Here is a 54,725-nt window from a genome sequence, read left to right as displayed (position 1 = left end):
GATAATCAGGCTGTTTTTAGCAATTCATTTTACTTTGTGACTCATGCTGGACTGGATTTGCATTTGGCAAGCATATTCATCAACAGCATGATAGCCGTCTCTATGTGTTAAAGAGTGATATTGGCACAAACAAAAAATCGCATAATATTCGTCAACGCTTTGGCTATTTTATTGGTGGATGTGAGTGTGACATAAGTTGTTAATGAAAGATATTGTAATTGAAAATTAATTTGTCAGCACTACAAACAAAAGAAAAATGTGTGTATGTGTTTAACTATCTAACTAACTTTTTAATTATTGAATTATTTAGTTGATCAAATTTCCCTGGAGATGAAAACTGTTGCATGCTTCACTATTCAAATTTGGCTGAAAAAAATGCTGTAGGCTAGGCTATCAAAGATGAATAGAGATCACACTTGGATTTAAGCAGGCTACTACCATACAACATACCATACATGCTGTTAAATTATAAATTATCCTAAATTATCCTGTTCATCAGGACATGATCATCTTAATGACCTGAAATCATCATTTTATATATGGGCTGTTGTTTTGTTGCATTGATACTGACACGCATTTTGCTCAAGACTTATTTTGACCTAAAGAATTCTCCTTGTAAATCTTCTTTATTTCATCTTATTTTAGATAATTCAAATCGATTAAGGGACATTAAAGTCTATTCAGATGTAGACACCATTTGAATATAAAATAATGTTGACGTTACTGCACAAAGGTCAGTGAGTTTTAAATAAGGATTGTCATCTGTGAGAATTTTTTTTTTTTTTTAAGGTAGCCTACACCGATAAATAATAACTAGAATAACAGCAATCTTCATGATCACCTGAGACACAAAGGAGAAGCAAATTTCTTCCCTGTGGGCTGGTAGTTCACTATAAAAAGAGAGAGCTCCTCTTAACAACTGAGCGACTGGTGATTGGATTTCTCAAGAGTGCTTTAACAAGTGAGTCTTGTCATTGTGAAATTTGATGGTTACTTTTCTAAATATCTAACACATTTGCTGTTCTTAAGAATAGTCATTGGCCTACTATTTAACTTTTTAAAAAACTTTTTTAACTTTTTTTTTTTTTACAAATATGTCTTCATCTTTAATTAGGCTACATATATATATATATATATATATATATATATATATATATATATATATATATATATGAAGAGTTCAGATGCAAAAGCCTCTAAATGCCATTTGAAATTTTCTTCTTTAATGATGATTTTTATCAAACTTGTATATTTAAGTTCAGTAATTTCACTTAAATAACAGTTAATAGGTAATTATCATTGCCATTTAAGTGAAATTACTGAACTTAAATATACAAGCTTGATAAAAATTATCATTCTAGAAGAAATTTTCAAATGGCACTTAGAGGCTTTTGCATCTGAACTCTTCATATATACTCTATGTATTCACGGTTTTATGTAGGCTATATTTACGTTATTGTCTATATGAATTGAAGGCATGCCTGCATGAATAGTCTACTGAATATGTAGCCTGTTAGTTCATCATTGTTTTCAGACGAACATGTTAAAATATGTTTTGTAATAGAAATATAAATGATAAGTGTAGGCTAAACACAAATGGTGTGTATATTGTTTGTGCAGAAGGTCTACAGTAACTGCAGGCTGCTACTTTGTTTAGAAGCGCGCGAGTCTGTCAGGATGAGGCACGTGCGACGGGACCTCCACCTGTCGCTCACAGTTTTTATTTTACTGTGCTGGAGTTCCGCAGGTACGGGCTGGATTTATCTTCCACTCTTTGTTGTAGCCTATATACCTCCGTCATTTGAACGTTTTGCTTAATTTCATATCATTGTTGTCATCCTAAACGCGTTACAGACATTAAATGAATTTTATATTAATCTCTGTCCTGACAGGAGGGCAACGTGTCAACAAAGTTACCCCATACGTCGGAGGCGTCAATGGCGGCACGAGACTGACCATAGAGGGGCAGGGTAATAAATATATATTAAAATATAGATTTACAAAATCAGTTTTAAGTCTCTTTTAGAGTTTTTTCCCTCCCTCCTTCTCAGGTTTTGCTCAAGCCAATCAGTTCAATCTCAATGCCGATGACCCAAATTTCGGCAACAGTGTGACGCTGGTGTCCCGAACCAGATCTGTTCCCTGTGATGTCGAGAAAGACTCCAGTCACTCCAAACAAATCATCTGTTATACAAGGTAGCAATCTTAATTGCTTTATCTTGATTGTTTTTGCATTGTATTTAATGGTGCTAATAAGAATTATTATTATATAAATCAAGGAAGAATGTACATTTTCATTTTCACTAATTCCTTAAACTGAGGAGAAATTAATAAAATCAGTGTAATTAAATAAAACCGGCCTATATAGTAGCCTATAATTGTTGTCTTCTGCAACATTTTTTTAAATAGCTTACGTAATATGTATATATGCCTATATATATATATATATATATATATATATTTATTTATTTATTTATTTATTTATTTTTAATCAACTTCCCCCACTCAACATTGCAGGAAACATTTGCTTGTACTGTAGGAGAAATTTGCACATTTTGTTCCAAACCTATACCGTATGTGACTTCTTTTCTTATGTGGAAGAATTGTTTAAGGAATATCCAATCAATAAAATGAAAACCTGTCCACATGACTTGTGTTCTATATTCCATGTCTTCCAAAATATTCCCATCTCCTGCAGCTCCCAAATATTATTCATGCAATTTGAAATAAAAATGTTCATTTTTGCATGCACTTTCCTCTAATGTTATTTTTAAATTATACTACTATTTTATGTATTATGAAAAAAAATTATTATTATAAAAACATTTTTAAATTCTTTTGCATTTGATTGTATAACATGTTTATTATTGCAGACTTTGCTCTGTCATATTTGTGCGTAAATGAAGAAGATATGCATTAAGATATTACATTTTTTGAGATAGCTGTACCGCACAATGATATGAAAAATGACGATGGCATATGTTTCTCTAAATAATCTTTATATTGCATTATATTCAGAGCTCTACCAGAAGATAACTATGAGTTTCGGGTCAGCGTGGATGGCGTGCCAATTCCTCTCAGTAACATTTGTTATGGTAATCAGTGGTATTACGGGTGGTGCATGTTCTATGTAAGTGAGATGGACTTCGATGTATTGCTTACTAATACATATACTCATATCTTCTCAAAATATTACAATATATTTATAAAAACATTCACTGCTTTCACAGAGCCGAACATACTATACACCTAGCATTGAAAGTATCAGTCCACTCTCAGGTCCCCCAGGTACGTTTTGTTAGTTTTTGTCATTACTCTGCTGCTTTGGTTTATAAAAAATGATACCTTTCACAATAAATAATTAAATAAAAATGAAATTGAATGACCGTTAGGGACTGTGGTGACACTGCGGGGAAGAATCTTTACTGATGTGTACGGAAGCAACACGGACAAAAGCTCAAATGGCCTGGATGCAAGATTTTTAAGGTCTGGAAATATTTAATACACAATGGAAAAATATACCTGTATGAATGTTAACTATATTCTGTCTTGTCATAAAGTGTGACTGAAACATGTGTCTAATGTGTTTTCTTTTAACAGAGCGTACATGGGAGGCATGCCTTGTGAACTTCTAAAACCCAATTCAGATGAAAAGTAAGTATATCTAAATTAAGTTATACTAATAAATGTAAATATTAATTGTGAATTCACCCTCCATAAATACACATATATTTTTTCAGGTATGGCCTCTTTTTGGATTATGAGAACAGTCAATGGGGATATATGAGCTGTAAAATGACTGGAACGTATATTGGTGAGGACACGTTATAATTAAAACATTCAATAATTTTTCGTTCACTAGATTTTTGTCAGATTAAATGTCATTGCCTTTGGTTTTCAGGTCATCACAACCTCAGTTACATTATCGACGGTCAATTTGGGAGGTCAGAGAAGTTTGATTTTACTGTACTAAACTTTACATCAAAGTCTCCTCATGTTGTCGACAGAAAATTGACAAAAGACATATTTTCTTTTTGTAGGAGTTTGCCAAACTTTGGGACTTTCAGCATCTCAGCACTGAACAAGCTTGCCATGTTCCAGACATACGCAGGTGTCGATAACATTTATTCTTCTTAAATAATACAGCATTGAATTACCTGCTCAAAATCAGATTTTAAAAAAATAAAAACATGGCCGTTCTGTTTCAGAGGTGACTGGAGTTTCTCCCTCTGAGGGCAGCTTATTGGGCGGCACATTACTGACCATTCAGGGACATTACTTTGACGAGACTGACCAACCAGCCAGGGTGTTAGTAGGAGGTAAAAATCTCTCTCTCTCTCTCTCTCTCTCTCTCTCTCTCTCTCTCTCTCTCTCTCTCTCTCTCTCTCTCTCTCTCTCTCTCTCTCTATATATATATATATATATATATATATATATATTATGTGATATATAATAAAATTAATTATTGTGACTAATTATAATTATCCAAATGATTATAAATTATTTATAGAATAATTAAAAAATGTTTTTTTTATGTTTTTTTTTTTTAATTATCATTTTCTTCCTTAGGTCGTGAGTGTCAGATTCAGAAGATATCAAATGAGAGGATTGTCTGCATAACACCTGGTTATGAAAAAAACAATATGACAGTGTTTCCTGGTGAGAATCTTATCTAAAGTCAGATCTATTATGATGATGTAATATATCTTTAAAAATTTGTTGGCACGACACTGTTGGCACGACAGTGGAATTTTGTGCTCCACACATGAGAACATTTGACTTTGACACTGTTGAAGTGTCACGACACATTATCTCAAACAAGAGCATGATTCTATTTTGTCACGTAACTGACTGTTTTCAACAGGACATTGTATATCAGAGGCTATCACATAATTGACAGAAAGGAAACTGGAATTTTAATAAGCCCTTTGTACTGTATTCGTCTCTTTGATCTTAAGATTTAATTTAATAGAATTTACAGTACAGAATAAATTATGGTGTACAGTACAGTTAATGATATGTTCAATAGCCATAGCTATACGGTATGTGTTCATTCAGAAATTGACTTTAACCCTTAATAAAATTCATTGAAGTAAAAATGTTCAAAATACTGAGGTCTCCCCTACTATTTATAAAATTAATAACACATATAAAATGTACATTTCTATGACAGTACTGTCTTGATTGTATTGAGTGATGATTAAATGATTATGTTTGTAGGTGGCAGAGGTTTTAAAATGGAGATGTGGAACAATTCTTCTCCAAACCTTCTTGAGGACGTCCTGAAGTATAATTCCAGTAGGCCTGGATATTCTTTCCAGTGGGTGGATTCGCTGTCGTTTGTTTGGCCCAATGAAATTGATAACTTTGTGGCACGATTGAGCGGTTTCTTTGTTCCAATTGAGACCGACAACTACTATTTCCGAATCAAAGCAGACGACCGATGCCAGCTATATTTCAGCAAGACTGGCCTTCCCCAGGATAAGGTACCTGAATGACAATAAAATTATAGTTTCATAATTTCAGTAGTTATCAGTGCAAGCAATTAACCCGTTGACTGCCTTTTTGAGCATATACTGTATATGGACGTAAATGGTTATAATATATGAATGCTTTGGAATACTTCTAAGGTGGATCTATTTTAATGAAGACACTTAGCAGATTATTGCAGAAGTGGAAGCAGCATCAAAAACATTAAAATCTAAAAAAGTTAAATATAGGTGTAAAGAAATTTTTTTTTATTTTACACAAAATATTTTGCAAAATGATTTGGACTTGCTAGAAATTGCTAGAAAAAATGAAGTCATGTGTTTAAAGGGATACTCCATTTTTTTTGGAAACAGACGATTTTCTGATATTTAGAAGAATATCAGTAACCAGACAGTTTCTGGTCTCATTGACTTCCATAGTATATTTTTTTCCTACTATGGAAGTCAATGAGACCAGAAACTGTCTTGTTACTGATATTCTTCTAAATATCAGAAAATCGGCTGAATGGATTCGAAAACGGTAAAACCCAACTGTTTAACTCTGGGGGAGTGGTAAAATGAGCCTATTTCCATAAAAGGTGGAGTATCCCTTTAACAAGTTGTTTACCAAAATTGAAGTTGATTAAAAGTGCCCTTTCCAAGGTAATGATGTTGTCACAGTCTCCGTCTGCACCATCCTGTCTGCGTCTCCAGCACTACACTTCCCATGATCCTCTTGTCTGCACACCTGAACTCACTCCCTCATCAGCCTCCCGTTCAGCGTCCTGTTCATCTGTTTCACCTGTCTTCACCTCATTATGTTTGATTCTTCAGTGTATTTAGTTCCCTCTGTTTTAGTCAGTCTTTGTCGGTCGATGTTTAATGTTACATGGTGTTACCCAGTCTTCCTGCCTGTATCTGAACTTTATTATTAGTAAACCTGTTGTATTGAAGCCTTTTGGACTCAGCCTGTCTCTCTGCCTGCACCCGCATCGTGACAGATCGACCGACCGCCAAATAATGGATTTTGCAGCAGTGCAACTTCTCCTCCTGGAGCAGGAGGATCAATCCCTCGAGGCCCACACACAGAGGTATTTGGACTTGATACCTCACGTTCACTATGATGATACCAGCCTCTGTGTGTTCTTCCGGGCAGGCCTAAACGCTGAAACCCAGGCACGCCTGCCCGGAGAGGGGCCTCGAGGGAACTTCGCGGCCTATGTGGAGTGGGTGCTGGTGTCATGTGGATCTTCTTTCACCGTGGACGACGGCACCAGCCCCACTCCAACGCCAGGGACCGTCCAGCCCGAGACCGTCCAGCCCGAGACCGTCCAGCCAGAGCCAGAGCCCGAGACCGTCCAGCCAGAGCCCGAGACCGTCCAGCCAGAGCCAGAGCCCGAGACCGTCCAGCCAGAGCCCGAGACCGTCCAGCCAGAGCCAGAGCCCGAGACCGTCCAGCCAGAGCCCGAGACCGTCCAGCCAGAGCCAGAGCCCGAGACCGTCCAGCCAGAGCCAGAGCCCGAGACCGTCCAGCCAGAGCCAGTGCCCGAGACCGTCCAGCCAGAGCCAGAGCCCGAGACCGTCCAACCAGAGCCAGAGCCCGAGACCAGGATCCCACCCAGCCTCCCTCTCCCACCTCCTCCCGTCATGCATCCGTCAGCCCCTCCGTCTGCCAGCTCCCCTGACCCAGCTGGGTCGTTGGATCCCCGGCCTTCGCTTCACACCTCCTCTATCTGGACACTTCCTCGGCCCCCGGTCCCATCGGATCCCCCGTGGCTGCTACCTCCCTCAGCTCCTCCATGGTCCCACAGTCCACCAGCTCGGCCAGGCTCCCTCGTCCCTCCGAACTCCCTGCACTCCCTCGTCATCCTCCCTTCACCTTTGGACTTCCTTCCCTTGGCTCCGCCCCGTCATGTCACCCCCCCGGTTCAGTTGGACTCCTCACTCCCTCCAGTCACCCGTCAGCCCTCACGCACTCTGACCTCACCGTGTCCCTCTGTGCCCCTGTCAGCACTTCGGTCACCAGAGCCTGCGGTGTCCCCTTGCTCCCTCGGTCCCTCCTCAGCACCCATCATCGTCGGTCCCTCAGCTACACCCTGGTCTCCTCTCCCATCCGCTCCGCCCCTGTCAGTCGGCCCCCTGGTGTTGCCAGCCCCACTACCATCGGCTCCACCAGGGGTCCTCCCTCCAGCTGCTCCGCCCTGGTCTCGCCCTCATCATGCTCCGCCCTGGTCTCACCCTCAGCCTGCTCCGCCCTGGTCTCACCCTCAGCCTGCTCCGCCCTGGTCTCGCCCTCAGCCTGCTCCGCCCTGGCCACGCCCTCAGCCTGCTCCGCCCTGGCCACGCCCTCAGCCTGCTTTGCCCTGGGGACGCCCTCAGCCTGCTCCGCCCTGGGGACGCCCTCAGCCTGCTCCGCCCTGGCCACGCCCTCAGCCTGCTCCGCCCTGGTCTCGCCCTCAGCCTGCTCCGCCCTGGCCACGCCCTCAGCCTGCTCCGCCCTGGCCACGCCCTCAGCCTGCTCCGCCCTGGCCACGCCCTCAGCCTGCTCCGCCCTGGCCACGCCCTGCCCAGCCCCCAGTTCGTCCCCCCTCCTTCCTCTGTTATGCGGCGTGAGGTCACGCCTCCCGGGAGGGGGGAGTTCTGTCACAGTCTCCGTCTGCACCATCCTGTCTGCGTCTCCAGCACTACACTTCCCATGATCCTCTTGTCTGCACACCTGAACTCACTCCCTCATCAGCCTCCCGTTCAGCGTCCTGTTCATCTGTTTCACCTGTCTTCACCTCATTATGTTTGATTCTTCAGTGTATTTAGTTCCCTCTGTTTTAGTCAGTCTTTGTCGGTCGATGTTTAATGTTACATGGTGTTACCCAGTCTTCCTGCCTGTATCTGAACTTTATTATTAGTAAACCTGTTGTATTGAAGCCTTTTGGACTCAGCCTGTCTCTCTGCCTGCACCCGCATCGTGACAGATGTCCAATTTCAAAAAGTTTTTTTTTTTTTTTTTACAGGATTAATAATGAGTGTTTAAGCTTTCGAATGATACCTAATTAAAAAGAAAATGCAATAAAAAGTATGCTAAGTGGCAACACTGACAGTTACAGTAACAGGCTATGTAGTGGCTAGTAACTTACACAAGTAAGTATGTTTTAATTTAATTTAAATGTAATCATTTTGTTTTATTTCAGGTTAAGATTGCATCACACCCCTATTATACTAACAGTTTCTTCAGCTATAGCACTCAGAGGTCAGACGTCATGCGCTTAGAGAAGGGAAAACCGTAAGTGAAGGGTTTCAAGTAAAAATTGTTTTAAAAAAAGTAATACATGTTTGCTCTCTATTAGTCTTTTTGTCATTTTGTTATTATTGACTTTATTGATTACAGCAGTCAACCTGAAAAATCTTTCAATGTGCTACAGGTACTACATTGAGATTCTAGTGCAAGAGTATGGAGGAGCAGCATCAGTGGATGTGGGCTTTTTCAAAGAGATCAGCCCTTTCACAGCCCAGCAGACAATTGAAGCTGTTAATGAGAGACAACGGATTGACGCGTACTATAATGTAGTACCTGAAAAACAGGTAAGTGAGCTCACAGATGCATTTTAGGCAAAGTTCAAAGATAAAAAAGAAGATAGAACAAAGCCTTTAGTGTTTACACTACACACGACCAAGTGACACGATACCATTCATTTTCAATGGTGAGCGGGCGACTTCCGGCGACATGTGCGGTCGCGACCATTGGCGACGCGATAAAGTTGAGAAATGTTTAACTTTATGCAAATGAAGGGCGATTTTCGCGAGCGACAACCAATAGGAGTGAAGTCAGTGGAGCGCTTCACTCTTCAGTGCTGAGTCTGACCGAGGCAAGTTGAACGAGAAGCAGCTTTAGGAATTAATTTCCTGCATTGCACCTGCAGAAACTGAAAAGTCAGAAACTGAAAAACAGAAAAGTCTCAGATATGATTTCATCTACCTGCTATATGCATTTTTTAAATTCTTTATTGTTTTAGGTGGTTCGTTTCATGGGGTGGATGCCAGTAACTCCCATCAACGAGGTCCAGACTCTGAGAATCAGAAGTGATTGTTTCTCTCGGAACTACTGTGCAAACACATACTACTTCCTGGCATATGGAGATCTTAAAACAGGTGCATTAGTTCACACAGCACTATGAATTCTCATCATTTTTGCATTTATGCTTTTTTGCACTTCCTCTAGAGATGTGTTTTTGTTTGCATGTCTGTAATGTTTACTGGAGTTGCTTTGCATGTTCTAGGGCCAATCCCAGTTAGTGCATCGGCGATGGAGTTGCAGAACGCTCTGAATGATTTGTGGACAATTAAACCAGACAGCGTTACAGTCACAAAGCTAGAACTGGACAATGAGTCACTGTACAATGTGACATTTAACTCTAACAGAGGTGAACATAAAACATTTTTTTTTTTAAATCAAGATTCTTTTATTGATTTCTCTGTCATCTGATTTTTTCTAACAAAAACACTTGCATAAGTTCTGAACAAAATTACCCATTACACTAAATTTCAACATCCTCACTCGCAATATAGCCTACTAGCCGATAGCCTTTTGGATAATTTTTAACCCAACAAATTTAAGGACTGGAGCTTTAAGCTTAAAGGAGAACTCTGGTGCAAAATGAACCTTTGGTGTAATTACACATTGTATGATTTAATGAATAATTGTAACCACAGTTATAATACATTATAAACTTAAATTTTACAACTTTAGAAAGTGTAATGCATTAAAATACATGACAAACAATTTTGGTTATTTATGAATATATATATATATATATATATATATATATATATATATATATATATATAATGCATTATAACATACATAATGAATACCTTCATAATGCATGATGATACATAAAGTAAAGTGTTACCAAAATACTACTACTAAAAAAGAAGTCTCTGCATAACTCGCCACTTTATGTACTTTTCATATTGAAATTATTAAGTTGTTACTTATTTTTGTAACAGTTTTGTGCATTAGGGTGTTTTTTTTTGTAGTTGCCTTTTATGTTGCTTGTAAAGTACATTGAAGAGTATTTTGCACTTATTTTTGTCAGGTGACTTTAAGGATCTTGACTACTTGATCATGGGCTCAGATACTAACATCACAGTTTCTGAGGATGTGAAAGGCCGGGCCAGCATGGAGACGTTCACACTGCTGTGGGGTGGAGTTCCATCCATCCCTCTGGCTTTCAATGCTTCTGCAGCTGAGGTTTTTGCTTGTTTTATATTTCTTAATATTTAGCATAGAAAAAAAATATAGCTATTACAGTCATGTGTACAAATGCTCTCTTGAAATATTCCTTTTCTTTTTTTTTTTATTAAAGGTGTATTCAGCATTAGATATGATGATCAGCGCTAAATGTCCAGCAGAGATTCCGACCACGGAGAACACTAATGTGAAATTTTTCAGAGATTATGAGACCACCACCACAGGGGTAAGCAAGGCTGCAAAGCAGATGATCATGTTCTACATGCAGAGGGCATGCCTACCTTATTCAAATCAAGTCAAGTTTGCTTTGCAAATAATGTGTGACATTAGGTATAGCATTATAGACATCAGTTATTTTGTTGAAAACATCACTTTTTTGTCCAGTTTTTAGAGCTTTCTTCTTATCAAACAGTTTTCAGGTGATCTAAGCCGCAGAGGGGCCCGGGTCACTGATTCGGAGGCTTTCTGTGGCCGCTGGTCTCTGAAGAATCCAGAGATTCTCTTCAATGTCAATGACATTACAGCATCCGGAGCTGTCTACAACCCAATACTGCTACAAACATATAACACTGTAAGCTCCACTAAACACCTCAGTAAATCATCCTTACTAATGGATTTTCTCAGCATATGAACTTTTCAAAGATAAAAAATATGTTATATATATATTTTTTTTATAGCTCTGTTTGGCCTACAAAGGGCGTCTGGTGAATGAAGTGGGAATATTGTTCAGTTACATGACTGCAAATACTGTCCGGGAAGAGAACATACGTATCTCTGTGCAGTTTGACTCAACGGATGAGTACGTTTAATCTACTGAACATAAATAGTAACCTGATGTCTTTCCTTTAGAATATTTGTCTTTATCGCAAACAAATTTAATAACATAATCAATTCATGTGAGGATACCATTGATGTTGTCACTCTCAGGTGGAACTATATGTGTGTGGATCTCCTGAGCTCCATCCAGACAAAGTTCATAGGCTCCAACTACAAACTTCTTCAGTTCAGTGTGTATGGAGTGGCAAACTCTGTTTACTTCATAGATGCTGTTCACATTGGACGTGCTTTGGATTCTAGTGGTGAATAGGAATACGTTTAAAATAAAAAAATAAAATAAAAATTTGCCATTTTATTTTAAAATGGTCTTTTAAAATGTAATGTTCTATTATCTCTTTCCACTTCAGTTATAATCCATAGAAGAAGACCGCCTGCTCTGGCCAGTTCAGGACTTTTCTTTTCAAACATAATTGTGAGCAAACAAGCAAATGCTTCACAAGTCAGCTATGAGATCACCGCGACACCTTACAACTGTGGCTTTGGTGTCCCACTGTTTGAAATAGGCTTTCTGAAGGTAAGTTAGAATAAAATGGAAGTGAAGTGCTGGACCTTCCAGATTTCTCTGATGTGAAAGATGATGACAACAGAATATTTGCATTTCATACTGCATGTTTTTGACATATGAGTTCATATCATTTGCACATAATTGCATAGTTAAAGGGATAGTTCACACGAAAACGAAATTCTGTCATCTATTACTCACCCTCGAGTTCAACCCCGTAAGACTTTTGCTCATCTTCAGAGCACAAATGAAGATATTTTAATAAAATCTGAGAGATTTCTGTCCCTCCACTTAAAATCGATTGACCCAACATTCTAATGCTTTAAAACATTCATAAAACCAATCCAAATGAATTGAAAAGTATTCTGAAGAGACACATTTGCTTTATATGATGAATTTAAACTATTTTTAATCACATAATAACATTGATCAGCGAACAATGTTTTCAGAATTCTAATTTGGTAAACAGAAGCTCAAGCACATTCTTGTGTGTCACTCAAAACGTTTGAGATTCTTGCATCAAGCAAGTACGGTTAAACTCTATGCTTATTCGCTGGTTACCGATTTCTGTTAATAAAAGCATAAATTAAATCTGTTCATCTCTTCAGCAGATTTGTATTAAATCACTTGATTGAATTCAGTGGAGGGACATAAATCTCTCAGATTTTATTAAAAATGTCTGTATGTTCTGAAAATGAACAAATGTCTTATGGACTTATCCCATGTAAGCCTTCCATGTTCTCATTCTTCAGTCTTCATTTATGTCCAACAGAAGATGCCAAACAGAACAGGAGACCTACTGATTCAAAGCCAAGGGAATGCCACTGTCACCATTATGCGCCCTCAGAAAGCCAGCCCCCCTCTTACAGGAACCTTTAACGTTGAGTTTTTAGGCCGGCGTGTTGAAGGTAAGCCTGTTGGCTGTGGGTTTATCTGTTACTTTGTTGTGTAGCTGCTGGAAATCATTTAGTACATTGAATTTCATGTAGTTGCATAGCAGATTCTTGATGTCGAACACTGTTAATCATGTTTCAGTCTCAAAACTAATTTAGTAGAATAGTGAACTCGACTTATTTCTACATAAACCACTATTTATTTATTTTTTTTCATGTGGTTTGCGCATTGTGTTCCCAGGCCTGGCAGTAGACATCAGTGCTGCGGACCTGCAGTACTCTCTGCAGGGGATCCCAGAGCTCGGCCAGCTGCAGGTGCAGAGATCTGGAGACTGTAGAGGCTACAGCTGGTACATACAGTGGCTCACCATCCCTGGAAATCAGCCTCTGTTAAAGGCAAGAAAGAGTGCGATTACAATAAAATGAACTGGGGTTTACAAGACGGCAGTGGAACTGCTCATGAGAAATGATAATAGCAATTTAAATAAAAGTTTGGTTAAAAAAATGTATGTGCTACATTTTAACCCCTTAGCTGTCACCCCCCCCCCCCCCCCTTTTGAGAATGGGGGTTGAAATGCACTATTCAAACTTAAATGGTTGTAATTTAAGAATGCTTTGGAATATATACCCAAGTACAAGTATATACCCAAAACACTTCAAAAAATGAAAGTATGAAAAAGTTATGGAAGTTTAAATTTACAGTTAATCAAATATTGATAATAATAAGAAATGATTGAGGACCATTTTGAAAGAGACTTTGAAAACCTTGTAATTTAAAAAAAAATAAAACCTTTCCAACCCCAAATTTAATATCTTAATTGACTCAAACTTTTCATTTCATACCAGGCTAATTTTTTTTTTTTTTGATAATGTTAACCAGATCAATGCGTCCAATGTGGTTGGTGTGAATCCTTCATTGACGTCACGTGAGCTCGAGCAAGGAGGCCTCTTCAAACAGAGAATTATGGGAGACTTTCTGCGCGTACCAACAAACAAACCACAGGTGAGTTTCTTCAGAGACTATTTATATAGAGACATGCCACTTCCTCAATCCTTAATACAAATGTATAGGGAAAACCCGTAACACCAAAGATAGCGGTTGTATGCAAATGCCCCGCCCCTCCCACTGGATAGCCAATCATCTGCTTTTAATGGTCAAGCTGGGAAACATTTAAATACATTAAATAGGCGGCAGATTTGATATACAGTGTATGTGTGTGTTGTGTAAATATCAGACATCCCAAGTCTCCCGGAAGTTCCGGGTGTCTCCTGCAGATTGATAGAGGCTCGCGAGTCGCTGATGTCTGCAAATTAGTTAAAATCTCCCGGAATCTAGAGCGGGCGAGCACATACTGTGTTTCAAACTGTACAATGCGCGCACGACAGAGAGCGAGAGAACCCTTGCGCATGCGCAGTAAAAGTATAGCCTGTGGGAAAACAGCGTTTTAAACCTTATTTTTGGGGCAAAGTCATCAAACTTTTTCAGCGATTACATGCAAATAGATGCAGTTTTTATGTCCCATGTGACCAGTAAATGTGCAGTTCTGACTCTCTTCCCATTCATTTAGATAGAGCCTGGTCTTGTTAAGTCCTAAATAGCTGCCCGGAGGCGTTGCCATGATGGCGGCCGAGTGGCATGACTTGCCTGAAAGGACTTTGGTTTCTTACTCACTGCTTTTACTGGAATAATGTTTGTCCAAAATATATTGGTCATATACTGTATATGCAGCTCGCTTTTTAAGGCTCTTCCTCATGTTACCTGATGCAGTGTAGCATCCAGATTTCAATAGCGCTACATAGCGGGTCAGGTGCACGGCCTGTCCGGTTGTTACTCTGTTTGAATATCCAAATGCTCTAGGGATTTTGCATGTTGAGAGGATAATGGCTGAACTGAAAGGTTCATTTGTATTATATTACTAAATTTTCTATAGTTTGAATGTGCCTGATCCAATTAATATTTTATTCTAAGTTCTCAAGAATGCATTACATACAGTTTTACTGGTTAAATAAGTAAACATTAATATTCTTTTATATTAAAGGGATGCTTGATTATGATTTCACTTTTCTAATTGTAGATAGTGTGTAATGTTGCTGTTTGAGCACATCAGCAAAGTTACGCAGCTCAAAGTTCAAAGCAAAGTTAGATATTTGCTTTTAAAGAAATTGATTTATGAGGACTATAACAAACTGCTGGTAGGGACTACACAACATTACTCCCGGGTTAGTGACATCACTGACCCTAAAATGTACACAAACCCCGCCCCTGGGAATGTGATTTATAGATTATCATGATAGAACATGCTAATCAATGTCAAGAATGTCTGTGGGTGGTGATGGCACAGTGGATAAGACACATGCCTTTGGTGTGACATACCCGGGTTCGAATCCACTGTGAAACACCAATGTGTCCCTGAGCTGCTCCAGAGGTGTGTGACCTTTGACATATATAGCAATTGTAAGTCGCTTTGAATAAAAGCCTCAGCTAAATTAATAAATGTAAATGTATGTAGTTATGCAGCTAGAAGATAACTACACATAAGCTACATAAATTCATCCACTAACCATTCAGAAATGTTCTGTTGCTCCTATATGTTGTCACTTCTTCTTAAGTCTCTCAATCTTTCTCTGACTCCTGTTTGGAAATAAAAGGCTAAAGGTTTTTTGAAATTTTCAGTGCATGTCTGTGTGAGATAAAAGGACAAGAGCTGTTGAAGCTCTGCCCTCTGTGCTGGAGTAGCAGCTTATTTAGACACCAACACGGTGTGTTTTTGCTCACCCTCAATTTTAACATGATATATAAAAATATTTTGGGGGTATTTTGAGCTAAAACTTCACATTAACACTCTGGGGACATCAAAGACGTATTTTACATCTTGTGAAAAGGGCATTACACCACCTCTTTAATGTAAATGTTTTAGATTTTTTATTTTCTAATTTAGTACTGTGTTGGGTCTCCTCTTAATATAAATGTAATCTTAAGTTTAGTTTCATTTCTGGGTCCAGTTGAGAAACTTTGGTTTAGGATGTCTAATGACAGAAATGTAAATTTATGTGCTTATCTTTAAGGTGGAAGTTTTCATCAATGGTATTCCATCACGGTGCACAGGGGACTGTGGTTTCACCTGGAGTGAGCAAAAGACCCCAACAGTGACTGGGATCTCGCCTACTGAAGGTAAAGAAGAGTATCAAGTATCACATAAAAGCTGTCACCTCCATTCACAGTGGTTTATGTTACTGACATAACTTGTCTTTCAGGATCCAGCAGTCTGGGAACAATTCTTACCATAACTGGATCTGGTTTTGATGGTGGAAACGTCACTGTAAAGATTGGAGATGTGGAGTGCTCTGTTCTACAGCTTACTAGTAAGTCAAAACTCAGTACTGTCCTAAAGTTTTTTTTTTTTTTTTTTGCTCACATACTGTACACCCAAAGTGCGCACACCGAGAGCTGCATTTCTAACAGCACACAAACACAGAATTGTCTCCTTTTCACGTGTCCTTGGGCTTGGATGGATACATGCACGAAATATAATGTCAAAATATTAGGGTTGCCCCCTAATAATCAACTAAACGTTAGTCATCGAAAAGAAGATTAGTTGAGGAAAATTCCCTGTTTGTTTTGCTTGTTTGGCCTAGTTTCCCAGTGTGTATGATTTATGATCCCGTTCACCTGTTGTCTCATTAATTATCTCATTAGCTATTTTGTTTGCTGTGAATTTAAGTCGTTAGTTTGAGTGTACAAATGTGACGTAATGATGCAAATACATGCTCGAATTTCCCGTGGAAATCCACTAGTACACTGGAATAAAAAACATTATTACAAGTTGGCTGGTTATGTACTTTCTCAAATATGTATTTTCCAAAAAATCTATGGACTGCAGCTTTAATGAAATGTAAATCCTCTCTGCAGTGTGGCCTTTCTTGAGTTGTTTATGTTTTTTCTTAGTTTTATTGATCCAAAATGTTTTTATACATTTTCTTCTATATTTTTATGTGATGTTCTGTACATCGCGGCTTTAAAATTACCGGTAAAGTATATCACAAACGTTTCATTTATACCCTAAATAATCAAATTAACTTGAATGAAAATGGCATTACTGTATATGACCCCTTTAAATCATTATTCATAAAGTTTAGGAGAGTACATTTTTACAGAACTTTTTTTTTAAATATACTATTCATGCAAATATCAAATTATTTATTTGTGTTTCAGATACTTCTATAACCTGCCAGGTCGGTCCTGCAAGTGCAGGTGTACAGCCGGTCTCTCTGAGTTTCTCTGTGCTGGGAAATGCCCAATACCAATATAATAACAGCTTGTTCACACATCTGTTAGGAGTGACTTCCATAAACCCCACAACAGGAAGCGTAGCAGGTACATTACAATTCTCTACATAAAGTATAGTGTAAAATAAATATATTTACTGAAGTATTTGATGCTTGCATATGTCTTTCATACATATCATACATTGGGCAAAAATGTCTAGCACCACTAGGAAAATGCTTCTATTTCATATTTTGAAAATGAGAAATTTTGTTAATTGAAAATTATATCAGTAGAACAATTTTAATGACAAGCTGAACTGACACATTTATTTTTAAAATAGTGTTTGTTGTGTCCAAAACCTGCTTACCTATGTTTTTTTTTGTTTTTTGTATGGCTTCACAGGAGGGACGATTCTGACAGTGTCAGGCTATGGATTCAGGAATGATACTGCAGTCACCATTGGCACTCAGCCATGTAACATTATAGAAGTGGAACTTTTCCAGCTGAGATGCACAGTTCCTGTTGTAAGTATAAATATTGTTTTATTAGTATTAACAGAACCCCTAAGGGCAAATTCACAAAAAAGTTGTACCACTTTAAATGGAATGTCATTTTTTTTTTAAATGTGCATCCTCATAATGCCCCACTTGGCACTCAGAGCTGACTTGAAAGATGTGAGTTGTCACATGTGAATTGTGTTTCATAAATGGAATTAGCATCTTTCCTTTGGTAAATCCCATACTGAAACAAGACAGCACATCCAATAAATATCATAGTGGGCACAATGCAATCTTAGGGAATTTCCCCCTTAATGTACTTTATGCTGTACACAATACTGAATCCATGGAATTTTTATTCATGAATCTTGTGTATGACATCAATCAGGGGTCGGAAGGTGAATGGAGTGTAACAGTGACCACGGCAGAGATGACAGAAATATCAAATGCCTCTTTCACGTATAGCAGCGCTCTGACGGCCTTAATCACATCTCTGAGCCCACAAACTACACCAGTATTTGGTAAGATATTAATATTTATAAATTTTGTAGACTCTCTAAACCCAATTCAGGGTAGTAATGTTTAACAGTCCATTTATTTCCTGGGAATTTAACCTATGACATAAAAACGTTAAAGAAGCCTGGCCCTTTTTATTAGACATTACATTAGACACAGACCATGACACTGACAAGTACCCTGAATTGCTTTAGATGTTCAAATATGTTTTTCAATACCTATTCATCTTGTCAAAATTGGTGCCCTATAAGCTACAGTAGTTGGCCTTGTTCTATGTTTGCAAACAGTCAACAACTGATTGTGTTCCGATCTGAGATTAGAGCTGTAATCCGATACTCTGTCTCTTCCCTTTATTCGAAAGAATGCCGTGTAGTGAATAAGAATAGCTAAGCTTGTGGTAATGGTAAGACTTTATTTCAACAGTCTCCTTATCACTACAGTAGCTATATGTAACATATGTAACAACTATAATATGCATAAAACGTTTTTTACAGGGTTATATATATAAATATATATATATATATATATATATAAATTTATCAACTCAATAAAAAATTATATATTCTAATTTATTCTATCGTTTCATAACATGTCATTAACATTTAGAGCATACAGGTTCATGACATAATTTGTATTTATTAATTGTCTTTTTTACAGTTTCATATATGTCCCCTCCCCCAAACCCACACACACAGCCATTCCAACCTATAAGTAATGAATTCAAATCTTTCCATATTCAAATAAACACTTCTTAGCATCTATTCTTAGAGAGACATAATAATAAAGATGAAAGTCAAAGGGATACAAACAAACAAACAAACAGGTAGAATCACATTCAAGTGTGTCTTTCCATCCCATTGTTCTGATCTGCTTTTTCATCTTGGCTACAGCAGTAAACCTTCAATAGGCCTCCAGACAAACTGCAATTAAAAGTTTTTTTTTTGTGCATGCCAGATAATTCCACTGGTTTTAGCTGATGTCACGCAATCAGAAAAGCCGGTTTGTCTGCAGTGAAGGACAATCAACAATGTGATGTTTTATAAAAAAGGACCTGTCTATAACACTGAAATCTGCTCTAAAAACTCAAATAATCACAGTCTTGTATCTGACTTCCTCATTGATCTCATTCCTCACAATCTTACAGGAACAGTGATTAATTTGATCCAGTTTTCACTGATCTTTTTTGATAAAGGGCACAGGATTCTCACCATCTTGGGCACAAATTTTGAGGCGCAGGCTAATGGCAGCTCTGTTTTGATTGGTGAAGCTGAGTGTGAATTGCTGCATTGGACCAATGAAAACATCACCTGCCTGTTACCCACACTTCCCCCAGCTGTGTACAATGTCCGTGTGAGAGTCGGAAACCAGGGTTACACCTTAACCAGGTCTTATATCACTTACTATACTCCATAACATGAGATTTCAAACTGTTTTTGAAATTGCATTTACAGTGACATTTAATCATAAGTGAAATTTTTAAAAGTGATTAAATGTTTTTGTGTGTATGTTTGCAGTGCTGGCCTTAATACCACCATAAAGTATGTTCTAGAGGTCACAAGTTTTTCTCCATCTCTGGGGTCTTTGTATGGCGGAACCACCATCACTATCACCGGCTCCGGGTTCAGCCCTGTCACAGCAGACAATAACGTCACTCTAGGTAAGACAAGACTACAATGGACAAAAGTATATATCAACATTCTTTAAAATATTCCCCATGTTTAAAACTACCTTGAAATACTTTGATTTACTCTTTGATGTTTAACAGTGTATTACTCAAACCAGTCGTTTCCAGATCATTCAGTACTGTAGTCACATTGTGCGTTTTGTACAGGTGACACACAATGCCGAGTGACAGCCGTTTCAGATCATCAACTTGAGTGTGTGACCCAGTCTAGAGATAAAACACACACCGTGACGAACCAAGGCTTCCACCCCGGTAATATCTCTTTACTTTTATCTCTTTTTCTGTCACGCACACAATACCTGAAAACATCAGAGACAATGAAACAATGGCTGTCAGCGCATTGATACAGACTTATCAAATACACTAGAGCAAAAAAAACCCCCAAAAAACATGGTATCCCATAGCACTGTTTGAGCGGGATAATTTCTTTCTTTTTTTCTTTTTTCTTGTTAAGCTGTATTTAAACCCACAAAGTATCCACACTGGCAGAATTCAGTGAAATCCTTTGTAGTTTTCCTGAAGAAAGCATCATTCACAAAGCATCATATTACTAGTTGTGCTGATATGACATTTCTGTTACCTATTTGACTATTCCGAAGAATTTCACCAACCACTCCAAACCAAAATAAATAGTGTTCCAACCAGTCACCGACATGGTTTTGTTGATAGACACTGACTTCTTCTTCAGCTCCAACTTCACGTGCACAAAACCTCACAACACCCCCACCCTGTCGGTGATTGGTTGGAACACTATTTATTTTGGTTTTGAGTGGTTGATGAAACTAATTGTATTTGTGTGCAGATCTCAGAGCCTAGGCTGCCTACAAAGATGCATTTTTTTTTTTTGATGACCTGCTTATGGGGTGGGCACCTAGCAGATTGTTTGGAAAGATTAGATGAATGTGATCATTTATGTTTAATAAATCGCTGATACAACCTTTAATACTTGCTGTAGTATTATTTATTGCTCATTAATATACAGTATTTAAGTAATACTAACAAATGAGACCTAATTGTAAAGTGTTAAAGACAAATAAATTATGGAAATTAATACAATTTTAAAATGCAATGGAAAATGCTGGAGATTAAAATCATAATTCAATGGAAAAGTGATAGAAATTAATAAAATCTCAAAATATTATAAGGGATAAAAAAAATAAAATCCTAAAGTAATGGAAATCGCATTAAAATAAAATGTTAAAAGGTCATGAAAAAATTTAACAAGGAAATTAACAAATGGAAATCATGGAGATTTTTACAGTCCAAATAAGTGTTCTAATTATGCAGTGTAATTTTTTTTTGTTTTTTTTGTTTTTGGTTGATATCAATGAAATATTGTCAGAAATATTTTGTGTTTGACAACATGTGCTTGTTTGCCCACTTGTCCAGTGTATGGTCAGGGTTACGCTTGGAGTCCCTCTGCGATAATAGCCTCAGTGGGGGACACAGTGGTTTGGCGTTGGGACGCTCCAGCTTTTGTGCCTGGTCTGAGCTACAGGGTCTTCAGTGTGTCCAGTCCCAGCAGCACAGACTATGATGGCATTGCTTTCAGCAGTGGAGACACAGGAACTGCCAAAGGTACAAAAACTACTATCAGACAAACTGTGTGTTAAACCTGCTCATTCTAATTTACATCAAGCAGACAAACAACTACATAAACTGTTTGTGAGAACAACATTTGCCTTAACACTATTTTGAGAACCAATCCTTACTTAAAACTTTACATTTTCTAGTCTAATTCTTATGAAGAGATCCTATCTAACTAGAGGAATCAAAAAACACAAATCATGAATATTAATGTGTAAATAATTAGATGGTGTTCATAAATATGCAATGTAATTCACAAATATAATTTAAAATACAAGATATTTGCAAGATATCTTTATGGAAAAGTGTTGTTTTGTTATTTTTGTTTATTTTATTTGTCAGTCTAAAGTTATTTTCCTAAACACAAATTAGTTGCCTAAAGGCACTATCCTATCTTCTGTATAGTTACTTTGTAATAAATTATCTATACAAATAGATTTAAGTTGAATTACTAATTTGCGATTCTACACAGGAAAGATCAACAGTATGGGATAAACTATTTGAATATTTTTTTTTACCTTTTAAGCTGTTTCTTACTTTTACTTTTAATGGTTTCCAGCTTGAATTTTTTTATGTTTTGTGCTAAATTAACATTATTTCATCTCATAGTACAATATATTGGCTCTGAAACAGTGTAAGTGGCTTTTGATCTCTCTGATCTTTGTGACATTGTGTGATGTGTGGAAATGTGATTAAACACCCCTAATCCAGACAAGCATTTGGTTTGTGAGAGTGTCAGATTTCATGAAGAATAAACTCAAGGTCTGTAATTAACTATAATTACAACATTACACTCCAGTCATTGAGCAGAAAACAATGTATGTTGCTATATCGCTAGACAAACATAACAAGTGCTTTTGCCGTAAATGTAAGTAGTTATTCCTGTAAAGTACAATGAAAGCTGGAGGTGTGACGCTAGTTTGATTGAGGATGAACAAAATTTGATCTTGTTGTGTCTGTTTTATTATTAGGGTTTTTCGCCTATCGTTTCACCTCTCCTGGAGTTTACTACTACAGCAGCGGTTACATCGACTCTGGCAACCAGAAGACGCTGCAGGGAGTAGTGACTGTTATGCCTCGGGAGAAAAGCACGGTGGGGCTTCAGGTGTTTGTGACAGGAATACAGGCCTCTATTAATATAGGTACAATGACAACCTATATTCATAAGTAATTTAACTCAACATTACATTCAGATTTTCACATTTCAGCATAAGCTGAAAGTTTTGGGTAAAAAATTGGAAGGTAAAATCGTCCTAATTGTCATTTGTTTCTCCCCAGATGCAGGACAAATGAACTCATCTGACTCTGAGTGTATGACCACTTTAGACTGTTTTCAAGATCAGCTGGAATTGAACGAGACCTCAGATAGTCACTACTTCAGTTTTATTTCTTGTGCCAGCCCCATTGTGTACCACATTACACCTGACTATGGTACCACACATGACATCATCAACATCAATGGATCTGGCTTTAGCAACATTAACTGTGCAAACGAGGTGAGCTGGATTTTTTGGAATGTCCCAAAGACGTCAGACGTCACTGAAATACAATGCACCAAAATGTGCATGTATTGTGGCTATACACAAAAAAAAACCCAGATACACACATATAAATTCATATAAATTGACTTTATCCTCAAAAAAATAAAAAATCACAAATCACAAATTTTACCCATTATATTTATTCACCATCAAATCCAATTCTTGAAACTTTTTTTAATTTCTCTAACAAATCATATTGATTCAAACATGCTTTAAATTTAATTAAAATCTTTTTCTATATCCTTCATTTTATGTATCTTTCTAACTAAAAAAAATACTTTAAAAACTTTAATAAAGATTTTGAGTGTGATCACCCCATATTATCAAAAAATAATTCAATGGTTATATTCAAATAGCTAAATTAAATTTACTTGAGAAGTAACAATGCGTAAGATTTATGCCAGGAAGGGGTACCAAGTGAACATGTCATCCACTTGTCATCTGAAGGTACTGCGCAGGGAGCGTTAGGGTTAGCAAAGAGACGCAGTGTTTCGTTCCTCAGGGAACCAGGGATCAGAGACTCAGACTGGCGCCGTATTCAAGATCTGAATGTGGTCAAGCGCGCCTTAATTTTAATAGATAATGTAGATAGTCCTATCTATAATCAATAGAAAATTAAACTGAACATATAAATAAATTGATAGTCCTGCTGCACAGGTTTTCGTAATTATTGCAGATAGTATAACAAATAAATAATTATTGATAGGCCTATACTTGTTAAAGGGCTTTGTGTTTTATTTATTAGAAAAAAAGAATTAAAACAAATTGAATTAATAAATAAATAATAATATTGACGCACATGCGTCAGTGTTTAAAATCTGCTGCAGTCGATGGAAGCAGTCAGTCTAGAATGTCTAGAATGTGCCAGTCGTTAACTGTGTCCCCATCTGCAATCAGTGGCTTAATCCTCCGTTACGAACTCTAAAAGTACATTTTGGAATTAGCAATGGAGGCATGGGATTAGATGCATAAGAGATTAGTAGTAACACTTTACAATATGGGTGCATTAATACTAACATACAGGTAATACTGAATTAATGTGTAACTAATGATTAATTAAGCTATTCATCAATGATTACTGCATTAGGAACTAATTAAGAGTCTGTAAGGTTAATGTATTAGTTCATACAATGAATTGTTAGTAATTAAATATGTAATTGTGGATTCATTCCATAATAACTCATTTTTTTAACTAGTGTTAATTAATATGTTAATTACCAGAATGAGCCAAAGCCTTGTATTTCAACTTCCAGATAATATGACATGTACACTAATATGCATTAATACATGATTAATTTGTTAATTGTTAGTGCAAATTCATGTGCAAATTACTATTATTACTAAATGACTAGTTAATAATGATGTGCCTCAACAAGTAAAGTCATAACATAATGATACCTTTGCAAATCATTAGCTAATGATTAACTAAAGCAGACAACTGGAAGTTGAAGTGCATAGCTTTGACTAATTGTGGTAATTAACTCATTAATTTACACTATTAGTTAATAAAATATGTTAATACACAATGACACATTGAATTAATAGCAATTCATGTATAATTAATCTATTAATCATATAGACTCTTTATTAGTTGCTGATGCAGTAATCATTATTAATGGTTCTTTATGAGTTATACATTAACTCATGATTATCTGTGCATTAGTTAAGTATGAATTAATGAATATTAGTACCCATATTGTAAAGTGTTACCAGATTAGTCCTACATACAAGAGCATTTTAATGACAAAAACTTTACAAACGTCTTGAAATACATCATCTGAATAATGATTAGAGATGTGGTAACTGTAGTATAAGCGGAATAATTAACTCCAGGCCATTGAATTATTAGAAAAATAATAAAATAATGCTTTGCGTCGTGACCGCATTATTACCTCGGGTGTAAATTATTTTTCTAATAATTCAATGGCCTGTCATCAAGTATTCTTTACTTAATTTTATTTGTTTTAAGGATGTTTAGATATTGTTAAACATATTATTTTAAAACAAAAGATTAACTTTGGAAAATGAATGAACTAAAGTTAATCAGAGATGGGCTCATCTGTTTCTGTTTTGCCAAAAAATCCATTATATACAATTTATTGAATGAAATATCATGGCAGTATTCACTGTAAAATTCATTGTAATTCACTTACTTTTGGGCAGCATTGCAAAAAGTGGGAAAAAAATGTCTTTATTTTTTTGCCAACCAAAGGTCAAAGTTGGAGATCGTCCATGCAAGTTAATCAGAGATGGGCTCATCTGTTTCTGTTTTGCCAAAAAAATCCATTATATACAGTTTATTGAATGAAATATCATGACAGTATTCACTGTAAAATTCATTGTAATTCACTTACTTTTGGGCAGCATTGCAAAAAGTGGGAAAAAAATGTCTTTATTTTTTTGCCAACCAAAGGTCAAAGTTGGAGATCGTCCATGCAAGTTAATCAGAGATGGGCTCATCTGTTTCTGTTTTGCCAAAAAAATCCATTATATACAGTTTATTGAATGAAATATCATGACAGTATTCACTGTAAAATTCATTGTAATTCACTTACTTTTGGGCAGCATTGCAAAAAGTGGGAAAAAAATGTCTTTATTTTTTTGCCAACCAAAGGTCAAAGTTGGAGATCGTCCATGCAACGTTATCAACAGCACCTCCACTGAGATTAACTGCCAACTCAGTCCTGACAGCGGAGCACCAGTGGGAATCCCTTTATCCATAAGTGTCAGAATCAACAACCTTGGCACCGCCATCCTTTTGATGCCGAAAGAGTATGACCGCAGATTTGTAGTTCTACCCGTGGTCGATTCTGTCTTTCCCTTGGTGGGCAGCACCACAGGCTACACACGACTCTTCATCTCTGGTTCTGGGTTCTCGAACGGCTTAGTTACGGTAGCAGGCAATCCATGCAAAGTGGTTTTCATGAACTACACCCAAGTGGTGTGCGATACTTCTCCATCTGCGGCCCGCAGGGGAAACGTCGCCGTTTACGTCAACTCCATCTCTTCCTCATGCAGTTTTGATTGCACGTTTCAATATTCAGACTCCATTGCACCGTACGTATCCGCGGTGTCCCCTAACTCGGTTACTGGAAACGCCACCACCGTTGAGGTCACTGGCAGTGGATTTGGGAACAAATCTGCTGATCTAATGGTAACTGTGGCCAACATCCTGCTGGAAGTCACAAAAGTAACTGATAACAACATCACGGTTTTAGTTGGTGCGCTTCCCGCTGGCACACACGTCCTACAGGTGGTGGTCATGAGAAAAGGTCTTGCCACTGGAGACGCCACCCTGACCAGCATAGCTCAAGCCAGCGTCAACCCAACATCAGGCAGCATTGCTGGAGGAACTCCACTCTTGATCACAGGAAATGGCTTTGTGGCAGGAAATACAACCGTGAAGCTCGCTAACTCCCCCTGCAGGATTTTAGATGTGACTCCAGACACAGTGAGGTGCATGACACCTCCTCATCCAGAGGGACAGGTGCAGGTGAACATTAAGGTGTTTGATGTTGTGTATCCACCTCAACGTTTCAACTACTCTAGGGGACAAACTCCAAACATCACCTCTGTCAGTCCTATAACAGGTACGAACATGCATAACATTATATAATATATATATATATAATATGTGGCATTTACTATGGACTGCTGCAGTGATTACGTATTTTTGTAGGCCAACCCAAAAGTTAACATCGCCCTTTATCCCTTGACAGAAAGGATTTTTCCATTGGGTTTTGAATTATTGCATAAAATAAACTCAGTATCCAACAAAAGTTTGGTATGAGTAACTTTAATTTAAAGTCTAAATGCAGAGGTAAAAAGCTAAAAGTGGGTTATAAATGATTGCATAACTTCAGCATCACCACCATTAAGCTTTTGAATTTTCTTATTATAAAACATTGACGATGAGTTTACCTGTTCAGCGAGATGTTTAATGTCTGTCTGTCCCACTTTTTAAGGACCTGTCCCACCTGTATCAAGACTAGCTTGAAAAAAATCACAAGGGGGTATTTACTGATGTATTTTATGTTGTAGAATAAAAAATTAAATATCTTCAGATTTTGTTAACCACAGACCTTATTTCAAACTTTTAAACAAAAGCCCATAAAAAAAAAACAGTGACTTCAGGATGATACGATCAGAAGTGCTAAAAATTAATTTCCTGGTATTGGCCAACACAAATACGTCATCTCCGCAGCACTCTACTGAACTGTTGAATATACCAAACGCTTCATTGTAATACAACAGACGTAATCCCTTCCTCGCAGGTTCGGGTGGAACAGAGATCACCGTCTCTGGCTCTGGCTTTGGCACAGATGTAGCACTCGTCTCCTTCGAGATCGGCGGTGTGTCTTGTAACGTGACATCCATCACAGATATGCAGTTGCTGTGCACTGTTGGAGAACACGCAGGAGGAACTTTCCCAGTCATTTTTCACCATCAGGTCAAAGGTCGTGCCTTGACCCAGTCTTTCTTCACCTATGAGCTGCTGCTGACAGGGGTCACACCGAATGAGGGTAATCAAAAACACTTTCTCTAGGGCAAAGGATTTGTCAATATGGACAGAATATAACAAAACTGACTGGCAAAGTTTCAAACCTTTTGTAAAATTTCAGCGGACTTAGAAGGAAATTTGCCTAGTTAATTGAAAATGAATTATTTTTAACTCTTTAATTAAAAAAAAAAACTATTTTTTAAAGAAGTAATTATTCAGTAATTCAATTTTTCATGGCAATTTCACCTTCTCTGACCATTAAAATTTGTCCAAAAATAAAAAATAAATATTGTAAAGTATTATTCTCATTTAAAATAACTATTTTAATATGTATTTTAAAATATTATAATAATATTTTAAAACAAAACTTGAATTTTCAATTGAATATTTTGAGTATTAGTCCAGTGAAATATTGGCTGCCAGGAGCATAAAAAAACAACAGATTTTCAAAACACAAAACCAACTAAATACACACACACACACACACACACACACACATATATATATATATATATTAGGGCTGTGCAAAAGTTAATTGCGATTAATCGCATCCAAAATAAAAGTCTGTGTTTACATAATATATTTGTGTGTGCAGTATATAATTATTTTGTATATATAAATACACACACATGCATGTATATATTTAAGAAAATATGTTATTCATATATAAAATATTTATATTTATATAATATAGATTATGTATTTATAAATATATACAGAATTTAAGCACAAATAATTCTTAAATATATACATGCATGCATAGGTATTTATATATACAAAATAATTATATACAGCACACACAAATATATTATGTAAACACAGACTTTTATTTTGGATGCGATTAATCGCAATTAACTTTTGCACAGCCCTAATATATATATATATATATATATATAAATATATCATAATAATGGTTATATCATTGTTTGATTTAGGGACACCTTTGTTATGTTCAATAAAATATTTGAGCCCTGAAGCAAAACTAGATGGGAACCACGTCTTTCCATACTTACTGTCATATTCACACACAATTACAGATTAATAAAATACTACAGGATACCTAATTTGCTCTGTTTGGCTGTAGGAAGTTACGCCGGAGGAGCTGTTGTTGCCATTCAAGGCTCTGGATTTGACCCAAACATCACGAGAGTCCTTATCTGTAACAGAGAGTGTAACGTGCACCTGCAGAACTCCACATCTACCCAGCTGAACTGCGAGGTCCCACCCAACAATGGCATGTATCAGTTTAAAAGCATTGCATGCGTGTCTAGACGTGTTCAGTTAGCATAACAAAGCTTAATCCATCAAATTAAGTATGTCAATGAACCTGTCCAAATATTTGCAAAACATGCCAGGAATGCATGGAACTGAAAGACATCAGTCACTGAGAGACAAATGTGATTAGAAAACAAGTCACAGATGAATAAAACTGAAATAAAGAGTAAGAGTCTGCCTGCTTGTATCTTAATGAATGCTTTTGTCTCTTGCAGGAAGTGAAGCAGAGCGGGCCTGCACAGTCATAGTGATGAATGGAGGTGACACCGCCAACCTCACGAACAGCTACACTTACAGATCCTCTCTGACCCCTGTTATCACCATCGTTTCACCACGCAGAGGGGGAACCGCTGGAGGCACCAGACTCACGATTACCGGTTCAGGTTTCAGGTGCAGAACAGACCGGATTTACATTGTGGCTGATTGTCCTCCAATCATGCTTGGATACAGTGTTCATTGTTTACTTCAGCATTATTATTTCTAAATATAACATTGCTGTGTTGCACAGCCATTAGCAGTGTTATTTTAGTATTATTTTATACTTTAAATTATTATAATTTTATTCATATTTTGAAGTGGCTTTTATTTGTAAAATTTTCATTTTTTACTTAGTTTAACTGTTTAGTATTTTTATTTAAAGGGTTAGTTCACTCAGAAAGAAAGACTTTAGTTCATCTTCTGAACTCAAATTAAGGTATTATAAATGAAATCTGAAATAGGTCTGTCCCTCCAGTAAAAGTCACCGTAAACTCTTGACTCCTCAATCATTCATAAAGAGATCATAAAATAAATCCAAATGAAACGAGCAGTTTAATCCAAGTCTTCTGAAGAGATGCGATCGCTTTATGATGAACTTTATTATATTTATATACATTTTTTGCTTATTATATCATCGCTTTATTCACGAACATACAACAATGGAAGCTCAAGCATGCTTGTTTGATATCCTTGATTTTTTTTTTTTTACGTTTTAATTTTAGTTAATTACAAAAACCCTGGTCAATACAAGTCATTTTTTTGATCTATGTTTAAAAAAAGAATTAAACAATAACCAAAACAAAAATTTACTCATAATGTATTCAACCTCATGTCATTCCGAACCTTTAACACAAAAAGGCATTAAGCTTAATATCAGAGCAGCTATTCACAAACATTCACTTTCATTGTTGACCAGGAGCTGTCAATTACAAAGGTAGACCATACAATTTGTACACTATATCTCAAATCTACTAAAGCCTATTGTGGATGAAGAATGGATGACAGAATAATTTTTACTTTCTCAAGTTCACTGGCTTTTGTCTTCCCCATCTCACCTGTAGCTCAAATGTCAATGAAGTCACCGTCACAATCGCAGGGTCTGTCTGCGATGTTCAGTCAGCCAATGAATCGCAAATCATCTGTGTGACCAACTCTCAGCCCAGATCCCAAGAAACTCAAGTGCGAATACAGCTGGGCAACAGAGGAATTGCCAGAATGGTAACGTCAAACGTGTCATAAATATATTTGACCTTTTTAAACAGCACAGTGACAAACTAAATTTATTTAGAATTTATTCTCATTATATATATTATTAAGTAACAACCATAATAAAGTTTAATTATTACATTTATAGGGATTATTTACATATACACTCATTGTCAGAAGTGTCTCCTCTCTCTCAGAATAATGCTACCTTCTTCTACATTGATGTATGGTCATCTCCCTATACATGGGGTGGTCTCTCCCCTCCCGAGGAGGGCATGTTTGCTGTAATCACTCCTGGCCAGACCATCCTTCTGGATACCAGCACTCCAGTTCTTAAGATGCTCCTAATCCAGGGTATGCTCTGTTTAGACAAATGCTGCCTTTATTAAACAAAGCCTTGGTACACTTACACTCACAGTTACTGACTGTGAATGTCTTTTTATCTATTTAGGTGGGCGACTGATTTTTGATGAGGCAGATATTGAGCTGCAGGCAGAGAATATTCTGATCACAGATGGTGGAGCGCTGCAGATCGGAACAGAGCAGGCCCCCTTCCAGCACAAGGCCATAATCACACTGCATGGACACCTGCGTTCTACAGAACTTCCTGTCTATGGCACCAAGACCCTCGCTGTCAGAGAAGGGGTGTTGGATCTGCATGGTATGCAAATAAACAACACTATTCGGTTCAAATTAACTTTTTAGTGTATTCAAACAATTAAAATGTCCACTCACCTAAAGGATTATTAGGAACACCTGTTCAATTTCTCATTATAGCAATTCAATCAAGACAATCTCCTGAACTCCAAACTGAGACCCCGTTTACACCTGGTATTAAAATGCGATCTGTATCCAGATAAGTTATCCGGATAATAAAAAACGCATGTTAATGCAAGGTGTAAACGCGTTGTGATCGGATCGTGATCGGATCTGACTGACCACATCTGGAGGTAGTCTGGCTCGCATTGTGTCCGGATCTTTACTAGGTGTAAACGCAATCTGGTTGTTGAAACCACATATGTATATTTTACTCCTCCCAAAAATGCTAAAAAATAAACGAGTGAGAGCGTGTTATATAGGCTATATGTCATGTTATAGCCTAGTCAGATGCGACACGCGACACGCATCACCGCAGATGAGCAGCTGAGCGTCTATTCAACGTGCAAACATCGCAAATAAAAGTGAAAGTAAGTCACAGACGCAGTTAACACATCTTCAAGTAAAGAAACGAAATTATCTTACCAGGCCTGTTGCCACTCTCTCTTATTGATGTCTCTGATTTGGAAATTAGCTGATGATCAATAAAATGCCGCTCAGATCTGTTGCTTTTGGTGGCGTGCAATCCAATAAATCTGCATATAACGCAGGAGGTGAAGATCGGATTTATATCCGTTTTGCAAAAACACATTTATGTGGCCAGGTGTAAATGGAATCAGTACTTATTATCCGGATAACTTATCTGGATACAGATCGCATTTTAATACCAGGTGTAAACGGGGTCTGAATGTCAGAATGGGAAAGAAAGGTGATTTAAGCAATTTTGAGTGTGGCATGGTTGTTGGTGCCAGATTAGCCAGTCTGAGTAATTCACAGTCTGCTCAGCTACTAGGATTTTCACGCACAACCATTTCTAGGGTTTAAAAGAATGGTGTAAAAAGGGAAAAACATCCAGTATGCGGCAGTCCTGAGGACGAAAATGCCAATGTTGATGCTAGAGGTCAGAGGAGAATGGGCTTTGTCACGGGTTGCTGAGAGAGAGAACTCTAGAAGGCGAAAATCAGGAATAATAGTCTTCAATAGAAACAAGGGTGTGTGTGTGTATATATACATATGCTATGTAAGCAAGTATACATAACCTCTTTTTTTATGACTAACGGACAAGTTTTTCTGGTCATAAGAAGAATATCACCAATCCGTTACAGACTAAATGGATAAGTCGTGGGCCGTCGGATCCTTGTTCCTGCCGGGCTATTCAGAGGTTGTTTATGTAGATCAGTTCAGTGTAGCTTCGTGTGTTATTCATTTGTTTACATTTATTTTTTACATTTTTTGTATTCTATTTTCGTGAGGTATTAACTTTCATTAGAGCTAAAAATGTGATGTGGTATTTCATGTGGTGCATATCAACTCCCCTCAGCGTCAGTGCTTACTAATGGTATCATCTCCCTCCTATTTGTACTAGAGAGGGGCACCCAGCAGGGAGACCCTCTCTGTCCTCTACTTTTTGCATTGGCACTTGAATTAGCGAACTAGCGGTTGCTATCCGTAAATAACCTGCATATCCAGGTATACAAATCGGTGACAAATTGATGATGAATGCAGACCATGTCCTTTTGTTTGTCTCAGATCCCAAACATTCTCTTGCATCACTATTTAAAATCATTGACATATTCTCATTCGGGCTATAAAGTCAACTGGACAAAATCTGAGGCTCTTCCTCTCACAACATATTGTCCCAAATCCCTCTTCCAGTCAGGCACTTTTGTCTGCCCTAAGAAAGGCATTAGATATCTTGGTTTAACATTCCCGCCCATATTGACGGATCTAATTAAAACAATATTTGAACCCCTACTGGACAAACTGCGGGCTGATATAGAGCAGTCTCCATTGTATCTCTATATGTGGGGCAAGGCAAACATCATTAAAATTTGTGATTTGTGCTCTGAAATTCAACTACTTGCTCAAAAACACAGCATTATACTAGAAAACATGACTGATAGATACATTTTGATAGATTAAGGTACCTATATTTAGGCAAGGCTGTAACTCAAGGGCTAGGTGCATCATGGTCTTTTTGTTTGTTTTTGTTAATTTTTTTATTAACTATTATTTTCTAAATTATATTTAGACTTTAGTTTTTGTCAATGTTGTGCTATGTGTTCCTGTCATTCTGTTTTGTTGTATGAGTACTGGTTCATTTTTCAGTTGTTTTTCAGTTCATATAATGCCACCACTTGGCCAATCACAAGTTTTTTCACGTGACCAAAGATTGGGTTTCAGTCATTTTAGTAAAAGTGGCCCCTCCCACTTTAAACATTTTGGTGCCCCTTAGCGACAATGAATCGAGATTTAGACTGATATTCAGACTCCAGAGAATATTTCTGTACTGATTTGGTTATGATTGTGCCAAAAAAAAAAAAAAATAGGACTTGTTCGCAAAAGGTTTTCAACAAAAATTAAGAGTTATGAGCAGTTTCACATTTTTGATCACTGTAGCGCCCCCCTATTGGACAATCGGGGTCACCCCTTGTAAGTATTGGCCCAAATTGAAACCTACCATCTGGCCAAGTTTCAAGTGTCAAGGCCTTACAGTTTGTTCAGTTTGTTCTGAACAACTAGTTTTATTGCGGAATAATAATAATAACAATCCTTAAAAATTACAATAGGGTCTCAGCAATTACAATAAGGTTTGAACCCCAATAAGAAATGTTGCTGTTGTTATATGTACATGAACATATTAGTACATATACAGTATGTGTATGTGTGTGTGTGTCTGTGTGTTTTGTAAAGTTTGAATATGCAGACTAAGTGAGAATGAAATTAGAGAGCCTGTTTTCCAGTGAACACAAATATTCTTATTTATCCTACAATTTTAAACAATAGAGTAAATATGAAAGAACCTGAAAAATGTATAATCATAAACATTAGACAATTATTATTCTTTATTTATTTATTTTTTCCAGTACATCTGCATCTAAAGGTCACTATAGTCAGAAACACAATACCTACAAAATGAAGTAATCCTCACAAATAAAGAGATGACCTACATAACATTCCTTGAAGGCTCAGTTAATTCAGAAAGCCCCTTTGGTGGGCTTCACAAAAGTTCTAAATTTCCCTGATACGGACACCATAGTGTGTAATCACTTCCCTGCAGTGAGAGGTTTTGTTCAGGGCTTAACTACAATCCTACTTCTCCAGGAATCCCTGTCCCTATGCCGTGGACTCGCCTTTCTCAGACTGCACAAAACGGCGCCAACACGCTGACACTGATGGATGCTGTCACCTGGAAGACTGGCGACGAAATTGTCATCGCTTCCACTGGGCATAGGTATTGATGCAGAAGAAAACTAAGAAAACTACAAATTTGACTTGCTTTATGGCAAGTGTTACAAGTGCTGATAGCTGGAGCGTACTCAACAGTAGACGACAACTACACTTTCATAAAATCATAATTCATACTCTACCTTGTCTGTGGCCATTGTTGATTCCAAAGCTGGTGCTGGATATCCATGCTGGATAGAGCATGCGCGTGTGTGTGCGAAAATAGGCTGCGGTAGGCTAAATTATTTACAACAGCAGTAATGGACAATTCTGCTTCCAACCTGTAGGGCGACCGCAGAGGAAAAGTTCCTTGGTGTTTCTTTAATTTTTTGCTCAAATTGAATATGTTAAATGCTATAACAATATGCTAATAATGATGCTAAAATAAATAAATTGCTAATGCTCATATGTTTTGACTGAATTCACAGACACAGTCAGCGTGAGAATGAGTTGATGAGAATTGCCTCGGTTTCAGCTGACGGTAGGACCCTCACTCTGACCGAACCACTGAGATACACTCATCTGGGTGTGTCTGTCACACTGCCTGATGGGACAGTTTTTGAAGCGAGAGCAGAGGTGGGCCTTCTTACCAGAAACATTGTTGTCCGTGGATCCAACAACATGGAGTGGAACGATCAGATTGAAGCTTGTCCTGATGGATTCAACACAGGTTTGGATGTTATTTCCTCAGGTGTGGATGGAAAGACAAACAGATAAAAGACATTTTATCAAATTATATGAATTCTTTTGCTTACAGGGGAATTTGCCACCCAGACTTGTTTCCAGGGTAGGTTTGGAGAAGAAGTAGGAAGTGACCAGTTTGGTGGCTGTATCATGTTCCACGCACCACAACCAAACCAAAATTTGGCAATTGGCAGAATTGAATATGTCGAGGTAAATGTTGATTTATTAAAAAAATGTGTTTCAAAACTCTTGGAGACCTTCAAGAATAAATATGTTCCTTGAAATTTAATTATGGCATTACATTTGACATTGTCTTCCTTCAGCTCTTCAATGTTGGACAGGCGTTCCGTCTGGGACGCTACCCAATCCACTGGCATCTAATGGGTGATGTTAAGTATAAGTCATACGTGCGTGGATGTGGCATTCACCAGTCCTACAACCGTGCCATCACCATCCACAACACCCACAACCTGCTGGTGGAACGTAATGTCATCTACAATATCATGGGTGGAGCCTTCTTTATTGAGGATGGCATTGAGACCGGCAACATTCTACAGTACAATCTGGCGATATTTGTAAAACAGAGCACCAGTCTGCTAAATGATGATGTTACTCCAGCGGCATACTGGGTCACCAACCCTAATAACATCATTAGGCACAATGCCGCGGCAGGTGGGACACATTTTGGCTTCTGGTACCGCATGCATGATAATCCAGATGGCGCTTCTTATGATCCCAACATCTGTCAGAAGAGAGTTCCACTAGGAGAGTTCTTCAACAATACGGTGCATTCACAGGGCTGGTTTGGCTTGTGGATTTTCCAAGAGTTTTTCCCAATGCGTACTGGCAGCTGCTGGTCCTCTACACCAGCGCCAGCGGTTTTCCGCCGCTTCACTTCCTGGAACAACGAGAAAGGTGCCGAGTGGGTGAACGTAGGAGCGGTTCAGTTCAGCGAGTTCCTAATGGTCAATAATGAGAAGGCAGGAGTGGAAGCCAAGAGGATCATCCAGCAGTATGTCAGCGGATGGGGACTGAATGGAGGAGCGGCCGTGGTCAACAGCACTATGGTGGGTCATGTGGATGAACTGGGGCTGGGGAGCGACTACTGCACCGCTCGTGGTGTTGTCCTGCCCCTGGATGATGGTATGAGCGTCATCAACACCAAGTTTGTGAACTTCGATCGTCCATCGTGTGCTGCTGTCGGAGTGGCAGAAATAGCTGGAACCTGCATGTTCCGCTGTGGAGGCTGGAGCGCGAGGTTCAGTGGGATCCAGTTTCATCAGTCGCCCAACAAGGCCTGGTTCAGATGGGAGCATGAGGTGGCACTAGTAGATACTGATGGGTCCCTGACAGGTATAGAAACATTAGATATTACATGATAACTTGAAAAAAAAACTTTTATCTGTGTAACAATATCTTAATGGATACATAGCTTTATTGGCATGGTAAAACTGAAACTTTACATTGAAAAAGCATTGGTACTGTTGCGTTTAAACCCCCAAAACAAAAATAATGAAAATAAATATTTTATATTTCTGAAAAGGGAACGCTAGCTACAAGGTGGTACCAAGGAATAACCTGCTCGACCCGAGACACTGCTTTCCGGGAACAGAGTGGAGTGTTGGCGTCCCTGCTGCAGTGTGTGACAACACTATTAACTTCCACCGGATGGTCGTCTTCAATCCCTCACCGCCTTCACTTCGAGCTAAAGATGTGATTCTGACCAACTCATATGGTATGAGAAAATAATGTCTATGGTTAAAATTAAGTGTTATTTGATGTGTTTTGCTCAATATTAATATAGGGGGAGATCTGTTACTATTTAATGTTCTATTATTTTATTTTGGAAAGGTTTTTATTTTACCATTGTACTGAAGAGTAGAGCCTATGGTTCAGTTGACGATTGGCCGTGTATCAGGAAGACTGTAATTACTATGGGCTATGAGCACAAGCGTAGTTTCGAACTTCCGCTTTTGTCAGAAGTCGGCATTCCGGTCTACGACTGGTCATCCGCAACCACTAATCAACAAACAAGATGAGTGCTGCTGTTGTACGAAAAAAAGACTTCTTAAACACATCTAAGTTTCTGAGAACTGTAGGTGGATCTAACGTCCGTTTCACACCCGTTTGCAGTGTGTGTTGCGGTGCAGGACCGTGCTGTTTGTGCGTTCACATATTATGATGGGATTATGATGCGTTTGCGTTTGTGTGTGGTGATTAGAAAGCATCTTGGTTGGTACAGTTACTCTCAATGTTATGTCTCTATTTAGGAACATGCATGCTTCCTTTCCTTGAAAAACTTGTGACCCACAAATTTGGCTGGATGGCAATGCTGCCCACCGGCCAAACCTATAACTGGTACTTTGATGGTGCTTCCCAAATCACTAACATCTCATACAATGGAATGGTCTACGGTTTTCAGGTAAAGAGGGCACTCTAAACGTTACTAAATAATTGAATATGCTTTCAAATGAAAAGTTGAAAATTGTGATAACATTTACTCACCCTTATATTGTTGCAATGCCATTTACTGTTATTTATAGTATCTGTGGAACAGATCATTAATAATTATTATGTTAAACTCCATTTACATTAATTTTATGATGGTTTTTTTTTTTTTTTTTGCTTTTAGCATCACAACCCTTGGAGAATAAAACTATGATTTTAATTATGTTCCATCCAATTAAGGTTATTATTTAGCAAGTCATTTTTTTTCTCTCTTTCTCCATGACAGCCAGAAAATTATATAATCATGAATCACAACCTGACTCAGACACCTGACAGCTTCCGCATAATAGATGACAGGAATGGTTCCTCCCAGCCCCTGAACCACACTGCAAGTGTAAATGGGGACTGGTACTTTAACGAGTCATCCAGAAGCCTCTATTACATGGGTAAAACTACTTGTCTTTTCACCCAAGACATATATGCTTTCTATTTATAGAGGACACATACAGCATAATGCTGTTCAGTACTGTTCATAGTACTATGCAAAAAAAAATAAAGATTTTGAGTTTTGTGACTACAGTGTCTGGAAGAGACCGTGTGACTAGCCGTAGGAGAAGGAACAGTGTGGACCGCTCAGCTGTAGACAGAGGGTTGGACTTCAGAGTGTATCAGTGTTACTATCCCCGCTGTATTCAACCTATCCCTCCACCTGGTCCTGTAATCAGTCCAGTCAACACAACTGCCCACAGACCTGCAAAATATGTGTATGCTAACACAAACACACTAAGCACTTTTTTTCATAAAATGATAATAATAATAATAATACCTATTATTATTATTATTATTACTATTATTATGATCTTTTGAATCGAGTGACCATGCTAATAAAACATATGTTGCGTTTAGCCTCTGGTCAAACACATCGTTCTGGCGGTCAAGCTCAGAGAACAATTTCAATGTGCCACAAGATGGCTCTGATGTGGTAATTCCAGCTGGTAAGTATCTCTAATGTGACAAATCTCAAGCAAAGACAAAGAAAAAGCTATTTATCAATATGGTATGTTATTTCATTACAAAATGTCCCATCATTTCTCGAAGGCATTTGGATGGTTGTGGATGTTGTAGTCCCCTCCCTGAACAAGCTGAAAATAGTTGGAGTTCTGGAGATTCCAGACACAAACAATGGCACCTCCACCAGGAATGTCTCTCAATATAATAACATTGTTCTGAATGCCACATACATCTCCATTCAAGTAAGCACATAACTACATTCAAATGGCATCTTTCTGCTATAGACATCTTAGGAGTATTACACCAAATCAGAACCAGACTCTTCCGCTGTGCTAATTTCATATCCTTCTGTCCATACTAAAGACACTAACTCAATCTGTACATGTTCACTTGACTCAATCAGGGTGGACGTCTGATTGCTGGGTGGCCTGATGAACCCTTCAGAGGTCAGCTGCAGATCATACTGAGAGGAAGCCATTCCACACCAGACTGGCTGTTACCCTCTGGACCAAACCAAGGGTCCAAAGTTCTAGGTAAATCAACAGGAATAAAAATAAAGAAATCTCATTATTGATTGTGTATGCATCAGAGAAGTTCCTCTCAATCGTTTGCCTACTTAAAAGTGTTGATTTGAGTGGAAACATTGTCTTCCAGGTGTGTTTGGATCTCTTGACCTTTATGGTATGCCACACAACGTGTATCACACTAAGCTGGCTAACACATCCCAGGCAGGAAACAGCACTCTCTCTCTACAGGAATCTGTGGACTGGAAGGTCAGAAGCTTTATAAAAACGTAGACCTTAAGAAAATTATTTAACCGCCCTGTGTTATTTGGTGATGTATTTACGTAGTTCCCTTTCAAGGGAACGAGAACTGCGTCGAGACGCTGTGGGAACGCACCTCTGTGAATGCGTCGTGAAGCATGTGTATTATCAGTCCAATGGAGAGACGAGACGTCATAGGCGGGTGACGTCATCGACCAGGAAACTATAAAGCACACCTGAAAACAGACTGCGCTAGCTTCTGTGCCTTCAGCAAGCGCTCTGTGGGATCTTGTCTCTTTCCTTTTATTGTTTTTTTGTCCATAAACATATATATATATATATATATATATATATATGTATTTATATATTAGACAGGGGTATGGAGAGCAAACAGCCTTGGATAGTGTTTTCGTCCCTGCCCTCGCTTCATTATGGGTGGGGACTGGGGACACACGCGATTCCTGTGTTGTCTGTTTGGGAGTGGAGCATGCACGGTCGGCTCTAGTAAATTGGGGCTGACAGTGTTCATTCATAAATTCCCAATGTGTAACATATTAGTAGTAATTAACTGATATTAGTAGTAATTAAATATCTACTCATCTTATCCTTGGAGTTCGATGTCTATATTTATATAGGCTACTGTTCAGTTTTCTCATCCAGACCGTTTCTACTTGTTTTTACAGAAGACAAGTAGACAGAATTCAGTTCTGTTCTCTTTCACCCATATTTCTAGGGGTCCTACGGTGGTGGACCCCGAGCAGGCTCTGGTTTATGTTATCATCCCTGGGAAGTGACTCTCTAAGGAGGATCGCAGTGCTGTTAGTTCGGTTGTTCCCCGCTTCAGGGCACCAAGGTGTCATCGTTTTCGAACAATCCTCCATGGAGGGTTGGAGAACAGTCAGTTCGGTTGTTCCATTACAGGGCACCGAAGTGGCTGTTCGACCGATACCAGCCTAGTAGACTTTCTGGCAGCATGTAAGCTACTGCCAAATATATCTCATTGGGACCTGCTCACTATAGAAAAGGGTTACAGAATTTAGTTCGGTTCTCATCAACCAATATTTCTAGGGGTCCTCCCTACGTGGTGGACCCCGAGCAGGCTCTGGTTATGGAGCAAGAAGTACAGACTCTTCTGCGAAAGGAGGCTATAGAAAGGGTTCCTCCTCCCAGTAGGGAGTCCAAAGGATGGATGCTTCCATTTAAACAGATTATGTCACAGATTCAGTCCGAGGACTTGTTTATCTCGATAGATTGAAGGACGTGTCCTTTCATGTAGCCATCCATCCTCCACACAGGAAGTCCCTGAGGTTTGCTTTCGGGGGGCAAAGTGGACCAATATCAAGTTCTTCTCTTCGGCCTAGGTAAAAATAGGCCAGTCACTTACTGCGAAACAGTTTCAGACACTGTTGGGTCTCATGGCAGCTGTGTCCAACGTAATAACTTTTGGCCTCCTGTACATAAGACCCCTCCAGTGATGGCTCAGGACCCAAGGGGTTTTCTCCAAGGGGAAATCCGTTTCGCATGATCAAGGTCAGGTGGCGATGCCTAGTTATTTGGAACAAACCTTGGTTTCTTCTCGCAAGGCCCAGTGCTGGGGGCTTCTTGGTGACACGTAGCTATCAACGGATGCTTCCCTCACAGGTTGGGGGGCGTTCATGAGTGGTCGCTCGGCGAAAGGTCTTTGGCAGGACCATCTACTTTCTTGGCACATAAATCGTCTAGAAATTATGGCGGCGTTTCAATCTCTCTTTCTCTCAAGCACTTCCTGCCAGACTTAAGAGGTCACCATGTGCTTGTCTGCACGGACAACACATCAGTGGTCTCTTACATAATCAAGGAGCAGACATCCCTCCAGGGAATGGATACTCCACCCCGAGGTGGTGGAGCTCCTATGAAAAATTCTGGTCGAGCAGAAGTAGACATTTTTGCTTCTTAGAGAACACGCACTGTCCACTATGGTTCTCACTCAGTCAGTCAGCTCCTCTGGGGCTGGACGCTATGATGCAAACGTGGCCGAGGTCTCTGCTCCAGGGAGTTCTGGAGAAAGTTTGCCGGGACGGGACCCATCTTCTGTTATTAGCCCCATGTTGGCTGTATCGTTCTCGGACCTAGAGTCTCTCCTCGACGGCTCTCCTCTGGAGATTCCGCTTGGAGGGGACTTTCTCTCAGTTGAGCGGTTGATCCTTCCTCCTTCCCAGAATTGTGGAAACTTTGGCCTTGACCTCTGAGGGGACCCAGCTCATAAATTTAGGTCTCTCAACTGAGGTTATTGAGACCATCCTCAACTCCAGAGCTCCCTCCATGAGGAAACTCTACACCTTGAAGTGGAAATTGTTCACTTCCTGGTGTGGAGAGCACCAGTTGGACCCAGTTATCTGCCCTGTGGTTGTAGTGCTGGAGTTTTTTCAGGAGCGTTTCTCCGCAGGTCTATCCCCCTCCGCACTAAAAGTGTACATGGCGGCCTTAGTTGCTTACCACATCCTTTTAAGTGGTGTATCCTCCCTTTAAGCGGTGTATCCTTGGGGAGACAGCCTGTAGTACGCTTCCTTCGCGGCACTGTGAGGCCATACTCCTAGTATCTGACCAAGATACTAGGAGTATGGCTGCCTCAAAGGCTATGACTTGGATCTAGGCTCCACTATGGGGACTAGGGTGCTTGCTTCTTAGTGTGCGCAATGACTTCACACAGAACAGCCATTTGCTATTATGGTGTAGTGGGTATAGTGTTCCCACAGCATCTCGTCAGAGCTCGAGTTCCCATGAAAGGGATCGTCTCAGGTTACAACTGTAACACTGGTTCCCTGAGAGGGAACGAGATGCTGGCTCGCCCTGCCATACTCCCTGCATGCCTGTGCTTCGGCCTATCAGAAGCAGCCACGGTCTGTTTTCAGGTGTGCTTTATAGTTTCCTGGTCAATGACGTCACCCACCTATGATGTCTCGTCTCTCCATTAGATTGATTTTACACGTGCTTTACGAAGCAATCACGCAGGGGCGTTCCCCTCTCAGGAAACCAAGGTTACAGTCGTAACCTTGCGCGATTTCATGCATTAGTGCTCTGAACTATTGTTCTCTTTGTTTGAATAAAACACTTTTGTTTCTTCCAGGTTGGGGAGAAGATCCTGCTGTCCACCACCAGCTATGACCCCTGGCAGACAGAAATCCGCACCATAACTGCTATCTCAAATTATGGCCGCACACTTACTCTGGATCAGCCTTTATCATTCACACACATCGGTTAGTCCTCTAGTCTAGATTATAGATAATGTCATTATAGCAATAATAGGCATTATGCTGTATCGATAAGCTGTTGGTACACTGCTAAACAGTCAGGTACACAGGTACCTGTAATAGGTACACAGATAAACAGTCATGTGAAAAAGAAAGTACACCCTTTTGAATTCTGTGTTGGTATGAGGTTTACTTCTGTTACTTCTGGCTGGTATGATGTGTTTGTGCTGATATGCTGTGTTTGGGTTTTGCCAAATGTGGCTCCTTGAATTATGGCCAAACATTTCCACTTTGGTCTCATCTGTCCAAAGGACATTGTTTCCTGAGGTTTTCTTTATGTTTGTTCAGATGCAACTTTGCAAACCTAAGCCGTGTTGCCAGTTCTTTTTAGTGATAAAAAGCTTTCTCCTGGCAACCCTTCCAAATAACCCTTCCTTAACTTTAACATTTACACTTACACTCTTAGTTCCTATGGAAGCTGTAAGGGTGTACTTAGTTTGTCACACTTGACTCTCCATTTTGGCCTAGTTTTTGTTAAATAAATAATGACACAGTTTAATATGTCATGTGTTGTTCATCTGAGGTTGTATTTACCTCATTTTAAGAACTGCCAAGGGCCAGATGAGTTTTATTGTGTCCTGATATGTAAAATCATATAATTCAAAAGGGTGTATTTTTTTTTCACATGACTGTATATTTATTTGTACTATTTTTAACAGTATTGTCATTTATGTCTAAGATGGCAAAGCTGAATTTTAAGCAACAATTACTCAAGTCTTCATTCTAATATGCTGATTTGGTGCTCAAGAAACAAATCTTGTTGTTAAAAACTTTTTTTATAACACTATAAATACACTAAACACATTTTTTTGTGGAAACCATGATACATTTTCAATTTTTTTGATTTCTTAAAAAAATTACAATTAAATTAAAACTAAATGTATTTGTTCATATAGGGGAGAGCTACCGTGTGCCAGCTACTTCAAAAAGTTATCAGCTTGCAGGAAATGTGGCTTTACTGACCAGGAACATCAAAATCATTGGTCAGGAGTATCCAGAAATGTACACACAGTCTTATGGAGCCAGAGTCTTGGTGGGAAGCTTCTCCAGTGGAGGGATTGATTACAGAGGTATAATCAGGGCTTGACATGAACTTTTTTGCTCACCAACCACTGTGGCTAGTGGTTTTCCAAAGTTACTAGCCAGTCAGCATTTTCACTGGCCACAATTTTGACATCGATACCATTGAGTAAAACTGCCATTTAGGTTTTTTAATGTTATCTCATAATTTGGCAGCAGGCATATTAGGCTGCTGTCACTGTAAGACTTGACTCACAGATCCATTATCCTGTTACATATGTTTCTCAACTTTTTTTTTTCTTGAAAACATAACTGACTGTGTTTACATGAATATACTTCACCTTCCCCAGCTCCACCTGTATAGATCTGCTAAAGATAATTCATGTACGCTATATGTTGTACAGCAGCAGCATGTCTTACTTGCTCACAGCAGCGTGTCATGATATTTTTGTATTTGTGTAAGTAATGAAAACTTACTAAAGTTGATGATTATTTGCCTCACAGGAAAAGCCCAGATCAGAAATGTTCAGTTCTACCACACCGGGCAGGAAGGATGGAACGACCCGTCAGACCCACGTTACTCTCTGGTGTTTTATAATCTGGGAGAGGTGAGAGAAAGTCTTGATCCAGTACATGTCCATTCCAGAATATCACAAATATTCCTTTCAACTACTTATTGTCACAATATTTTTAGGTGGTTGGTGAGTCTTACGTCCAAGGATGTGCTTTTCATGACGGCTTTGCTCCTGCTATTGGTGTTTTCGGAACTGACGGACTGAGTATCGATGATAATGTGATCCATCACACCGTTGGAGAAGGTGCAGATTCAACGGCTATTAAACACTTTTAAACCAAATATAATCATAATGAGTTGGGTAATATGATTTAGCACTTTTCTATTCTGCACTTTTTATTCCAATTTCCCAGGAATCAGAGTCTGGGGTGACAGTAATGCCATCAGGAGGAACTTGGTTACCCTGACACTGTGGCCTGGATCGTACAACGGCAGAGCGGAGGAATTTAACTTTGAATGGAATGCAGCCATTGAGGTAACCCTTAAAGAAATATTCTGTGATCAGATCCTAGTACCACAAAAAATCATTTTGACAGCACTCCAAGGTACAAGAATGGTATGGTACATGTTCAAAAAACAGTATTATCATGGTCAATCATCAAAATATCCATTGTATTACTGGCTGGTAGATTAGTACTAGATAAAGAACTGATATATTAGTGTTGATGTTGTAGGTGAGTGAGGCAACCAATGCAATTCTTCAAGGGAATATTGTTGCTGGCTATGAACGAGTGGGATTCCGAATTGATGGTGAACCATGCCCAGGTATAGAAGCCAATAATTATTCAAAAATAAAACTATAACACTAGAAAATTTTGAATAAAACACATTTAAACAAATACATTAATTTATAGAAGTGAATTTAGACATCGCAATATTATAATGTACAGTTTTTTTTAAAGATTAACTTTATTACTAATTTATTCATGTATTCCAACAATATTTCAAAAGGATCTCCAAATTCAGTGGCTCAATGGAGTCAGAATGAGGCACATGGCGGTCTGTACGGACTCTACATGAATAAAGATGGACTTGCTGGTTGCTCTCAAATCCAGGGGTTCACTGTCTGGAGGAGCTTTGATTTTGGCATTTATGTTCAAGTAGGATAAATGATCTGCAAACTTCCTACTATAATTACAGTACAAAGCCAAGTGTTTTATTGGTCAGATAAATTGTTCATTTCTAGTTATACAAATGCACTGTACTGTTCTGGTGAGCATTCCTGTTTTCTTCTCACTTCCAGGTATTGATGAACGTGTTAGTTTCTAACGTGAGCCTGATTGATAATGGAATGGGTATCATGTCTCTCATCTACAGTCCTCCCTCGCTCAGCCACACATACTCTGACAAAATAGTCCGTGTACAGGTAAGGATGCACTATATTTCTCTTCGGTCAAAACTAAAGGCCAATTTACACTGCGCCGACAGACAGACAGCTACAGACACTTTGTAGGGTCAATGAGAGCATCTGTCAGCTCTCATTTGCGCAGTTTGAACATGTTGAATCTGCATTTATTGAGTTTTGGAATGTCTGTGAAGTTACAGACTGTAATCTGGTGACTGTTACTGTTGGTCGGTATCTGTTGGTGCAGTCTGAATTGTCCTTAAGAAAAGCATTCTTATTCTGTTCATTTTTTTAATTACATTTTTCAAAAAATCATCTCTACAGGGTGCCCTGATTGTGGGCAGCAGCCCTAACTTCAACTGTTTTGACAGTCTATCCACAACTATGACCTATGTTATGCTCAGCAAGAGCCACAGAGCCCCTCGCCCCCCCAATGGTACAATGCATATTAAAGAATCATCTATGCACTACTGAATACATTTCTTTGATGTAACTGATCCATTTTCCATGCTGATTCTAACTGTGTGCAACAGGTGGAAGGTCTGGAATTTCCTGGCCAACATTTGAATCTAACCACAATAATGCACCACAAAAGCCTCACACTGGACTGATGAGCTACAATGCCATAGCTGGTCTAATGACTGTCTCTGGTGAGTCACATTGCTTCAAAATGTCCCTCTTCAGTTTAAAACTTTCATAATACAAACAAAGAGCATCTATTTACACTGTTTCTATTTACAGACACAACTTTTGTTGGGTTCAAGAATGTGTGCTCAAAGGAGACAAATTACATGTTCATGACCAACCCGGGAAATGAGGATCTACAACATCCAATCAGTGTTGAGAGGATAGCCAAGATAAACAGCACAGAGGACGCTCTGGCATACATTCATCGGCCTGATCTGGGGTAAATCAAAAGCTTATAGTCAATGTCAATTCACAAAGTTTACACCGTTAATTAAGAAGGTATGAGACAGACAGTGTGAGACAGTCCACTAAATTGTAATTAAGCATTCTACATCTGAAACAGAAACAGAAACGAAATCATTTAATTTGAACTGAATGAGGGGAGTGCCCTCTGGTGGACAACCAGGGCACTCCAGCTGGTGATTGTGACAGATATTCATATGCAGCTTTTTTGACTAACCTATTTGGAGTTCGTAGACTAGTCCGTTTAAATATTTTTACATTAATGAAGTTAGTCATGGTGTGCATCTCTACTGTTAATAAACTATTACTCCTGAAAAAATAATTATGAAACATTATAAGGAAGACAACACTGAAAAAGTGTGATTGAGAGAACAATGTTGGGAGGACCAAAAAATATGAAGTGACTGATTTTTTTCATACTTATATCTCAGCAAGGTGAACCCATCAGATTGTGTGGACATGGACTGTGATGCTAAGAAGAAGACGATGTTGAAGGATCTGGATGGCAGTTTCCTGGGTGCAGTTGGAGCAGTGGTGCCCCAGTCTGAGTACGAGTGGAACGGGGATCCCCGACACGGACTGGGCGATTACCGCATCCCCAAAGTCATGCTCACCTCTCTCAACGGCAGCCGGATACCTGTGAATCAAATCGCTCCTTACAAAGGTACAGTATTTACAGTGATCTAAGAGAGAGAACTTGAAATGATGGAGCTGCTTTTAACGTTTGACGTGTCTGTTTTACCTGTGCAGGAGTGATCAGAGACACCTGTACGTACATGAACACCTGGCAGAGCTACAAGTGCTTTGGGCTCAACTATAGGATGCTGGTCATCGAAAGTTTGGATGCAGACACAGAAACCAGGCGTCTTTCACCTGTAGCCATCCTGGGGGACAAATATGTGGATTTGGTGAATGGTATGACTCTTACCTCCCCCTGAAACACTTACTATTTTATGCATAATATTGTTTAGGATTTTATATAAGCAGAAAAGGTTTTATTGTGTGTTGTTGAATTTTAATCTTACTGTGAATATCTTGTTGTTCCAGGCCCACAAGACCACGGCTGGTGCGCCGGCTACACGTGTCAGAAGCGAGTGTCTCTCTTCCACGCCATTGTGGCCACTAATAAATCCTTTGACATCTTTTTCACCAGCACAACACCACAGAAGCTGAGACTTATGTTACTGAATGCTGGACCTACAGAGGTTAGTTAGATGGCTTATACTGACAATAGACTATATTGATCTATAAGTATCTACAGGTGATGCAACATTTTGAATGATAAAAGGCATATTAGGATTTTATTATTAGGTATTATTCTGCATTGTTATTAAAAATACATAATTTTATTTCCATTTTGTCTTCTGATTTATTTTAAGATTTTTTCAAATGACATTTGTTTTGTTTTTTTCTGAATTTTGCAGAACTTTGTGTATCTTTTAAATATTACAAATAAATTGACTGATGAATCAATACCAATCAATTAGTTGTATTGATTGATACACACATATACATACACAAATATATACACACATAATGTATATAATCATTTAATGTAAGAACATTTAAACATAATTGTTAAACATAAAATTGTTACATGTAATAATCATATAATAATTGATAATAATAAAAAAGTTTTCATAATAATAATGTATTAATTTATTAACAGATATTATGTAAAATAATATAGTAATTTCAAAAAATAAGAGTAATTTGTTTATTAATTTATTTATGTTACTATATAGGCTATGTTTTTTTACATATTAGTTAATATTTTATTATTTAAAAGCTACAAAACACAATCCAGAAAAATTGAGCCAGTTGAGAATGAATCCTAAAACAAATAAATAAGTACATTATGGTCAAAAGATATCCAACACTGCATCAAAATAAATGTGAACGCAAACCTACTATTATTTTATACATTTTATTATTTTATATTATTTTATTCAAAAAAAAATATATATACATTTTATTTTTTATTTTAACTTTTTCAGTAGAAACTTAACTACAGTAATATTCTGTTGTTTTCAGGCTGTCAGGGTTGCTGTATTTTACTCAAACCCTCAGCGTCTGGATGTGTACGTTAACAATAATTTAGTTGGTCCAACAAATGCTGATTGGAATGCTGATAAAACTGACTACACTCTGCGTGAGCCAACTTATACAGGTAGAGTACAAACACAATGATGCACAAAATGCAGGCCAGCAGACCATTTTTGTGAAAAAACACATCACAATTATTACTTTGATTCCTCTCTGTGCTCCTCAGGGCAATACGTTCCTAGTTTCAACTCCAGTCACGGCTCCAACTTCTTTGACCAGGACTACAAAATGCTGAACATACTTCTTCGAGGCTCAGAGCCGGTCCAAATCCGCACCTCCCCGGTTTTGTTCCTGGCCTTCAACCTCCCAGCCATGACTGAGGCGGAGTTCTTCGGGACAAAACTGATCAACAATCTAGCTTTACTCCTGAAAATACCGGCGAACAAGATTCGAATTACCAACATCGTCCGCGAGGGTACTAATGCGAGACGGAGGCGCTCGACAGGACTGACGGTGCAGGTGGAGATCAGGGAGCCCCCTGTTCAGACATCATCCACCAACAGCACCACTGGTGAGAGCAAGAATTATATTAATGACAAATACAACATTTAGATCACAATACAATGTCTTAATATTTATAAACCATCTGCAGAAGACCAACAGTTTGCGGCCCTGAAGAACATTGCTGACGATCTGGGCCGCGCTGCTGTCTCAGGCAATCTGAGTCAGTCCATCGGCTTCAATGTGTCATCCCTGGGCATCATCCCTCCTCCACCCTCTTCCAGTGACTCCACCTGGAACGATGTAAGATGCTAATAAATCACTTGACCAAACTCACTAACATTTTAAAATGTTATGATGATGTTAAGCAGCATTTGGGAATTTTAATTGAAACATATTTGACAGTTGACATGAAGTTGATATTTAAAGAAATCGACCAAGCAACAATCTGGGTTACAGTGGGGCACTTACAATGGAAATGAATGGGGCCAATCCATGAACATTAAAATACTCACCTTCATTAGTGTCTGCATCAACAACAAATTGAATCATGCCATTGAACCAATGACAAAAGCAAACAACAAATTGTGCTAATATACACCGCATGGCATGCTGTAATTATGATCATAACACTTATCTCAATACTGAAATGCCAGATTAATCTTCTAAGATTAATAAATCTAAAAGATTGGTGTCAGGTAGGGGTGTGACGGTTATAATAGTGAGACATACGGTTATAGTTGAACACCGTCACATCAATACATATACGTATAATTAATAGTCGGGCAGAGATGCTCTACAGTGGAGCACACAACTTGCTTTTCCTTATTTGAGCTGTAACGGTCTCTCTCTCAGGTGGCCACCCAGGAGGTGACCCGTGAAGACCAGCAGGTGGAGACGGTCAAGACGGTATCATCTCTGAGGGTGGCGATACAGCCAGTGGCCGGATCGTCCCCCGGACCCCTCAGCGTGCAGCCCAGCATCATGGCTCTGGACGCAGCGGTGAGATTGTATTAAAGGGATAGTTAAAATGAAAAATGAAAATTAGCCCATGATTTACTCACCCTGAAGCCATTCTAGGTGTATATGACATTCTTCTTTCAGACATTTCAAAGAAAAAATGTCCTGGCATTTCCCAGCTTTATAGTGAGATTCAATGGGTATATTTTTTCAACCGAAGCACATTAATCCGTGATAAAAGTGATCGAAACGGCTCTGCAATGGTTAATAAAGAACTTTTGAAGTGAAGCGATGCGTTCTTGTAAGAAAAATATCCATATCTAAAACTTTATCGACTAAAATAATTAGCTTCGGGCAGACGGTCGTACGCAAGTCGACCTACGCCCAGAGAGTAGCCCTTGAACTTGACGCGCAACATAATGACGAACGCAGTTGCCCAGGCCTGTTTGTTTGAACCGCGAGAGGCGTCAAAGCTTATGCTATTCCTACATCCTACATCATACATGCATTAATTGTTACTCTTTTGGCATTAGTTCACTTGCGTAAGGCCGCCTGCTACTTGAAAAAAAAAATATATACCCATTGAGTTTCACTATAAAGCTTAGAAGAGCCAGGACATTTTTAGTATAACTCTGATTTTATTCATCTGCAGTGTTGTGCAAGTTACTTCCAAACTGTAATACATTAGGTATTACTTGTTACTGTTATTTAAAAGTAATTCATTACCTTACAATATTACTGTCTCAGAATTGTAATGCGTTACATTACTCATGTATTACTTTTGAGTTACTTTCACCAAAATAATTAAGTAGTACTTAACTTTGGGGCTGTAACGATATGCAATATGAAACCGAAATCGCGATTCGCCACACGACTCAGATCCACGAACCTACAGAATCGCGACACACCTCTTCCAACTCCAGCGTTATTCTCCTTACCGTCCAGATCCAATGCTGCCTTATCGTTAAATTAGGCTATTAGTATTATTTGAAGTTAACATTATAAAATACGTAGACCTACACCACAAAACTAGTTGAGGATAAATTATTTAAAATTCCAGCATTATGGACATGACATTTGCAGTCAAAACTTGAAATAAAAATTCTCAGAAAATACATGTATTGAAACGTATATAGGCTACTTCCTTAAAGGACTCCAGACATTAGACAAATATCAGTCTATGTTTTATTTTTAATATTAGGGAAAAGACACACATTCATGCGTGACAAAAAAAATAGGAGGCAAAATATATTTTTTGTAATTCTGTTAATTACACTGCGCAAATCGGATGAGGAGGGGTTGGCATTTTAGTTTTCGTGTTCGCATTTATGAGGGAAAAACAATGTTACAGACGCGACCGCTCTGAACTGGCACAAAAAGACTGCTTTAAAACTTTCACATAGTCTGTTGCCTTTAAGAAGTAAAATACACTGTAATAAAACTGTAATACAAGCCTGACTGAACATGTAACGAGTAAAATATTACTGAAAATTGATTAGTAATGCCTTACACTACTGCGTTACAGCAAAAAGTAATATGTTACTGTAATGTATTACTTTTGTAATGCATTACTCCCAACCAGTGGTGGAGGAAGTACTGAATCTCAGTACTTAAGTAAAAGTACAAATACCCATATAAATATTTACTTTAGTAAAAGTAGAAGTAACACAATGACAACCATACTTAAGTAAAAAGTAAAAAGTATTTTATTTTAAATGTACTTTAAGTATTAAAAGTAAAAGTACTTGCATAACAATTTATTATCTTAATGTCTATTTTCTAATGATTAATAAAACATTTAATTCTAACTCATTCAACCTAATAGCCTACTCCTATAATGATGTTCAATAATGATGGAAAAAAATGTCACCATTTCTGAAACAAGCTTGCAATTAGGCAATATACACATCATGCTTATCCTTACTATATGTTAATAACTATGTTTGGCAGTAAACGAGATTAATTTATGGTGTAATTCTGAACCTCTTGGCTTGCCATAATCCTAACCAAACCAAACGTATATTACACACGGTGTGTTTCCTATGCACGTAAAAACAAATTTTCGTGTATGAGTTGCTGTTGCACGATAAACACACTGCGTGTGAGACGCATTTAGTGTGACCGGGTTGATATACTGTATCTATGGCAACCAAACGTCACTGGTGAGACAAACGTGCAACGAACGGACGGTCAGATTACGTTTTGGCAGGGGAAAAACTGATCAGAAAATCTAACGAAAATGTAACAGAAGTTGTAGAAATGTAGTGGAGTAGAAAGTATAATAATTGCTGCAAAATGTAACGAAGTAAAAGTAAAAAGTAGGCTCTATTTATTGTACTTAAGTAAAGTAAAGATACGTGAAAAATGTACTTAAGTAAAGTAACGAAGTATTTGTACTTCGTTACATTCCACCACTGCTCCCAACACTGTTCATCTGATAGAAGGATGTCATTGTGGCAATTTTAATTTTGGGGTCTGTCTCTTTAATTGAAATGGTTCTCACTGCTGAACATGAAATTCACGGGGAGGAATTTCACCTCCCACCTTACATACACCGAAACCTACCCAGCTCCGCCCCCTGATCCCTAAACCCACCCCTAATCCCTAAACCCAACCCTAATCCTACCCATCTCCACCCCTTGGATCGTGATCCGACTCCTCCCCTTGGATTTCATGTACTGCATTGAGGTGCTACTGGTTTAATTCGGATTGGTGATTGGCTTCTGTAACTGGAGAGTATGTGTCTACGTCATCAGTTTGTGAGCTTTTTCTTGCGTTATTCATAAGAATCCTTTTAATCCAATCAATGTGCTGTATATGCATGAGAACGCATTACAGTGGAGAATTCAAACGTCATCAGAGTCCAGACCGCTTCTGCACTGTTTGGGCACATGTCATAAGTATATGTTTCCTCAGTATTATAGTAACAGTGGTTTCTGCATGGAACGCCATAATAAGTTTAACAACAATTGCAATGCGGATCACATTTCGGATACTCTATTGCTCCAATTATGAAATTAAGAATTACTGGTGTAATGCTACCTAGGTGATTGATTAGGAAACCCCACCTGGTATCGAATAAGCAGAGCATCTTTTTTGTGTGTCTGTTTCCAGGGTGACTGTGTGTCCGTGGGTGTGACGAGTCTGACCATCTCTGCTGTACTCAAAGATGCTAACGGGAATCCAACAGAGGGGCTTTACGGAAACACCACCATCCCGTTCAGTGGCTGCTGGGCCAATTACACTGACTTAGCCATCTTCACAAGTGGTGGGTCATCTCTATTAGCCTTTATGATTTGGATTTTTTGGGGGCCAATGTAACTTGTTATTTTAAGCATTTTTGATAATTTCTCTCTCTGTACTTCTTCTAAAGGTGATAACTTGAAGTTGGCCTTTACTCTAAATGAATGGAAAGCTGAGTCCAGATCTTTTACGCTCAGATCACCTACAACCCCGTCTTCTATAGTCGTCACTACGGACGATGATTTCCCCAGCATCTTTGACTCCAGTCCAGCTATCTGGTCACCATCTGTGTATCTGCTCATATTGTTGAGTGGTTTACTCCTGCTCAGGGGAATCTAGAACCAATGAAGAAGTGCACTCACATACAAATAATATATATAACCTCACCTTCAAATGATTTGCCTTTGTCTTAGATACTTCTGTTGTTTTCACATATGACCATTATCTGTAAGCTACAACTATTATTCTTTTTACAAATGTTTTTGTTTGCTTTAAATCTATTCATATTACTTTACTTTGGAAATGATACATTTATATGCTTTCTTATATGCTTAATAAAATCAAGTTCTATCATACTTCTGTTGTCTTTTTTTCTACATTAAATTCTTGAACATACAAACGCCAAACATTTCCATTGGCATGAAATCAAAGTTGTGATCTTTTCTTCCTTCTGTTATAAATTATACGTGTGAAATGAATGTTGGATGGGACTTGATATTGTCCATCGGGAAACAATTGGATCTCATATGGTCTAATGTGAGTGACAGCCAGGTTCTGTCACTGTTCATGGGTCTGTGTGTTTATCCTTGCATGTGTTGTGTTTCTCTTTGCCTTTCAGCATTGCTGGGCAACTCATTACACTGACAAATTAATCAGGCCAACCTCACCTGACACTCATTATCTCTTCCCACATCTACCCTTGTGTTGCAGTCAGTCTTTGGCCATGTCCACACTAATACGTTTCCGTTTGAAAACGTATATCTTTCTCTCCGTTTTGGCCTTCCGTCCACACTGAGACGGCGTTTTAAGTCAACAAAAACGTATCGTTTGGAAAACGCTCTCCAAAGTGGATAAATTTGAAAACGCCGTTTTCGCATTGTAGTGTGGACAGTGAAACCGGAGGTATTTCAAAACGATGACGTTAATTTAGTCATGTGATCCATGTAGTACCAATGTTTATCGGTATTGTGCCTGTTATGTGTTATTAATTTTTACACTATTGCTAAAATATGCTACTTTCTATGTTACTTAATATGTGCTGTTCTTCATAGCACAGTACTGCAAAGATGACAGATAAATACTCACATTTGCTGTCCTGCGGCAAAACAGGAGAGCAGTTGCATTTTAGACCAAACATATGGTGACTGAATGCGACTTGGACGCATCAGTGATGGTGAGATATTTTGCTAAATAAAATTATCCTGTTATTGTGCGATAACATTATTATTTATTTTCCCATCTGTATCATCTCAGTGAGCTTTTGTGAATGCGCAGTAAAGTGAATTTAGAAGTTTCTCATCCACATTGAAACGTCGGAAAACGTCTGAAAACGCTAGTGTGGACGGAGAGCGTTTTTAAATGAAAACCC

General features: G+C 38.4%; 1 protein-coding gene across 1 annotated transcript; it reads left to right on the top strand.

Moving 5' to 3' along the window:
- Positions 1-1,629: 1,629 nt before the first annotated feature.
- pkhd1l1.1 (PKHD1 like 1, tandem duplicate 1) lies at positions 1,630-53,711 on the top strand. The gene is made up of 76 exons (XM_089122788.1): positions 1,630-1,747; positions 1,893-1,970; positions 2,052-2,196; positions 3,019-3,130; positions 3,231-3,288; positions 3,393-3,486; positions 3,601-3,654; positions 3,741-3,814; positions 3,902-3,944; positions 4,041-4,111; positions 4,209-4,319; positions 4,570-4,659; positions 5,221-5,486; positions 8,654-8,745; positions 8,885-9,044; positions 9,476-9,611; positions 9,740-9,883; positions 10,559-10,713; positions 10,829-10,939; positions 11,126-11,284; positions 11,391-11,512; positions 11,641-11,792; positions 11,898-12,064; positions 12,825-12,960; positions 13,187-13,341; positions 13,826-13,948; positions 16,012-16,117; positions 16,201-16,308; positions 17,159-17,320; positions 17,615-17,736; positions 18,098-18,230; positions 19,418-19,610; positions 19,740-19,882; positions 20,057-20,161; positions 21,299-21,487; positions 22,468-22,638; positions 22,775-22,992; positions 25,652-26,627; positions 27,312-27,560; positions 28,623-28,772; positions 29,029-29,203; positions 30,133-30,289; positions 30,475-30,631; positions 30,729-30,938; positions 34,199-34,328; positions 34,750-34,991; positions 35,079-35,215; positions 35,329-36,358; positions 36,549-36,740; positions 37,276-37,427; positions 37,740-37,899; positions 38,034-38,217; positions 38,360-38,448; positions 38,552-38,706; positions 38,868-38,997; positions 39,119-39,237; positions 42,335-42,464; positions 43,415-43,588; positions 44,043-44,146; positions 44,233-44,356; positions 44,466-44,587; positions 44,787-44,877; positions 45,064-45,212; positions 45,356-45,478; positions 45,782-45,893; positions 45,991-46,107; positions 46,199-46,364; positions 46,819-47,051; positions 47,138-47,302; positions 47,435-47,592; positions 48,422-48,557; positions 48,660-49,004; positions 49,086-49,237; positions 49,790-49,936; positions 53,009-53,162; positions 53,268-53,711. The coding sequence occupies exons 1-76, from the start codon at positions 1,678-1,680 to the stop codon at positions 53,474-53,476; spliced, it is 12,633 nt and encodes a 4,210-aa protein (XP_088978914.1). The 5' UTR covers positions 1,630-1,677; the 3' UTR covers positions 53,477-53,711.
- Positions 53,712-54,725: the final 1,014 nt, after the last annotated feature.

The sequence above is a fragment of the Pimephales promelas genome, chromosome 18 (assembly GCF_988280905.1).
Source record: "Pimephales promelas chromosome 18, fPimPro1.hap1.1, whole genome shotgun sequence".
NCBI classification, from domain to species: Eukaryota; Metazoa; Chordata; class Actinopteri; order Cypriniformes; family Leuciscidae; genus Pimephales; species Pimephales promelas.
The sequence above is the reverse complement of the archived record's forward strand: the minus strand, read 5'-3'. Positions and strand labels throughout refer to the sequence as shown.

Excerpts from the sequence above, each read along its gene's own strand:
- pkhd1l1.1 (XM_089122788.1), top strand. The coding sequence starts at position 1,678 with ATGAGGCACGTGCGACGGGACCTCCACCTGTCGCTCACAGTTTTTATT. Across the intron at positions 3,655-3,740 it reads AAACCCAATTCAGATGAAAA|GTATGGCCTCTTTTTGGATT; the intron begins GTAAGTATATCT and ends ATATTTTTTCAG. Across the intron at positions 36,359-36,548 it reads TACTGATGGGTCCCTGACAG|GGAACGCTAGCTACAAGGTG; the intron begins GTATAGAAACAT and ends ATTTCTGAAAAG.